At 43.7% G+C, this 60,948-nt stretch overlaps 2 protein-coding genes and 1 non-coding gene across 3 annotated transcripts; all 3 read left to right on the plus strand.

Annotated features, from left to right (window-relative positions):
* The first annotated feature begins 14,437 nt into the window (after positions 1-14,437).
* LOC133892002 (polygalacturonase inhibitor 1-like) lies at positions 14,438-15,814 on the plus strand. Its single transcript, XM_062332740.1, has one exon. It carries the CDS (start codon positions 14,542-14,544, stop codon positions 15,547-15,549), a length of 1,008 nt encoding a protein of 335 aa, XP_062188724.1. The 5' UTR covers positions 14,438-14,541; the 3' UTR covers positions 15,550-15,814.
* A 2,155-nt stretch (positions 15,815-17,969) lies between these two features.
* Positions 17,970-18,108, plus strand: LOC133894220 (small nucleolar RNA Z247). The gene has a single exon (XR_009905029.1). It is a non-coding gene; the product is annotated as a small nucleolar RNA Z247 (small nucleolar RNA).
* A 37,480-nt stretch (positions 18,109-55,588) lies between these two features.
* Positions 55,589-59,459, plus strand: LOC133892649 (calcium-dependent protein kinase 20). The gene is made up of 8 exons (XM_062333543.1): positions 55,589-56,395; positions 56,754-56,877; positions 57,056-57,199; positions 57,481-57,633; positions 57,868-57,983; positions 58,067-58,234; positions 58,643-58,873; positions 59,031-59,459. Exons 1-8 carry the CDS (start codon positions 55,880-55,882, stop codon positions 59,181-59,183), a joined length of 1,605 nt encoding a protein of 534 aa, XP_062189527.1. The 5' UTR covers positions 55,589-55,879; the 3' UTR covers positions 59,184-59,459.
* The last annotated feature ends 1,489 nt before the right edge of the window (positions 59,460-60,948 follow it).

The following is a 60,948-nucleotide window of genomic DNA, read 5'->3' on the forward strand; positions in this document are numbered from 1 at the left end:
AACTACTGCAACAACACCTGGAGAGGGCTAGACAAAGAATGAAGGCACAAACAGATAAGCACCGCTCTAAACACTCTTTTGAAGTTGGAGACAAGGTGCTCCTCTGATTGCAACCATATGTGCAGGCATCCATTTATAACAATGTTAATCACAAATTATCCTTCCGTTCTTATGGCCCGTTTCAAGTGGAAGCAAAGGTTGGTGTGGTGGCATACAAGCTCAAGCTGTCGATAACAAGCAAGATACATCCCATGGTGCATGTATCTCAGCTCAAGAAGAGGATCCCATCATCAACACATGTACAAGAGGCACTACCCGACATGCCTGACGAAGTTGAAGCTCCAAAAGCAAAGCCTGAACAAGTGCTCCACCAGTGCTTGTACCGCAAGGGATCTAAGGTGGGCACCCAGCTACTGATCAAGTGGATGGGACTTCCTCCAAAGCTATTGACCTGGGAGGATGAAGCGGAGCTCCGTCATTGATTTCCCATGGTGGGGGTTTGGGGTCAAGTCGTTGCTAAAGGAAGGGGGAATGTCATTGTCGCTGATAATGGACCTGGTCATCACTTGACGGGAGAAGCGAGCGTGCCACAACAGTTGAATGGGTCAGCTGCTCGAGGACGGGGCGCCTAGGTATCAACTCAAAGTACACTTCGGTCGAGTGGGCTCTGTAATGCGGGGGCTGTGGTGTGCGTTTAAGGAGGGGAGAGCGGGTGCGTGAGAGCCATGTGGATTCATTACACTAAACTACTCTGTCTTCCTCAAGCAAACCTCTCTTCTCTACCTTTTCCTGAGTTCTTCCTCTCTTCCTCACTTGCTCTCTCTCTCTCTGTGTGAATGTCGCCGAGTGATTGGTCAGTAACATCCGTGTACAGTGTACTGTATGCCCATCCAGTTTCTGCTTTTAACTGCCTGCGAACATACATATACAATCTTCATGTAAGACTTCATGCAGATCTACCTCAAATTTTGTAAGAAACTTGACGATGTTCTTGATCTAATGTATCAAAGCAACTGATTTTAATTAGCAGTTAAATAAGTGCATTATGACTTCAAAACGGGAATGTGCATTCCCGTTCTCTACTTGGGAGAACCATGGGAAAATTTGTGATCCCAACTGCTGCGGTAGCATCCTGGGAATGCATGGGGATACCAAAAACACCGACATGAATGAGGCGTCAAGAATCATTGAGAGATCTGGTCGCGGCGGTCCCGAGCTATACAATCTTCTAATATGTCCTTACTGAATGTTTGCCTTTGGTAGTTGATTTTGGCTTTTATTACGTTTTTTCCTCTCTTGGATTTAGCTTTCCAAATTGTCGTTAAATATTGTAGTGTTGAGTTTGGTTGTCCGCATTTTTTCGAGTACCCGTAAGGATCAGGCTTTCCATTTCACCCACGCTTTCTTTCTTTAAACAAGACCATGATTTGTTTTACATATATCTTAGATACCAGATACATTATCTATCATTTTGTTACATATTTCGTCCCAGTGATAAACAGTGCATGCACTCGGATTCCAGTGTGGCTACAGATAGAATTGTGCCCTTAGCCCCTTACTACCACAAGTCTCACATTAACTTTTCCTTCTCTTCTTTTTTATGATACTTTTCCTCTTAAATTGGTCGTCATGCAACCCCGTGATTATCCGTTGTTTATTCCTTCTTCCTTTTGGTCGGTCGAAGTGTTCAACGGAGGCGATTATTTTTAGTTCATCTCTCAAGATGGATTTTAAATAGAGGCATCTGGTTAACATGACGACTAGTCTAGCCGAACGAAGAACATGCTTCATCCTTGTGTTACTGGGACACTTGTGTTCAATTATTTTTGTTGAATTAAACATTCCAAATTTCAATTAGATTTTGACATCTGTGTTCGACTCTAAGTTGTATTTTATATATCTAATTTTTTTATCGAATCAGACATTCAAATTCAAATCAAATGATGACACTCGTGTCGGTGTAGAGATGTCCATGTAACACCAATCGTTCTCCCTCGGGCTATGCGCGAGCTACAATCCTGCAGTGCAACTAACAGCTATCCAAGAGGTGATGGCACCCCTACAAAAAGCTCTTGAGGTACTTTCTTGAGTGGTACACTGGTATTGACTAAAGACTTAGGTTGTGTTTAGGTTGATATATGACTCGATCCTGTATAAGATCATGAAGATGAGGCGTGGTACACATGTTGAGGTTGTGTAGGATGAGGCGTGTTGCGTGCATTTGGTTGGTTAGATCATCTATGGTTCATAATGAGACCTTATACAGATTTCAGGCATATTCTCTCCGGATGCTGAATGGCTGGGTACACCAAATTTGGTGGAACGACGGGCCATCTAGGACTGTTCACAAGCCAAATTTGGTCGCACCACCGACCATCCAGGATTCTCGCTGTGAGTAGTGCTCTGAAAATCAGTCCTTTGTAGTTTTAAAAATCCTAAAATTTTTTACGTATTCTATAATCTATGGGCAACTTATTTTAATTGGATTCACTTAAAAAAACTATGTAACTATGTAGAATTTAAACTAAAATCCCAAAAAAATACTACTTTTATAATTTCTAACAATTGTTAGGATTTCAAATAAATTCTTAATAATCTAAGAAAATTCACTAATATTCTTCTTATGTGATAGGCTAATTTCTAATATTATTTTTAATATAAGTTATAGAATAAAAATGTAAGTTCCTTTCTATTTATATGTATTTTTTATTATTCTATACGACCTATCTAAGATTAACACATTCCTACACTAAACAAAATTTTATACCAAGTTATTTTATTTTATACAACCAATCAAACAGATTATGATACCATTCTATATATCTAACAAACAAACAGATTATACCCCTCGTATGCACAACCATCCTATCCAAAACGATCTGGTTCCATTCAACTTCATCAACCAACAAAACTCTACCTTAGCTTCAAAGGTGCTGCTGCGATAGTGAAAATAAATCAATCGACTGCCGCTGATCCAAACGTGACTTCGCCTCAAGCTAAGCAGATCTCGAACCAAACCGACGTCCACGTCGCCATTAAATTCGAACCTCCAAGAGGGCGATTCGTCCCCAGATCCATGCACCTTGCCGGGGCCGCGACCGGGACAAGTGCCCGGCCCCCGTTCGGACACCGAGCGCCGCGCTCTCGTCGGCAGTCGGCGCGCGCCCGGCCCCTGCGCTCGCTCGTCAGACCCCGGCCGGCGCCGCGCTCGCCCCCGTACTCCCGCATGATGGGGAGCTAGTCAGCTAGCCTTGCTGCCGCGCGCGCGAGGATCAGCTCGGCCTTCCTCGTGGAACACCCGTCGCGGCCCCCGTTGCTGTTACGAACTCGCGATGAGATCTCCTCAGCTCCCCGAGGGGACCGGCCGGGGCCCGAGACCGCACTAGCGAGCAAGCGAGCGAACCTTTCACACGCTGTCGCGATCCGGGAGATCGAATCAGACGGTAATAATACTAAGGATGCGCCGCTGGCGGGGCTGGCATCCGGTCAGAACCTACCCTACATTACCCGGCCGGCCACCACGGGCCTGCAAATCGCACAGGGTGATGAACGCTAGCGACTACGTGTCCCTTGTGTTTCACTCTTGCCGACTCCTAACTGTTGGCGGCTAGTCTGCAGTACTGTAGTAGTAAGCTTTCTTCGACGTGCACGTGATGGTGGAATCCTGTCCTGCGTTCTGATCGATCTTGATACCGAGACGTCGAGGTTACGGCATGTTTGAATCAGTGCCGCTCCATATCTGGCCAAGGTGGTGCTTTTGAGCGTGTCACGTTGGACCCAAGGTTGATGAGATCAGTCACTAGTCATTTACGAAGACGTTGTGCCACTACTTATGAGAAAGCAGTGGTCCCAACGGCGCTTTTAAGAGACTGTGCGCCGCAGCAGGGGAGTGACTGCAAGCTTATCTCTCTGTAGCTGCGAGCTTATCTGTCTGTAGACCGAGAACGATAATAAAAACGTCAATAGACTTCTTATAATTTCTCGTGAAGTAGATAGTTTATTTTTTATTTATCTAATATTTTTTAAAGTATATAAATGGAAGTATAAACTTGAGAGAGATAAAGCGAGAAAAAAAATTCCCAGATAACATAACTTTACGAATAAAATATAAAACATAGGCTCTATTTAAGATCATTTTATATGTCTTTAAACATAAAAGCTTAAAACATAAACGAAAAATAAAGTAAACAGACAGTAAAAAAACGACTCTTTAAGTTGATGATCTAGAAATAAGAGGAATCAAAACTCTCTCAAATACATGAGTATATGAACTTTTATACCTCTAATAACAAGAAAAATAATTTTCCAATATTTAAATATCACAACTCAAAGACAAAAAATAAAAATCAACAAGAAAATCACAACCGAAAAAAAAAACTTACAAACTTGCAACGAAACCAATAAAGAGAGACTAGAAGTAGCGAAATTCAAACATATGCAAAAACATAAACTTCATTAATCAAAGAGATTAGTTCTATTTTAGACAGATTATAAGAATTTTTCTCTTAAAAACTCTCACAAATTATGTATGCTAAATACTCATCTCCATATTCTCTAAAACCCTAATACTAGGCTTTTAAATGGGTGACACAAACGGCTCAAATGGTTGAATCTAACTCTTTCATAACCTTATCTCTCTATTTATAGATATAGAAAACTTGACCCTAAGTTTTCTAGCTTGTTACTACCCCACTTGTAGTACACTCTCTATCAAGGGCATTTTGGTCTATTTCTTGCTCTGTTCATCAAACGACCATAGTGCCTTCACGACTTAATTTCGCCTTGACGCAAGCTTCGCGATGGTACCACATACTCCTCCAATCCTCTTAAGAGTTTAAGGCCTAACTGTGAAACCCTTTGCACACTTCTCAACGCGTGACTCACCACTTATTTACACCTTAAGCAAGCGCTCTTATGTCAACACGTATACTCTGTCTTGTGATCCTGTCTACCGGCAAGTCTCTCCTGCTCCCGATCCCTCGGGCCGCCGTGTCACTTGCACCGGCATTCTATTCATTTGACTTTATCAACATGCCGTCTTCATCCTCCGTTTCATGTTTTGCTTGACCTCTACGTGTACAACTAGGATCATCCTTGACTCCGCCCGGCCTTCTTGATCGTCCGGCACCAGGCACTCGCTTAGCCCCGATCACCCGTCGTTGATCGCCAAGTTGCATCTATCACCTGCACACTATGAGACAAGCAAACATATTTCTCCAACTCCAACTCTAGTTAGTTCGGTTTCTCATCTTACATGATGTGATGCAATGCAAATACAATAAAAGTAAGATAGAGTATATACAAAGAAAACGCCTCTTCACACAATATCATAGGGATGGTACACACCAAGCTCCCCCTCAAATAGGCAAATCTAGTAGCATCTAAAGACTTGGTGAAGATATCGGCTAGCTGGTGTTGGGTATCAATATATTTCAAGTCTATATGCCTTTCTCATTGTGGTCTCTCAGAAAGTGAAATCTCATATCTATGTGTTTGGTTCTGAAATGTTAGACTGGATTATTAGCTAAGCTTATGGTACTGATGTTGTCACACCAAAGTGGCACACTCCCAAAATTTAACCCAAAATCCCTCAAGGTAACAATCATCTATAAAATCTGTGAGCAATAGCTAGCAGTAACTACAAATTCAGCTTCAGCAGTAGGCTACGCAATGTTAGATTACTTACAAGAAGACCAACACATAAGAAAAGTACCTAAAAAATAACACATACCGGAAGTACTCTTCCTGTCAATTCTACACCCAGCAAAATCTGTATCAGAAAAACCTAGAAAAAGAAAGTGAAAACCAGAATCCATACTTGAGAGTATGCTTGAGGTATCTCAGAATGCGTTTCACAGTTTGGTAGTGAGATGTCCTTGGTGAAGTTTGGAAGCGTGCACAGAGGTAGATGGTGTAGTGGATATCTGGTCTTATCACCGTCAGGTACAGGAGGGAGCCAATCATGCTCCTGAACTCCCGCTGGTCCACCGCTTCGCCATCTTCATCCGGATCAAGCACAGTCAAGGTAGTCATCGGTATCACCAAGAGCTTCACGTCGCTCATGTCAAACTTATTAAGCAGCTCCTTGGTGTATATCATCTGGTGGACGAATGTACCCTGCTTGCTTTGCTTTATTTGAAGTTCAAGGAAGAAGTTGAGCTCACCCATCATCGATATCTCAAACTACCTGCTCATAGTTTCTGCAAACTTAGCCACAAGTGAATGAGAAGAGCCACAAAAATGATATCATCCACATAAATCTAAACAAGTAGGAAATCTTTGTCATGCTTGAGAGTGAATAAAATTTTATCAACTGACCTCATAATATACCCATGCTCTAACAAAAAAAGCCATAAGTCTATAATACGAAGCCCTAGGTGCTTGTTTAAGCTCATACAAAACTTTCTGAAGCTTATATACTCTATGTGGGTATTTGGTGTGTTCAAAGCCTGAGAGTTGCTTGACATAGACCTCTTCCTGTATGAAACTATTTAGGAACACACTTTTAATATCCATTTGATACAGCTTGAAACCCTAGGATGCCGCAAAAGCAAGAAGGATCCTAATAACTTCTAGCCTAGGTACTGGTGCAAATGTCTCTCCAAAGTCTATCCCCTCTATTTGAGTAAAACTCTAAGCCATTAGTTTAGCCTTGTTTCTCACTACTAACCCATCTTCTCCCTGTTTGTTTTTAAAAACCCATTTTGTACCTATGGTGTGAACATTGGGAGGTGGCTCTATAAGGGTCAAAACTTGTTTTCTCTTAAAGTTTTCTAACTCTTCATGCATAGCATTGACTCAATTTGAATAAGATAAAGCATGTCTAACATCATAGGGCTCAAAAGAAGCAACAAATGAAGAATTAGTAAAATGAGCATAAGAAGCGGACTTGGACCTAGTTATCCACTAACCAAGATCTTCGATCATCATGTGTGGGGAATGCCGCCGTTGAATGTGTTGAGGGGCCTCACACCATAGGAGAACCTTCCCTTCAAACATAGCTGGTACAGGCTCGAGAGCAGTTGAAGTGGATATAGAGGCTATAGGACCCTTTGCTGGAGTAGAAACAGGAGCTAGCTCTGGAGCAGGTGTGGTCGAGGAAAGTAATGGATCATCGTCATCATCACTGAGAGCTAGAATGTCACCATCTACAAAGATGCTCTCGCTCACCTCCTGATCTCCTGCACACTCAAAGGTAGAGCTTGCACATGGGGTTATTTCATCAAAAGTCACATCACAGGATTCTATGATAGTGTTAGTGTTAAGATTATAAACCCTGTAAGCATGACTACGAAGAGAATACACAGGGAAAATATCATTGAAAGAACGCGACTCGAACTTGTCGAGATTGCCACGCTTTAGGATAAAGCATCGACAACCGAAAACTCTCAGATGTGAAATATTTGGCTTCCTCCTAAAGCGCAACTCATAAGAAGTCAAATTCAAGATCGAGCGTAAGAAAATCTGATATGAGATGTAGCACGCTGTGCTAATGACCTCAGCCTAAAACTTCCTATGAGTCATATGCTCATTAAGCATCGTCCTAGCCATCCTTACCAAAGTCTTGTTCTTTCTTTCAACCTTGCAATTCTACCGAGGAACGCGTTGGGGCAGAAAATTAATGTTCAATGACATATTCGATGCAGAAAGCATCAAAGAGATAGTTCTTAAACTCGGTGCCATTATCATGCAAATTCTTTTAATGCACCTGGGAGTTCTTTGAACAATCTCAAAACTAAGCACTGAAAGTGTGAGAATATTTCATCCTTACTTACAAGAAAGAAGACCTAAGAGTAGCGAGAGTAATCGTCAATAACAAAAATTGCATACCACTTTGCACCCACCGAATAAACCCATAAAGGACCAATGGTTTCCATATGGAGAAGTTCTTCCGGTTGTTCAGTCATCACCAGATTGACTGGTGGGTGAGGAACGACAACCATCTTGCCATACTAACAAGGAGCACAAACAAGATTTTTCTTAAACTTTAGCTTGGGCAATCCTCGGATCAAGCCTAGGGCACTCAAACGAGTAAGCAAATCAAAGCTCATGTGCCCCAATCTCCTATGTCACATCCAAAACTCAGAAAAAGGTTGACCAATTAAATACCGAGAAAAACTAGAAGACTCAGAAAAATCGGCTCCAAAAACTCTCTCAACTTGAGAAATCTTGCAATAAAAGCGACAGAAGAATCAAGAACTCGAGAAGTATCACGCTTGAAGCGCACTTCCAAGTCCTTATCAAGCAATTGAGATACAGAAAGCAAGTTGTATCCTAGATGCTCAACTAAAACCACATACTTTGAGAGCGAAATTCTCATTTATCTTTACCGTTCCAGCCTTCACTCTACCTTTATAATCATCCCTAAATGTGATGTACTCGTGATGTTTTGTTGAGATGAGGTTGGAGAACTATGATGAATCTCTGGTCATATGGAACAAACAACCAGAGTCGATTAGCCACTTATTCTTCAGGCATCCACTTATCACCTATATATGAGAAGAATAGAAGGTGGATTACTCAGTACTGGAGTTAGTCAAAAATCTCCTGGGAATCTAGTACTGGGTCATCCGCACTGAAGTAGAAACAGTAGGTGCATGCAACTTAACACCAACACGCTAGAGGCAAGTACCATGATGAGGAAAATGTGGTCCGCCTAAGCGCTGGGACTCAAAGCCTCTTACACATGGACCAAAACCATATGAGTTATAATAAAATCTATGCTGGACAATACCTCTAGGAAAAGACTAAAAATACTAGAGACTCGTGGATAGGAGCATGGAAAAGGCTCATGTATACCAAGAGGGGGCGGTACATGTCTCGGGTACTCCACTCCCACTCATGCCGCTCATCTCTCCTACAATGAAAGCAAAACCGAACCAAGTTACCCTTTCTCTAACAGTAGGTGCAATGGTAAAGTCTCTCGGGAGCTCGACTGTCGGTCACTCTGGGCTCTCTCATAGAGGCTCTCACGTTAGGTTGTGGAGCTTTCTTGAATTGTGGTGCGAGTTTCTTCTTGATGGGTTGTGATATGAATTTCTTCTTTATGGGTGATGATGTAGCATCAATCTTGAATCTTTCAGATTATAGGGTAGTAGGTGTGGTGAATACTATCTTACTCTCCCTATTGTAAGCTACCCTCTCAAAACCCAACCCAAGAGCCAAACCCTCCTTGTCAGCACACATCTTGGTCTTGGCCAAGATCAAATTTATTTTTCCCTTGCGCTCTAAGCACTTTTCCACCAGATAAATGATGTACTCATTCTTTATCAAAAGCTTTTGAACTTGCCCTCTAATCTAGCTAAGCTTGTCTAAAAGACTATGAAGGTGGAACAGTTCAGCTGCACATCCTTTGAACACCCAACATTTTCTAATCTAGATTCTAGCTCCTTAAGACGCTTGTCTTTCGGTTCAATATCCTTTGCAAGTAAAAGATAATTCTTGTAAGCACATAAGAGAGTAGACCTAGACTCCTCTCAAGGAGCTTCTTCTCGGCACTCTCAAGCTGATTGACGACTTGAGCATGCACATTCCGAAGCTCGGCAAGTTTAGCCATGACAATTAAATAACTCTCATACTCATCAACATCAGGCCTAGATCTAAGCAATGCAAGTTCAGTAGACACAGGCTCATTAGGCCTAAGATCATTCAACTCATGCACAGCTTTGTTAAGTAACCTATCATGGCTAACAAGAGCATCATTCGAGGTATTAACTTAGACGAAAAGTTAGTAGTAGGAAGGCAATACCTCGGAAAGATCAAGCTCGGTGTCACTATCGTTGTCATTGTCATCCGTCATGAAGTAGTGACCGATGAAGTCCTTGGCCTTTTTTCTTTCTCTTCACTTGTGGTTCCTCTTCCTCCGAGCTCTCCTATTCGCTTGAAGATGTGTCAATGTCGCTGAGAGCTACCACGAACACCCTAGAAGCCGCCTTGGCCACCTTCTTGGTCATCTTATCGTGGTTCTTCTTGAAGAATAGCTTCTTGTTCTTCTTCTTATGTTTGTTATAGTCGTTGTCGCTATCACTGTCCTCCTTCTTCTTGAGCTTGGGGAAATCCGCCTTGAAGTGAGTGGTTTCATCACACTCAAAACAAGCGCAGGAACCTCCTCTCATCTGATCTCTTCTATTGTTATATAAGCGAGTAAACTTCTTCACAATGAGCGCAAAGTCCTCATCATCCAGTGCGTCTATCTGCTCCTCTATGATAGAAACCAAGGAAGGCAAAACAAATTCACTATGTGAAGTGTTAGCACAAGAAAAAACTAGCTCCAGCCTGATTACCACCACTAGATACAGAAACCAATACCATGTTCTAAGACAGGGGGTTTTCAAGACCAATTCGAGCCACCTTGGCTATCACGGTGGACTTGAGCTTGCTGAAAAGTTCATCACTAGTTAACGTGTTGTAACTTGGTGACTCTTCAATGCTCGAGATCTTAACTTCTTATATGCTACGATCAAGAGCATAGAGAAGCTTAATCCTCTCTCGTGGTCAGAATAGGGCAAAACACCAGTGGATCTAAGGTTGCTAACAATTCCATCAAAATGAGTAAACATATCATCCAAAGACTCTCCAGAGTTTTGTAGGAACATCTGGTATTCCTGGTTGTATGTGCTCTGGTGCCTGACTTTGATCTGGTTAGTGCCCTCATGAAAGATACTATGAGTGGACCAGATCTCATGAGCAGTACGGAGGTGTTGAATTCTGTCAAACTCATTACGACTCAGACTAATGAATAATATATTGCGAGCCTTATTGTTGATCTTATATTATTCAATCTATGCCAGAGAAGAACAAGCAATAGGAATTACGTAGTTGGAGTCCACAATCTCCCATATTGCACTTCCTCGACTTACGAGATAAGCCACCATACATACCTTCTAGTACGAAAAATCTCGACCATCGAAGAATGAAAATTTTTCACTTCTCTCTATTGCCGTCTAAGGACCACAAAGCCGGTTAAGGTCAACACGTGATCAAACCGGATCTGATACCAATTGTAGGACAAGAACGATGACTGGAGGGGGTGAATATGCGTCTTATAAATTTTTTACGAAATAGATAGCTTATTCTTTGTTCATCCAACGCTCATAAAAAATCACAAACGGAAGCATAAAATTTATATAGACAAAACAAGAAAGAAAGTTTTAAGGCAACATGACTCTACGGATGGAATATGAACCATATGTTCTATTCAAGACCATTTCATATGTCTTTGAGCACAAAAGCTTGAAACTTGAATAAAGAATAAAACAAAAAGACAATCACCGAAAGAAGCAACTCTTCAAGTTGATGGTGTAGAGATAAGATGATTTAAGACCCTCTCAAATACATGAGTATATGAACGTTTATACCTCTAGCAACAAGAAGAACAACTTCCTAAGGTTGAAAAATCGTAGCTCAAAGGCAAAAATAAAAATAAACAAGAAAATTACAACCAAAAACAGAAAAACTTGCAAACTTGCAAGGGAACCAATAGAGAGACCAGAAGGAGGGGAATTCAAATATATGCAAAAATATAAACTTCATTACTCAAAGAGGTCAGCCCTATTTTATACGGATTACAAGAATTTTTCTCTCAAAAACTCTTACCTATTATATAGACTAAGTACTCATCTTTCTCTCCTCCAAAACCCTAGCATTAGGCTCTCAAATGGGTAGCATAATGGGCTCAAGTGGCTGGTTTTAACTCTCCCATAGTTATACCCCTTTATTTATAGGCTTAGAAAACTTGACCATAAATTTTTTAGCTTGTTACCAAAATACCCTCTCTTGTAGTACATTCCTACCTAGCACCGATGATATTTTAGTCTATTTTTTGCTCCGTTCATCGAACGGTCGTGACGTATCCATGACTTAGCTTCTTCTCGATACAAGCTTCACAATGGTATCACATATTCCTCCAATCCTCACACGGTTTTGAGGTCCAACCGTGAAACCCTATGTACGCTTCTCAAAGCGTGATTCGTCACTTGCTTACACCTTCAGCAAATACTCTTATGTTGATACGTGTACTCTGTCTTGCAATTCTGGCCACCGTCAAGTCTCTCTGGCTCCCGATCTCTCGAGTTGTCTTGTCAATTGCATCGACATCCCTTCCCTTGACTTTGTCAATATGCCATCTCCACCTTTCTTTTTATGCTTTTGCTTCCTCCACATGTGCAGTTAGAATCACCCTTAACTCCGCCTAGCCTCCTTGATCGTTTGACATCCAGCACCTGCTTATTCCCGATCAGCCGCCGTCGACCGCCAAGTTACATCCATCACATGTACATCATAAGACAAGCAAACACATTTCTCCAACTACAACTCTAATTAATCCATAATCAAAATACTCAAACCAACTCAAATAACCTAAAACTCGATAAAATAAAACCAAATCGACAAACTTATACATCACTTATCCCATATAAACTCACACAAGTTTCAAGTTGTTTTCTCACTCTCAGTTCACCATAGCAGTAGTGGATGCCCCTTGTGCCCTTGTGCAGTCCCGCTGATCCTGCAAACAATCTTTAATTTTCTATCGTGCAGCGTACGAATAGACGTCCGCTCCGCTCGGTACACGATCCAACCAACTCCGACCTTGGCGTTAAACAGGGCGTATGAATAGTGGCATTCAGCGCAGTGCTCCACTGTAACGTGCACGCTTTGCCGAACTTGTGAGAGCACACAGAGCATGAGCCGGGGATGGGCATCCAGGCCATGTGGTGCGCAGCTGGAGGCCTGGAGCATGGAGCCTTGGGCGCAAGCGCAAGCAAAGCTTTACCTGCGCCCCGGCCAGGCCGCCCAGAAAGGTGACCGAAAGAATCCTTTCTCTTTTCCATCGTCGAGAGAGAGAAAGAGAGAAGGAGAATCCTTTCTCTTTTCTCGCTTCACCACCCGATGATCAGGGTCGCACTCTCTCTCCTTCTCATGCGCTCTCGTGTGCGGCCTGAACCCTGTCGGACGCCTCCATGCCATGCCGCATTATTTAGTTCTCACATGGGTGCCCTGCCTGTGTGTTGGGAGAGGATTAATTGATTCAACTTAGAAAAGAAAACGCGAGGCGTGACATCGAGGGCTCGAGGCGATGGACCTGAAGAACGGGACGAGTCGACGACGAGCGACCTTTGTATGTTTCGGGTAAGAGATAAGATCGGTGCTGTGCATGCGTCGTCTGCTTCTCCTGCTGGTTGGACGTGCGTTTACTTGTGTGACTAAGTGCCGCGGAAAAGGTGGCCGTGGTGGGAACTGCCCCGTACAGTACGTTTTACGTCCTGGTGGTGCTGGGCCTGATCAGCATGCATGCACCGAACCTAACGTCAACCAGGGACGCGTCCTTAATTCAGTGTATCCAGGCCTCCGGGATCACTCCTGGCCTCCGGGGACTGAAAAAGAGTGCATGCTATTCGCAGTCCCATGCAAATTTCCAAAGAACTAAGCATAAAAGAGGTCAAGAGTCGCCACTTACAGGTTCTTCTTGGTTCTTACACAGGATTACAAGGTCGTCTCCAATAAAAATACGACATTAGCTAGCTATAAGCTGATCTATGTCAACATTAGTCCTATATGAAGAAAAAATGGAAGAGAGATATCACAACTAGCTCTTTTTTAAGAGATATTCTATAACAGAAAACGAGACATAATATGTGAGTATTAAAATCATGAAGAGACAACTTTATATATAACCCATTTGAAAAGTTATCTTTAGTACAGTCTATAGATGATATGTATACTCTTATAGCTAGCACGCTATTTATACTGTTGGAGACGCTATAAAAGCTACATAACTATTTGGTGGATTAAACAAAGCTCTGACTATTCCCATATTATATATAACCTATTTGAGAAGTTACCTTTATTGTCTATAGATGATCATCTATGTACACTCTTATAGCTAGCACGCTATCTATACTATTGGAGACGCTCTAAAAGCTCCATAACTGTTTGATAAATTAAATAAAGCTCTAAACAATCAAACAGTAGCGCCATTGCTGTGTCCATTGATTTGCTTCTTGTTAAGCATAACCAAGACAAGCGAATCCAGGGAAGGTGCTAGCTAGGCGACGCCCATCTCGGTTCTAGGAGATCGGCACGCACATGTACGTGCCGAGACGAGCCAATAATGTGCACGCCGGAGAACAGAGGAGACGAAAGCCACAGTCCCACATGCCGATCAAATCATGCGCGCACCAATCGCGCGAGCGACGCCGCCGAACCCACTGGGATGCTTCCCTCCGGCCGGGGCTGGCCTAGTTGCCACCCTCCTCGCCTCGCCTCGCCTTTGTCCGGTTGCAGTCAGGGTCTCAGGACCATGCCACGGTGGTGCTCGCGATGCACACTGCTGGCCGCCTCGGTGTCCGCGCACTGCCCCGATCCGGTGGTGGGTGGTCAAAAAACCGAGGCGAGGGCCGAGGAAAAATGAAAGCGTTTATCCCGTCACGCCGCGTGAGCTCTCGGCCCTTTTTATACCACCTCGGGTGCGCCTCACTTCCGCACTCCACACTTGAGCCAGCTCCAACCCACACGAGCTAGAGTAGCAAGACTGAGGCCACAATGACGTCGATCTCATCCTTCCTCGTCGTCTTGCTCGTGGCAGCAGCCGCGGCGCCGGCGTGGTCCTCGCCGCAGCCGTCGCCACGGTGCCCGCCGAGCGACCTGCACGCGCTGCTCAGCGTGAAGCAGTCGCTGGGCAACCCGAAGACGCTGTCGACGTGGTCCCAGGCGTCGGCGGAATGCTGCGCGTGGGACCACGTCCGGTGCGACGAGGCCGGGCGCGTGAACAACGTCTTCATCGACGGCGCGGACGACGTGCACGGCCAGATCCCGTCCGCGGTGGCGGGGCTCACGGCGCTCATGTCGCTGTCCCTCTTCCGCCTCCCCGGGCTCACGGGCACCATCCCGGCCTGCCTCACCGCGCTCTCCAAGCTCCAGTTCCTCACCATCTCACACACCAACGTCTCCGGCACCATCCCGGACTCCCTGGCCCGGCTCCGCAGCCTCGACTCCGTCGACCTCTCCAACAACAAGCTCACCGGCCCCATCCCCAACTCCTTCGCCGACCTGCCAAACCTCCGGTCGCTGGACCTCCGCCACAACCAGCTCACGGGCCCCATCCCAGCGGGGCTCGTGCAAGGGGAGTTCCGGTCCCTGATCCTGTCCTACAACCAGCTCACCGGCCCGATCCCGCGCGACGAGGCGAAGGACGAGATCAACACCGTGGACCTCTCCCACAACAAGCTCACCGGCGACGCGTCCCACCTGTTCGTGCAGGGGCGGCCCATCGGCAAGGTGGACCTGTCGTGGAACAACCTCGACTTCGACCTCAGCAAGCTCGAGTTCCCGCCGGAGCTGACGTACCTGGACCTGTCCCACAACCGCATCAGGGGCACCGTGCCGCCGTCGCTGGCCCGGCTGTCCACGCTGCAGAAGCTGGACCTCAGCTACAACCTCCTGTGCGGGCCGCTGCCGAAGTACCACGGCGTGATGAGGCACGGGTGCAAGCCGTACGAGCACAACCAGTGCCTCCGCGGGGCGCCGATCGAGACTTGCCACCAGTTGTGAGCTCGTCGACGGTGGTGTGTACGTATACTCGCTGGTGCTTCTTCGCGTGTCCGTGTTTTGTGTAGACAACGGTGCCTGGGGTTTAGCTAGGCAGAGTACATATACTGCGTGGCTGTAATGCCTATGCGCGAGGTGGATCCTAAGCTTGATGGTACGAAACGATCGCGATAGCTGTGTCCGTGTACTGTCTGGAGTGTGTTATGTACTGTATTTGGCCCAATGTATCGAAAATGTTAAAATGGGAATTATATTTGGCTTTTAAATAAGCTTAGGGCCCGTTTGGCAGAGCTCCAGATTCAGCTTCTGAGCTGAATCTGGAGGAGCTCTGCCAAACGGCAGAATTTGGCTTTAGCTCCCTGAGTGAATCACTTCTCCTGATTCACTGAAATGAACTAGAAGCTGAGGAGCTGAAAAAAGTAGCTTCTCCTGAGGAGCTGACCACGCTGATTCTCCTGATTCATAGAGTTTATCCTAGAGAATCATTAAGAATCACTTTCAGCCACAGAATCACTTCCTCAGAGAATCAATTTCTTTAGAGAATTTGAATCAGGAGAAGCTCTGCCAAACGGACCCTTAAGTACTCGAGTTTGAATTCGTGACCAGTGAAATGAAGCCTCAGGTGTTTCGGAACTACTCCTTGGTACTCTGATCAGTCCAAATTGTTCGGGTCTTGCAAGCAGATGAATGGTGAGAGCAGACAAGTTCAGACTTGAGAGCATGAAGAGAAATGTTCGTCTGGCAGGGTGGCGCAAATGCAACACTGATGATGCAACCTTCCATGAAGATAACCGAGTTGGAGCAACGGGTGCTGTTCCTCGTAATGATCAGGGGAGCTTGTGTGGCGCATCGGCGCGCTGGCTCCGGCATCCCTTGAGTTCATTGATCATGGAGGCAGAAGCCGCCCGAGATGGTATTTTGTTGGCGATCAAGCAAGGTGCAAGGCGGGTAATCTTGGGAACTGATTGTGTGCCTGTGTATCTCTGGCATCGAACGGATCTGGTCCGTGCGGATGTTCTACCAATCCAGGAGCTAAGCGGGGTTTTGTTAGATTTTACTACACGTTTTACTCCGAGGTGCAGGCGAGCAGATGTTAGTTAGGATCGGATCAACTAGTTTATTAGGTTAGATCGGTTCCTACAGCACAAACTACTGCATGTCTATTCTATCATTCACGTTCCTTACATACAGGCTGATCCGTTACTAACGATCAGCCCTTGCTCATGTATATGTACAAGCAATAAGAGAAATACAATTGAACATTCACTCTCTACACGAGGCAATCTAATACTGCCGCACACGCTTGTGCTAAGTCCGTCACTATCGGTTTGCAGAGTGGCTCTCAGATGCAACTTTGTTCTTGCAAACCATATTTGTAACCCTCTACTATCGTACGAGTATGGGTTTGAGATTTCGCTCACGGACATGGCAGGTTCCACCCACGAAATCATAGGTCAGATATGGGTTTTACAATCCGCCCGCGAGTACACCCGTGAACCCTAACAGTATGATTTTCCTCTTTAATTATTTTCTTACATGTATGACTGCCTAATTTTTCGTAGAGGAATATTCTAATTATAATGTTTATTTGATCTAAGGCTGTGTTACGATTTTGCCTCCCTTCTATCAGACTGCGAATTTAAAATTAGTCACCGTTTAGAACTGTTAAACATAGAAGTGAATATCTATTCATAGAAGTGCATGGCTATTCTTAGAAGAGCATCATGTATATTTGGAGCTGTGTCTCCTTGTCTCTCGTGTGCTACAAGCCACGCATGTAACCTGCCATGTATTGCTTCATCTATAAATATGAGAGTATCTGCTCCTTTGAGGGCAGGCAGCGCCATTCATCTTAACATGGTATCAGAGCCATAATCTTTTCTTTCTTCCCAATGTCGACCACCACCAATTCTTCCTCCCCCTCCACCACCTCTGACGCCATGAACAGCACCATGTCATCTACCTTTGCCCTGATTCCTATACATCATGCTGTTACCATTCGTCTTAACAAGACCAACTACATGCTGTGGCGCGCTCAACTTCTCCCTTATCTGCGAAGCACTAAACTCATCGGGTTCATTGATGGATCCATCTCCGCGCCACCCAAGCTCGTCGCGTCTTCCACAGCCGAGGGCGCTGAACTGGTTCCCAACCCGGCATATGACTGGTGGTATGATCAGGACCAGCAACTCCTGAGTGGTCTTCTCTCCTCCATGACCGAGGACCTCCTTCTTGATGTGGTGTCTGCCTCCACCGCCAAAGAAGCCAGGGACACGCTGAAACGCATGTTTTCTTCTGCCGTGCGCGCTCGCGCCGTCCAAGTTCGCGTGGATCTTGCCACGACGAAGAAGCGGGATATGTCTGCTGCCGACTATTTCCGCAAGATCAAGGGTTATGCATCTGAACTTGCTGCTGCTGATGCTCCTCTTCGTGATGATGAAATCATAGCGTATCTCTTGGCTGGACTTGGCTCGGATTACGATCCGTTCGTCACGTCTATCACCACCAAGACTGAAGCCCTCTCCCTCGACGACGTCTACGCGTATCTCCTGGCGTTTGAGTCTCGTCAGCTACAACACAACGCCGAGACGCGCCTCAACGTTGGCGCTTCGGCCAACTTTGCTGGCCGCGGGGGACAGGTGCCGCGTGGACGTGGTCGCGGTGCACCGCTTGGCCGTGGCCGCGGACGTGGGTCTGCACCGTTCCAGGGCCGTGGTGGCCGATCTACTCCAAGCTATGACAGGCCTAAGCGCCTGCCGTGCCAGATCTGTGGCCGTGAGGGCCACACGGCGGTCAAATGTTGGTACCGCATGGACGAGTCCTATCAGGAGGAACAACCCTTCGCCGCTGCTGCTACCACTACTTCCTACAAGGTCGACCCTAACTGGTACACCGACACCGGGGCTACCGATCACATCACTAGTGATCTGGATCGCCTAGCTCTCCGCGAACAATACCATGGTGGTGAAACCGTTCAAGTTGGCAATGGGGCAGGTTTGCACATTATGCATATTGGTTCTTGTTCAATTAATACTGCTACTAGACCTCTTGCACTAGAAAATGTTCTTCACGTTCCTGACATTTCTAAACATCTTCTTTCCGTTCATAAATTAGCACGTGATAACCATGTCTTTTTTGAATTTCATTCATATCATTTTCTCATAAAGGACCTAGCAACGAGGCAAGTACTTCTGGAAGGAAAATGTGAAGCCGGCCTCTATCCTATCAAGCTCTCCGACATTGAGTCCTTCAAACAAGCCCTCATCCATGTCAAGGCGTCTACAGATCAGTGGCATGCTCGGTTCGGCCACCCCTCTACCCAAGTTGTTAGGTCTATCTTAAGTTTGAATAAACTCCCATGTTCTAAGGAATCGAGTCACACCATATGTAATGCTTGTCAATTAGGCAAGAGCCACCAACTACCATACAATAATGCTATTCATCGATCCACATCTCCTTTAGAACTTGTGTTTTCAGATGTTTGGGGTCCTGCCTCTAAATCTGTTGGTGGTTATAAATATTACATAAGTTTCATTGATGACTACAGCAAATTCACTTGGGTTTACTTGATGCAAGATAGAACTGAGGTCCAGCGTATTTTCTTGCAATTCCAAGCTCATGTAGAACGCCTCTTTGATGCTAAAATCAAATGTGTCCAATCCGATTGGGGTGGGGAGTATCAAAAACTTCACAATCAATTTTTTCGTTCGCTTGGCATTTCCCATCATATTTCTTGTCCTCACACCCACCAACAAAATGGCTCAGCTGAGCGCAAACACCGCCACATTGTTGAAACCGGGCTTGCCCTCTTAGCTCATGCCTCGATGCCAATAAAATTTTGGGATGAAGCTTTTGCTACTGCTGCGTATCTCATTAATCGAATGCCAACACGTGTTATTGATAACTTGTGCCCATTAGAACGCCTATTCAAAACCCCACCCAATTATAACAGGCTCCACATTTTTGGATGCGCGTGTTGGCCCAATTTGAGATCGTATAATCAGCACAAACTCTCTTTTCGATCCAAAGCATGTGTTTTCCTTGGGTATAGCGCAAATCACAAAGGCTATAAGTGCCTTGACATGGACACCGGTCGCGTATATATTTCCCGTGACGTTGTTTTTGATGAGGCCAAGTTTCCCTTTGCCACGAACCCTTCATCCAACGTTGAGCAACCACATATTATCCCAACTCCACAGCCAGATCGTAGCAATTTTAATTTGAACACTAACCCCGTGCATACATCACCTGTTGGTCCTGTGCCTGCAGATATTTCGGATGCAGAAAATCAGGGGAGCATGCCACCTGAATCGGCATTGGGATCGGCGCCGCATATTCCTGCCACAACCGACGCAGGTGCTGCGCAATCAGCGCCCTGTGCGGACCAGGTGGCCTCGGGGTCTCCGCCTCCCGCCTCACGCGCGCGATCTCTACACCTGGCGGCATCGGTGCCCGTGTCCCCTGCGGGCCCGACATCGCCCACAGCTGGGCCGTCTCCTGTTGGCTCCCCGCCCGCATCTCGGGCGCCTTCTCCAGTACGGCCCGTGCTGCCCGTCCAATCGGATGAGGCCGCGCCAGAAGCTCCCGCCCACCGGTACGGCACTCGCCTCAGCAACAATATTAAGCAACCTAAAGTCCGTACAGACGGCACCGTGACATATTCAGCAGTCCGTACCTCTGATGAAGAACCAACTTGTTATACCAATGCCAAGTCTCATCCACTTTGGCGGTCAGCAATGAATGAGGAGTTTCAAGCTCTTCTCAAGAACAAGACTTGGCATCTCGTCCCGCCACATGCCGGCCTCAATGTCATTGATTGTAAGTGGATATTCAAGTTGAAGCGTAAGGCTGATGGTTCCATTGATCGCTATAAAGCCCGCTTGGTTGCTAAGGGCTTCAAACAACAGTATGGTGTTGACTATGATGATACATTCAGCCCTGTGGTCAAACCTACCACTATTCGAGTACTGTTGTCTCTTGCTGTCTCTCGTAGTTGGTCACTTCGGCAAATTGATATTCAGAATGCATTTCTTCATGGTCATCTCAATGAAGATATTTATATGAAACAGCCGCTTGGTTTTGTTGACTCAGATCATCCTACTTATCTTTGCAAGCTGGACAAGTCATTATATGGCCTTAAACAGGCCCCAAGAGCATGGTTTTCTCGTCTCAGTGGCAAGCTATTACAGTTGGGGTTTTATGCTTCTAAAGCGGATGTTTCATTATTCATCTTTAATAAAGGTGGCATTCAGATGTATATTCTCATCTATGTGGATGACATTATCATTGTGAGTTCCTCATCATCGGCCACAAATCGTCTCCTTGCCCAACTTGAAGCTGAATTTGCGGTCAAAGATCTTGGTCCACTGAGTTACTTTCTTGGCATTGAGGTGCATCATACTTCAACCGGCCTCATCCTGACACAACATAAATATATTCAAGATATTTTGAAGCGCACCAACATGGCCTCCTCAAATATTGTCTCAACTCCCATGCTCCCTACGGATAAGTTGATGTTAGCAAGTGGTGATCCTCTCTCAGCTGAAGATTCTACACGCTATCGAAGTGTAGTTGGCGCCCTCCAATACCTCTCATTGACTAGACCGGATATATCATTTTGTGTGAATCGTGTCTGTCAATTTCTTTCGGCGCCAACAACCACTCATTGGGCGGCAGTCAAACGCATCTTGCGTTATTTACATGCCACTTCACACTTGGGTCTATGCATCACAAAAACCGAGTCCTCATTACTCAGTGCTTTTTCGGATGCGGATTGGGCTGGCAATCCGGATGATAGGCGCAGCACCGGTGGTTATACCATCTTCTTTGGAGGCAATCTCATCTCGTGGAGCTCTCGCAAACAGCCCACTGTATCTCGCTCAAGTACGGAGGCCGAATACAAGGCGGATGCTAATGCTACCGCTGAAGTTATATGGATTCAAGTGTTGCTGCGTGAACTTGGGATTTCTCAAAATCGACCACCAAGTTTATGGTGTGATAATATCGGGGCTACTTATCTATCGGCAAATCCGATATTTCATCGGCGCACCAAACATGTTGAAGTGGATTATCATTTTATCCGGGAGCGTGTGGCATCTCGACAATTAGAGGTTCGCTTTATCTCCTCCAAGGATCAAATAGCCGACATCATGACCAAGCCATTGCCGGTCACTGCCTTCTGCAATCTTAGGCGCAATCTGAACTTAGTTGCACACCGTCCAGATTGAGGGAGGGTGTTAAACATAGAAGTGAATATCTATTCATAGAAGTGCATGGCTATTCTTAGAAGAGCATCATGTATATTTGGAGCTGTGTCTCCTTGTCTCTCGTGTGTTACAAGCCACGCATGTAACCTGCCATGTATTGCTTCATCTATAAATATGAGAGTATCTGCTCCTTTGAGGGCAGGCAGCGCCATTCATCTTAACGAGAACCACCAATAGTGTTGTATATTATCTTTTTGCTTGTCATATTGGTGAGAGAAAGCTTCCCATGCCACACTTTTGCTTGAGGTTCTGTGCACGAATGCCGACAAGAAGAACTGCTGCTTCTATGTACAAAACTAATGAATTTCATGGCATGATATATCTCTATTAGTTTAAACTATGTTCATTTCTTCTAGGAAATACCCATGGGCGATCCATGTGGGTATCGGATATTTGACCGGCACTAGTATAACATCCTGCTGGTCACCATTCGCGGGCATGAGTTAGGTATGAGTCTCAGGTCGGATACAGATCTATTTCGTCCGCTCTCTTTACCATCCCTATCCTTTGCTTTGATATAGAGTCTCCCGTCGTAAATAAGTGTCATTTTAAATATCGACATGATATCTAAAATATATTTTGACTACTACTTTTTTTATAATATATTTATAGAATATAACAAAGCTATAATATTATAAAACTATTTTAATGACAAATCTACGTGTATAATTTTTAAATATCTAAACTTAACAGAGCCATTTTATAGCTAAAGTTTAAAAATATTAACCACAAGTAACCCAAAATAACACTTAATATATAGTTAGCTCATTGGTCTCAAAAAATAATGTACATAGAGGTCCAATCAAACATCAATAAGTCATTTCAGTAAGGGACCTTACAACATGCTAGGTGCTTTTGATAGGATATATCATCTGTATGTTTATTGGATGTAACGATTTAATTTTTTATTTGCTAATTTGTTTGGTGTAATCTAATTTTTTGTTTAGTTGGATGTATAAAATTTGGATGTGTTAGCTAAAATTTTGTGGGACCTGTTTGCAATATATTTAGTTTTTCATCAAAATATAATTGTATAAGATCTTGTTTTGTTGATTTAATTACAGTGAATACAATGTTAGAATCTGATAAAAATCAGATAAACGGTTTAAGAAATAATATTATTTAAAACATGCTAACAAAAATTTTATTTGCTCTAATCAACAAAAATATGATATATAAGCAGAGATAAATACATGGATGACTTTGTCCATCAATTTTTAGCGGATAAACTCATCTAGCATCTGAAAAGAATATTTTTTTTATATAGCCATCCTATCTAACTTACTGTTAAACTAAGAAAAAAAAACTAGATTAACAGCTATTAAGAGATATCCCTCCAACCCAAGACATCCTTACTACAGCTGAACGGCTTTAATCGCGACGAATGCCGTGATAGTAAATTTGTAATAAAGGCTAACGCCAACTGACACTCCTCTCTCTCTCTCTCTCTGTTTCCAACAGAAACGCACTAGCTGCATGAACACGGGGTAGTAATACTGCACAAGATTTGAAATGAAAGACGATACGTGCGTGCCATACATTTAATCGCAGACCGTTGCAAGCAGGAAGCCAGCAACAGCGGCAATCCATTTCAAATTCTGCTTTTAACTTTTCCCTACAGTTGGCAGTCCGCGAGCTGCCAGTTTGCAGGATGGATCTATCACACGAGGCAAACGATGAGGGCATCTTCAGTAAAAATGGTCCAGGGACAGCGGAGTGGAAGTGTGAAACACAAGAGTGCGCAGAGAGAACGGAGAGGCCGGAAGGGGAAGAATTGAACGGCAACACCAGAGAGCATGCTTGGATGACTGATCGATACATCATACATCCATGCGTTGCCGCGCTTGTTGTCAAGATCATGCGTACAGCGGATGAATGGGGCAGGGCCAAGCCGGGATTGGGATTTGAGAGACAGGTAGGCAGTACGGTTAATCTTTCTTCTGCTTCCTTCGGCTTGCTTTCCTTTTTTTTTATATTTCAAATATCAAAAATTTATAAAAGTAAGCGTTTATTTAAAAAAGAACTATGCTACTATCACCCGCCAGAAAAGCAACCGGTATCTATCGCCCTTCATCAGGCGACAAGTTTAAAAAATAAACCTATCACCTTCCAACATGCAATGGGTTTAAAAATAAAAAAATGATGTGTTCCAATTCTCTCAAAATTTAAAACAATATTGAAATTTTCATAATTTTTTTTGAAAAAAATCGGGGCAAAAATCTGCATATTTTTGCAACTTTTTATTTTCGAAATATAAAAATAAAAAATATTTGCTTTCCCGTGCTTTCTTTGGGCTGGGAACCCAGAGCTTGTTGCTTTTGTTGCTCCCGTTTTATCCACTGCTGGGCTGGGTTTGTTGGACGTCATCGGTCGTCACTGAATTTCTAGCTAGCTAGCTTGTCGATGGGCCTTATTTAGCATCCATAAACGGCCTTTCTCATAAACTGGCTGGATTCGATCCTGCAGATGTCACTGACTTCCGTACCTAGCGATATATTTTGGGCTCTGAATAACGAGATGAAATGCCTTCTCGGTATGTACATGGCCCTGCTCGACCTCCAGCCTGCTTCTGTATCTAATGGGCTGTCTGTTTTTCGGTTAACTAACACAATCAACTCGCCGGGCGTTGACCCGTTATATGGGCAATTCCTATACATAGCCCAAAATATGTATAGGAATTCGTGCACGCTGCCTCGTCTCATCCTGCTTGTTCCGCCTGAGTCCAAACCCTTGCACGCCGTCATCGGCGCTAGCTTCGCGTCGTTCTCCTGGGTCCCAAATGCGACCAGCGACGATGGTTAGTGTGAAGGGTTGTTGGGGGCTCCGCTCCCCATCGGGATTAGAGGGAAGGGTGGGCGGAAGACCGATCTGGCCGGTGGAAGGCGAGGCGACGAGACTGCCGATCGTGGTGGCGGAGGATCGACGGTGAGAAAGGTTAGAGTAGGAGCATCGACCAGAAAATATTAGGGATGTGCGGGAGTAATGATGACAGTGGACAGCGATGAGTGGAGCGGTAAGTATGTTGCTGCATCAGCTCGCGGATTTTCGTACGTGCTGATTTGCGTTGGCTGCTTGCGCGCGTCAGGTAGCACCAGTACTCTTCCCGTTCGAGCCTTTTCGCGACTCGGCAAGCGTCGTCCACTAAACTGCAATACTTTTCATCAATGCGCCTCTGAATCGCGTATTTTGACGGTTCTGGATGCTAAGACTTAAAGACCGGGGACTTCTTTGCTGCTTTTTATTTTTCTCTTTTTTTAATAAGCACTCCCGAACCAAGAGTTTTTTATTTTTATATTTTCCAACATTAATATTTAAATAAATAGGTCTACGAGGGAAAAAATTGTAGGAATATATGTCTATCATTCTCTTTGAAATAAATAGATCTCTGATTAAAAGAATTAAAAAATAGATACATATCGGATCCTGAAAGGACGGTTAGGCTCCACACATGCCTTACTGTCATGTACCCCTTATCGTCTTTTCAGAGGATGGGAGGCTCCACTCCGGAGCACATCGCACCGTACCGCTCTCTAAGAGGGTGGTTAGATCCCTTATCACCCTTACACGGGGCAGTTAGCCCCCCTCGCTCCTCACTATAAAAGGTTAAATTCAGCTAAAATAGCTATTTTAATTTAGAAAAAAGTAATACAGGGAGACAAGAGGAGAGGGAGGCAACACGACGAAGCTCTATTGTTTTTGTCTGCGGATTTTAGATCTTGGTTTCTGATAATTTTCTAGACTTATATTTTTATTATTAATTAAAATACCAGTAGATCTTTGGTTTAGCGATATAGCAGTAGTTATATTATATGAGACTTAGTTTAGCAAGGAATAAAAAAAAATAAGGTTTTTATGTCTTTTTAAGTATATTCTAAAGATCTAGTTCCACATATTAGGATAGCCATCAGATGTATAGTTATATTTAGAGTATGGTAGTTTCGATTATCTAGATTTTACAAAATAGTGATATAGATAATAATTATAGACTATTATAAATTTTATTAAGTAGATGGGGGTTAGTTTAAATTGGTTAGATTGTTTAGGGGCAATATTGATTGTAGTGAACTAAAAGTATTGTTAGGTGACCATTAGTTCCGATAATTTTGTCAAAGTTTTGATAATCAGAAGTATAGTTTTCGGTATTAATGTTGGACATATTTTTGGATGTTTCCAGGTATGTCTGATAAGCTATATTTTCAGATATATTATGATGAAAATCAGATTGGTTACGATCATAACGGTGTAGATCTCTCTAGATTTCAGCATGTCATAAATGACTCAGTAGAGCCAATGAGAGCACCATAGTGTGTGTGCAAGTCGCTAATGTGCCAATTTAAATTAGGTATCAACATGAGCTTAAGCTGAGAGCTATGCTAAGACATGGTACTCAGGGGTACTTTCGGGAGCTCGTCCCGATTAAGGCAACATCTACTTAGAGGCAGTATGTAGATATATTATGTGAATATAGTCCCCTTCTTGTGCTGCTAACTGAGGCATACCAGAAGTATCCAACAGAGATAAACGTTGGGGAAGCAATAATAGGAACAAGTTAGGCATGGTGGATGAAGCAGACCCGACAACTGTGGGGGACGAGCAGGATGTTGGGGATGTGCAGGAGATGCAAACGAGGGGTGTAGCCAATGAGGGGGCACATCTTTAGCATAATTGAAGATATGGAGAGGGGGGATCATGAGCTCGAGAAAGCCATTGCCAATAAGGATTCATCCGACGAGGAGGAAAGTGCTCCTGTTCCTGCAGAGTAGAGGAATCAAGAATTTTCAAAGCTAGTGGTTAGTGATGAGGTATCGAACACCGTGAGAATATCATGAGAACGGGATGTCCTATGATGCAGTGAAATATTGTACGTTGTCTCTTCGAAGGCAATTCAAGGTTGTGCAGTCAGCAAAAGAGATAAATATGTCAAGTGTTTGGTTTCTGATTATCCATGACAGGTGCACGTATTTAGCGGAAAGTGGATTGACCACTAGGAGTGCTCAATAGTTAGGGAGCATAACTGTCGTATTGAGAAAATAGAATTCTCCCACTAGAACCTATCATCTGCTTTTGTTGCTAATATTATGTACGGAGAGATTGTGGATAACCTAAATATGAGCCACAATCAATAATTTGTGCTATTGAGGAAAAGTCTAGTACACAATAAACTCGTGAATGCATGGAGGGTGAAACAGAAGGCTATTGAGATGATATTTGGGTCATACGAAGCATCATATAACAACTTACCACGTCAACTAGTCACAATATGTGTTAGAAACCCTAGAAGTTACTTTGACATCAAGCATTACCCTTCGAGTGAAAAGCCTAGAAAGTGAGTATTGTAGCGTGCTTCCTTTGCATTTGCGGCAACCATAAAAGCATTTAGGTATTATCGACCCAACATTTACTTGGACGAGACGTTCCTCACCGGAAAGTATAAATGACAGATATTGTCTACAATTAGGGTAGATGGGAACAACCAAGTGATGCCACTGGGGTTTGCCTTTATGGAGATCCTAAACGGGGATAGATGATATTGGTTCCTTGAGCGGGTGAAGCATGCTATTGTTCTGGATCGGCCTAATGTATGTTTGATTCATGATAGGTATGCAGGGTTGTTGCAAACTTTGCTGGATATGCAATACGACAGTATTCGATGATGTGTTATAGCAAAGTGGCCCGACTTGAAGAGCAGGTGGTGCATGAGGCATATGGGTGCAAACTTTTATAGACAATTTAAAAATAAGCACTTGATGAATCTTTTCAAGAAATTGTGCATCCAAAACCAACAGAGAAAGTTCAATGCACTATAGGCAAGGCTAGACGAACTAACAACGAAACAGTCAGCCGAGGTAGCAGACATCGAAGAGGAGCCGGTTGCTCTTGGACCCATCCTAACAGATACTCCCCAGATAGTAAGGAGGTCAGGTCATCTATTAGGAACTTCTCGCAGTAGATACAAAATAAGCTACGAGAGAAATGGGCCCTGATGTACGACACTGTAGGGGCAAAGAATGGGATAATAATGACTAATCTTGCTTACCAATGCGTCTGAAGATGTTAACACTGACATGAAGAAGCAATATTGTTTCATGAATGGTCTCTACTCCAAGAAGCAAGACCGTCTATCGACTCATGAGTTCGCCAACTTTAACAAGTTAGTGAGAACCTTCCTCACAGTTGAGTTTAAGATGAAGAACCACTAGGAGGAGAAGCGCAAGAGCATCCTATCGCCTTCCATAGGCGGGAGCTCTCAACATCCATGGACAGAGACTCAACCTCCTCCATCTCACATGCCGACTTCAGCTGCTCTACTACCAATGTGGGTAGTGCGACATCCATCCTCCTCTTCGCAAGGACAACCTCCAAGACTCGCAGGATCTCAAGGGAGTGTGGCAAGTGGCCATGGAGGCCCATCCTATAACTGTGGGCGTGTTAGGCACTTCGCACAGGATTATCATTTTCCAAAGCTGGGAGCTGTGGTGACTGCTCCAAGGCCATAACTACCGGTGCAACCCCCTCAGCAAGCCTCCCAGTTTGTGCAAGTTCCTAAGCATGGCGTGTCAACTACACCACCGCCGAAGAAGCTCACGAGGGTGTCAACGTCTTGATGGGTATGTTACTTGTGAATTCACATCCTACCTCTGTTCTCTTTGATTACGGAGCTTCTCATTTATTTATAACAAGGAACTATACTCGGCATCACAAGGTAAGGGTTAGCACTACCCCTGCACCCTATCTCATAAAAGCAACCAGAGCCAACATCCTTATCGATCTAATTATGTCTAAGGCATCGATTCTCATCAATGGGATAACCTTTGTCGCAAATCTGCTACTAATTGACTCCAAGGGGATAGATGTCATTTTGGAAATGAATTGGCTTGCCAAGAATAAGGCCGTTATTGATTGTGCTCAGAGGACTATCACAATTGATGATCTATCCGGCACCCAAGTCCATATGAAGCTTAAGGAAGTTGATCCTTATCTTTATGGTCTAAAGGTTATCACCACCACAGATCTCCTGAATATTTCCGTCATGTGTGAATTTCCCGATATCTTTCCGAAAGAATTACCGGGAATGCCACCCAACCAAGAAGTGAAATTCTCTATTGAGATTTTGCTTGGAACGGCCCCTATTTCAATAGGTCTCACCAGATGCCTCCAAATGAGTTGGTGGAGATGAAGAAGCAAATTCAGGAGTTACTCTCAAAGAGTTCCATTTGTCTGAGTTCCTTACCTTGGGGATGCCCGACGCTCTTTGTGAAGAAGAATGATCAAACTCTGCAGATGTGTGTTGATTACCGTTTGTTGAATGAGGTCACTGCCAAGAACAAGTATTCGCTTCCTTAGATTGATCCTTTGTTTGATCAATTGACCGATACCAGGGTTTTCTCCAAGATTGATTTGCGGTTGGGCTACTACCAAATCAAGATCCGACCGGAGGATATTCCTAAGATGGCTTTCTCTACTCTTTATGGGCTTTACAAGTATACCGTTATGTCTTTCGGCCTGACCAATGCACCGACATTCTTCATGTATTTGATTAACACGGTCTTCATGGAGGAATTCAACAAGTTTGTCATTGTTTTCATCGATGATATTCTCATATACTCCAAGACTGAAGAAGAACATTTTGAGCACCTCTAAGTTGTTCTTGGTTGACTTTAAGATCACAGTCTCTATGCCAAGTTCAATAAGTGCGAGTTTTGGTTCAAAAAAGTTGCTTTTATAGGTCATCCTATCCAAGAACGGTGTTGCCGTTGACTAAGGAAAGTACAAGAGGTTCTCAACTAGGTTCAACCTAAGAGTGTCACCGACATCAGGAGTTTTCTCGGACTTGTGGGTTAAAACTGCTAGTTCATCGAGAACTTCTCTAAGATCTCTAATCCCATGACAGAGCTTTTGAAGCAAGGAAGTGTAATTTAGTGGTCAAGCGAATGTGAGTCAGTTTTTCAAACCTTGAAAAACCTGCTCACGACCGCTTCAATTCTTGCTCAGCCTAAAGTGGACAAGAGTTTTGATGTCTATTGCGATGCTTCCTGTATAGACCTCGGATGTGTCCTCATGAAAAAAGCAGAGTTGTTGCCTACGCTTCATGCCAATTGAAGCACCATGAAGAGAATTACCTGACTCATGACTTAGAGCTGGTAGAAGTTGTGCATGCTCTGAATATTTGATGTCACTACCTGTTGGCCAATTTTTGTCATATCTATATTGATCACAAGAATCAAATAGATCTTCACTCAAGCTGACCTGAATACGAGACAGAGAAGATGGCTCGAGCTGATCAATGACTATGATCTAGAAGTTCATTATCATCCAAGCAAGACGAATGTTGTCGCTGATGCACTGATCTGAAAGGCTCGATGTAACTGTCTCTCGCTCAAGTCTAGAGTCGCCACACTTTGTAATGATTTTCAAAGGCTTGGACTTGAGATGGTTTTAGAGGGATTTCTTGCTAACCTAGAGATCAAATCCACCCTCCTGGATCAAAACAAAAAAGCTCAAAGGGATGGCAAGGGCATGACCCAAATTCAAGATAAAATGAAGGAAGGCAAGGCTACCTGTTTTTTCTAAAGATAATCAAGGTGTCCAAAGGTTTGGTAAGAGGCTAGTGATTTTGAAGGTTGATGCATTGAGCAAAAAGACTCTAGATGAAGCTCATGGTTCTTTGTTATCTATTTATATGGGGAGTACCAATATATACCAAGACCCCCAAGCCAAGATTTTGGTGGACCTGTATTAAGTGTCAAATCGCTCGTTATGTCGCTGAGTGTGATGTTTGCCGGAGAGTAAAGGTCGAACACCTCAAGCCGGCTGGTACGCTCCAGCCCTTACCTATTCCCTCCTGAAAGTGGGAGGAGATAGGTATGAATTTCATTACCAGTTTACCTAAGGCCTCTCGAGGGTATGACTTGATCTGGGTCATTATGGACCGATTGACCAAGTCAGCTCATTTCTTTCTCCTCTAGACCATGTGCTCGGTCAAGTAGTATGCGGAGATATACCTCACTCGAATTGTTTGCCTTCATAGAATTCCAAAGATGATCATCTCCGATAGTGGCACCCAATTCACCTCTCTTTTCAGGAAGAGCCTTCATAAATCCATGGGAACCGAACTCTTCCATAGCACCATCTACCATCCTTAAACTGATGGTCAAACAGAGAGGGTAAATCAAATCCTGGAAAATATGTTGTAAGCTTGTGCTCTCACATATGGGAAGAAGTGGGAGATTTACTTATCTTTGCAAAGTTCTCCTACAATAACAGTTACCAATCTAGTATTAAGATGTCGCCTTTCGAAGCTCTCTATGGAAGTAGATGCCGAGCACTGTTGAATTGGTATGGCGAAAGAGCTATTCTAGGCCCGAATTTGGTTAAAGATGTCGAAGAACATGTTCTGACCATTCATAAGTGTCTTCTCACGGCTCAATCTTGTCAGAAGAGCTATACAGATCGTTGCCGATGAGAGCTGGTGTTTGATATTGGGAATTTTGTCTATCTCAAGGTGTCTCCTCTCAAGGGGATTCGACGCTTTCAAGTCAGAGAGAAGTTAGCACCTCGATATATGGGACCTTTCCAAATCATCGATTGGCAAGGAGAGATGGCCTATCAGTTGGACTTACCTTCACCCCTCTCTGTCGTTCACAATGTGTTCCATGTCTCGCTATTAAAGAAATGTCTTTGAATCCCAACTGAAGTCATTGATGTTGCAAACCAAGATTTGTAGTCGGATCTCTGTTATTGCGAGCGACCCATACTGATTTTGGATGAAGCAGAATGCAAGACCCGATGTCACTCTATCAAGTTTGTTAAAGTGCAATGGTGTAATCATTCAATGCTACTTGGGAGCGCGAGGATCGAATCCATTTTGAGTTTCCTGATCTTTTTGAAAACTTGTGAGTATTATTTGAATTATGTATATGTTGAGCATCTCACATGTCTGTAGTTCATTATCATATTGGTTAAAAACTTCATTCCCAAAGGAAACTGCTTAGAAACCATTTTAGCCGGGAAAATACACTCCTGACGGTTCAACCGCGCCTCTGCCAGTCTGACTACCAGAAGCATTCATAACCCATTTTACTCTCTGTTCTTGGGCGGTCTGACTGCCCAAGACTTGTGGTCTGACCATCAGAGCCAAAACTCTCTTTATGATTTGTGGTCTAACTGCCAAACCCATGGTCCAGCCATGTCGCGGTCTGACCGAGCTTAGTTGTGGTTTGACCGCCAGTGCATGTGAAGGTCCGATGGCCGTATTTTCTTCCTGTCGACGAAAATCAACATAATTCTTTTCCAATTATGTAAAATTCCAGTGCACTTCATCACCATCACCTTCTCCCTGAGATTGCCAAATCTCAAGACGAGATTCTATTAAGGGGGAAGGTTTGTCACATCCCAAGGTGGTAATTATGTAATTAAGTATGTATAATCATCATGGAATTATGTTTTACGTGTATACTTATTATTTTCAATGTTCAAAATTGGATTTCAAAGGTTTTATGTTTGGAACCTTTACGCGTTTTCCCCACCTCAATGTGAGTATATTTATTTGATCGGGAGCTCTCACGGTCCAACAGCCAGGGCGTAGAGCGCCCACTTAAGTAATCGGCCAACTCCCTCGATCTCTTTGACTTCTCACTTTCACTCACACCCTTCACATGAACCGAGGGAGAGAAGGCGGAGGACGACCCCGGTGATCGAAGATCGATGGAAGAGACTTTCCCAAACTCCATGAGGACTTTCTCGAGCTCATCCCCTTCCTCCTCTTCATCGGAGATGTTTCTACATTGATTCATTCACCCTGAGCCCGTACACCACCCCAGAGCCTGATCTCCAAATCGGAGCTTCCCGGAAGTGATCTCCTCCAATATAAAGCTTCCCTATACTAAGGTGAGACATCTCCTACTATTTTCCCATTGTCCCCGAGCCATAATCGGTCCCCATTTCATTTAGACTCGAGCTCCACCCTAGCCTAGATCCCATACATGGAGCTTTCAAAGTTTATCTCAGTAAATGTTGCCTAAACCATCCTAGAAGCACTCCACTAGTCTCCTATAGCGCTTTGGTACCCTTGGCAGTCGAAGGCATCACCGGAGCCTTCGGTGACCTAGCCAAGGTGTAGTCGACAGGGACTCGTGGTTTGGCTGCCGCTCATGCTAGGTCAAAACCTCAGTCAAACTCCTTAGTCAGGTGTTAGACCACCACTAAGGCCGGCCTGGCCGCCAGACCACGTGGTCTGACTATCCAAGGGTCCGACGTCACATCCCAAAAATGCTAATTATGTAATTATGCATGAATAATTTTCATCGCATGTGCTTACACATGTTTGTCTATCAAAAACTAGTTAAACATGTTTCAAATACCTTAGAGATGGTTTAGAGCACTTTGGAGAATCCATAATTACTTTGGAGAAAGAAAAGAACAGAATGAGGATGATGAGGGGATACTTAGGAAAATTTCAACAAAATAACCCACTCGCAGTCTAACCAGAGTTACCCGCGATCTGACCGCCATGTGCGCTACCATATGGGCTGCAATGTGGATTTCCCACGGTCTGACCACCCGAGTTTTTTATCTGACTGCCAGCACACAGAGGCTCAAGTTAAGTAGATCGATCACTTTCTTTTGCACTCTTCCTCTCACTTTTCTCTCACTCTCCCTCTCTTCACTCGACCCTAGAGAGAGAAAGAGAGGTCTGTTCATCACATTCGAAGGCTGAAGATCGGAGGTGGGAACTCCCACAAGCTTCCCAGAGGATTTCTCCAAGTTTTCCCCCTCTGTTCCTCGCCGGAAAAGCGTTCCTCTGGTGTTTCCTCCTCCACGAGCTTCACCACCACTCCGGGAGCCGATCCGCGAATCGGAGCCTCTCAGAAGCATTCCAATCCAATAGAAATCTTCCATAAGCTGGGGTGAGCTATCCCTTACCGTTTCCCCCTTTTTTTTAGCTCGATTCGACCCTCGTGTCGTTTAGGCCCATGTTCAACCTAGCCTAGAACCAATCCATGGGGTATTTTGAATTTAGCTCGGTGAATGATGTTCGAATCACTTTAGGAACATTCTACTAGTCCTATAGAGCATTTTGGTACCCTTCGTTATCGAAGGTTTTGCCGAAGTCCTTGCCAGTGACCCCGCAAAGATGTTACTGGCAAGGTCTGGCAGTCTAACCGCCATCTAGGACCGGAGAATCCGAGTTGAAAACTTATACATGAGTCTGGCCACCACTAGGGCTGGTCTAACCATTGGTGGGGGGTCTGACCACCACCATGCTTATGGTCAGACCGCCAGAGGCCAAAATTCTCTGCTGGCCACCTATCAGACTGCCACCTACACATCGTTTTGACCGTCAGCCTGTTAAGGCTAGGTATACTTAGGTTACCTTGTCCGGGGTTTCAAACTTTGAAACCCTAATCACTTTGCGGTCCTTTACAAATGTTTTCGAAACACGACGCTCTATTATACTTCAAGCATGCATCATTCGTACATTTTTTGTATCGTTCATTTGTTTATGCAATGCATTTTGATTCATTTAGAGGGTGTTGCACCGATGGTCCAAGCGAGTGAAGGCGACGTCTACCTCCCGGAGTTTTACGAGTGTTGTGCAGGAAGTATTAGGCAAACCCCAGAGCAGCAAGGCAAGCATCTAAGCATATTTCACCCTTTGATTTGAATTATGGAGTCTAAAATTGATAAACTATGCTTTCATGTAAGTTTGCATGTTCAATGAGTTGATGTCAGGCTTATATTGGTACACCTATACGATGCATTATCTTACCTTGGTTATTTGATGATCCATATCCTTGTAGCCTTGATAACATTATTGATGTCTAACTTGAAAGTTATTTGAAATACTTAGTAATGCATAGGTCATCGGTAGAAGTCGAGCGATGGTGCAACAATTATTCATGAGCTTATGGCTTACTTATTGTTCACGAATATTGATCATGATGTGAGGATGAGACGAAATATGAGCGGTGCTAGGGGTAGTTCGGGAGAGGAGCCCAGGCACCATAGACCGCTTTGTATCGGTTAAGCATCGTCCGTCAATGTAGTTGGCTTTAGCACTTTCCGTACTTAATACATGTCACATATGGGAACGATAAGTTGAATGCCTTTTTAGCTATGGCCTTTTGGCGTGCGAGTCGATGGTGTGAGCGGGCGGGCTTGTAGGGGTATCCAATTTGCTCTGAGAGTAGTTCTGGATGGCCCTCGTACCTATCGGCGTATAATCAAAGGGTTGTGGCTTATTAGGAAAGGTTAACACGAGTTCCCCCTCGCGTGGGCCTGTGTGGACATGTGGGGCGTATGGTCCTCGAGTCGTGTAGGTAGAGGAGTACCCCTGCAGGGTACAAAAATAATTCGAATTGTCGCGCTTTCGGTCATGAGCATACTTTTGTTCATTTGCATCAGTCGTAGAGTTACTAATATGTGATGGTGGTATGTATGGTATGTTGGGTAATATTGATGGCTGGCTATTGATGTATTATTATGGTTCTATTTATATTTATGTACATGTTGGTACTTACATGTTTGGAAGGGTATGTTGGTTATGTTTAGATGCTCACACATATGTGTCTAGGTTGCGGGCGCATATGTTTTAATCAACCTTATGGCTTTTTTTCTTGCTAATGGCCCAATGAATAAACCTTGGATTCGAGTTATTTATATGTACCCTATATGGATTAAGTCTTACGAGTACATTCGTACTCAGCTGCTCTACAAGTTTTGCAGGTAAGGAAGATGTGGTGTTTGGCTACTTCACGTCTGCCGATGCTAGCGGTGGGATTGAGTATGGAACTACTTGGAGGTCACGCTTTTGGGGTGAAGCCTAAGGGCATATAGTTTAACCTATGTTTTGTTGTCTTTAGCTTTTGTTTCCGCTGCGTAGTTTCTATTTTGGCTAGGAGTTGATTAGTTTTAGTATAATTCTAGATCCCTTTTGTTATAAATTATTAAACTCGTCAATGGTCAAGAACTTATAATATGATTTAATTACCCACTCTTTATTAAGCTTGGTTATGATTGCTTATGTTGGAAAAGCATGCGTTCCGATCTTGGTCACAAAACACGTACCAGAACTACCGAGATGATATTCTGGTTAATTGTTGAAGTTGTGATTATGTAAATGATCGACTTAGTGATTAACTAGAATATTATTTGGATGGTTCCCCCACATCTGGTCTAACCGCCAGACTACAAATCTCTCTGCATGTCCATGGTTTGATTGCCACCATACCACTGGTCTGACCTCCAGATGTTCAAAGCCTCATGAACTTAGGATGTCATATATGAGGTTCAAACCTCTGCCAACCCGAGTCATTTGTTGATATTTTGCAAATGTTTTCGAAATACAATGCCTTATTGTTATTCAAGCATGCAAGCACACTTTTTCATCATTTATTTATATATGCAATGCATTCTTGGTTTATTTAGAGAATGACGTGCCGACTATCCAAGTGATCGAAGGCTACACTGAACCACTAGAGTTTTTTGTGTGTTGCGCAGAAAGCGTTAGGCAGGTGCCGTAGCAGCAAGGCAAGCATCTAAGCATATTTCACCTTATAATTTGGATCATGTGGAGTCTAAACTGATAAGCTATTGCTTATGTAAGTTAGACACGTTAGCGTTCCGATGTCAGGTTATATGGGTAGAACCTTGCTACATTATTTCTACCTTAACCATGCTGATGATCCTTATCCTTGTAACCTGGGTAGAATATTATTGATGTCTAACTTAAAAAGTTATCTGAAATACTTAGCAATGCATAAGTCTTCGGTAGAAGTTGAGCAATGGTTGAACCATTGTTCGTGAGCTTAAGGCTTATTTTATTGTTCACGAAGTTAATTATGATATTGAGAAATATGAGTTGTGAGAATAAGGCGAGAAGTGGGTAGTGCTAGGGGTAGGTCGGGAGAGAAACCCGAATGTCATATATCACTTGCATCATTTAAGCACTGACCATTGTTGCAGTTGGCTCTAGCACTTTCCGTATTAACCACATATCTGATTATGGGAAGGATGAGTCAAATACCTCTTGTAGTTGTAATCCTTTGGCTTGAACGTCTCTGGTGTCATGGGCATAATAGGCTTACAGGGATATCTAGTTTGCTCTGAGAGTAGTTCTAGATGACCCTCGCACCTAGAGGCATATGTCCCAATCAGTCGGAGCTTACTTGGGAAAGGTTGATACGAGTACCCCCTTGTGTGGGCCTATGCGGTCACTCAAGCCGAATGATCCTTGAGTCATGTGGGTAAAGATGTACCCCCTGCAAGGTGTAAGAACAATTCAAATTGCCGCGCTCTCAGTTATGAGCATGCTTCTGTCCATTTGTAACAATCATAGAGTACCGATGTGGGATGATGGTATGGTATGTTTAGAAATGGTCAGTGATGGCTATTGATGAGATAAGATGGTTCTGTTACAGATATGTTTGTGCTATGGATCTCAGGATAGAAAGGTATGTGTGGTTAAGTGTAGATGCTCACACTTTTGTGTCAAAATTGCTTTTGTATATGAATCTACTTAACCTTGCGGCTGATTCCTTGCTAACTCATCCAAATGCATAATCCTTGGAGTCGAGTTATTATATGTATCTATTATGGATTAAGTTTTGTAAGTATCTTCATCCTTATGTTGCTTTTATAGGTGCTATAGTGAGGAGGAGCTAATGTTTGGTTACTTCACGCCCGCCGATGTAGGTGATGGGAAGGAGTAGTCCAAACTACATGAGTGATGAGATTTTGGGGTGGTGCCTTAGGGCAAATAGCTCCACCCATCTTTTGTTGTTCATAGATTTTTTTTTCCACTACGTAGTACCATTAGGTGGCTAGGAGGTGAGACTGTTCTTTTATCCTCCTAGTGTTCGTGCGTTGTAAATTATTGTAAATGATAATCTTCTAAAGGCTTGTAATATAATTTGATTACTTGTTCTTTATTAAACTTGATTGTGATGACGTATGTTAGAAAGGCATATGTTTCGTTCTTAGGCACAAAATACATGCTGAGACTATCATGATGGTACTCTGGTTAATCATTGCGATCGTGATTATATAAATGATTGACTCAATGATTAATTAGAATATTATTTGGATGGTTCCCCACAGAGTACCATGTGCAAGAGTGCATGCTTAGAAATGGAATATGCATATTTTTGTGCCAGAAGCCACAATTTCTACACAGAACATGCACACACATCATAGCTACATGTAGGGGAGTCCCATATGCTACCCCGATAATATATTTCCTGCTACTTTATGAAGGATCAGATACTAAACACATGGAACCATGAGATTTATGGCTACGACATTGTTGATACGTTTACAAGTGATTCAGGTCCCTCCTACGTGCTAGACTTTGATAAGATGAAGTACAAACCGGGAAGTTGATAAACTCCACGGATTTGGAATGATATAGATGAATCCAAGGCGGCTCTAAGGGTGAGGCGATGTAGCAAGTGCGATGAAACTTGTCACATATACAAGAACTATCCAAACAATGCATGTGGTGTAAGGGGGGGTCATGCCGGGGCTAAGTGTGTATGTGTTTGAAATATCTTGATGTAATATTTGTGACTTTTTCACCTAACCTATATACATTTTATTTGGACCTTACATTTGTATTTGGTTGTGGTCCTTACATTTATATTTATAACTGTGTGTGCATGTAATCTGTTCATGTAACTATATGTACATGTATGTTATACGTAGTTTATGTAACTGTGTTTATATGTATGGTACAAACCGCTTATATTTGTTTCAATGCAGAGATGGCACACCCAATGACCCCTGAGCTTCTTGACTCTGTAGTGGACAAGAAGCACCACAGCTTCTTATTTGTCGTTCACCAGATCGAGTTAGGGGTTTTCCGACCACGTGGCCCCGAGGAGCTACTTACCATCAACGGTCGTTGGAAGCACCGTTATTTTGTGAATTAGCTGTGTATATTCTCTATTATTTATTTGTTGCATGTTCTACATTCACCTAAAATTCCAAATTATATAGATTGGCAGCATATGGACTTCTACCGCTATGTCGTTTGGTGGAGGCCTGAGCGACAGAGAACCCTAAGACAGCCAAGAGGTAATTCTATTTCGACCACTTGCTAACCGTAGCATTGGTCGATCGGTGAAGGTATGAGACCCACACTTTCCACCTCCCCTACGGCGAGTTGGCTCTGACATTGCAGGATGTAGCGTACCTGTTATGCTTACCTTGGGTTGAAGCAGCCGTTGGAGTCGTCGACCTAGATGCAGACTAGATGAACATCATGCTCGTGCGGTTCGGCCTTGTTTAGTGAAAAGACAACGCACCTGCCTACGTGCCTAAGTTCCTATCGGATCTACATGGGCCCACAAAGAAGTGGATCATCTAGTTCTAGGTATCTTGCAATTTACTTTCAAGCCTGCATACATCCACTCAGACGCTGATGTGTACTCGGTCGCGAGGCACTTGAAGTGCTACCTGTTTTGGTTGTTCAGCTGTGTTATGTTCACTAGCAGCTAAGGCCACCCGGTGTCGAGAACCCTTCTTCCATGCACGAGGAGATCGCAAATGTGGAGCCCGATGAGATCCTCCAATTCAGTTGGGGCTCCGCTATCCTGGCGGCAAGTATCAAGCCTTGTGTGATGCATGCACAAAGAAGGAGCCACTAGCCCCATTTGCTGGGTGCCCACTCCTGCTGCAGTTGTGGTCGTACGAGCAGTTCGCGATTGGTCGACTCGTTGTAGACCAGTCTCTGTACCCTGAGAAATGGTACAGGGAACCTGAGAAGCATGGGTCCACCATGGGCTCATTGTTGTGTCGGTGTCAGATACGTAGTAAACATAACTCTGCTTTACTTGCTACATGTTTTTAGTCCGATTTTTTACTATTTTTCTCCACAGCCGCACTGGGCACATGAGTAGGCCCACAACATGTATGAGCTTTTTAGGTCGTAGTTCAACCTTCCACGTCCAGAGGACGTGGTTTGGACCCCCTACAACCACTTGAAGGTAAAAGACTATGCGCTTATCGGCATGTCTCTGTTGTGCGGCCGCGACGAGGACTACTAGCTTACGAAGAAGCCACTCGTCTTCGACATCTACATCGAGGAGTACTCAACCCACTATGTGATGAGGCAGTTCGGACACTTCCAGGCGTTCATCCTCATCAACGTCTGCACCATTCCACCCCACGTTCATAGGTAACTAAAATCAAACATATATCCATAGCATTTATCTTATTTATAGTCTATATAGCGTGGTTGACCTACAGGTACACATAAGGGCCAACTGGGAGGCAACCTCTAGGAAGATCGCTTGGCTCCATACGTTTCTGCGTGGGCCTATGCCCTTGAGGATGTCGTCGAGGAGCCTTGTCCTTTCACCGACCTGGCCTATGAGGAGTACTTGCAGTGGTATCTCCAGCGTACAAGGATCACCTACACCCCAAATATTGTCCGGCTGCACGTCGCTTCGACTACAGAGGCCTACCTGGGCTATTGAGACGAGGACGCTGCATTAGCTGTACGTTTAATCAACTTATCTTTTTTTAACATATAATCCCCTATGAACCGATATAAATTGAAAATCCTATTTCATGTTTGTTTCAACAGGCTGATATCATATACGATATCTATAGGGACGTAGCTGGAGCCATGTGACACCTCAGATAAGGGGTCCAGCTTAGTGCATGGATGTAGTAGGATTTGTCAAACGGGTTTTAAACAAGACCGCACAGGCCTTGAAGCTTACCCCATACAGATCCACCATAGACATCATCAGTGCTCGTTCCAGGTCTAGTGGGATCCACAGAGTCGTTCAGGAGGCCTTATGTGCAATTACCTCTACTGGGGCTGGCATCCACACCACCACCTCGACCATGCCTTCTAGGGCCGGCAACAACAGGTACGCCTTATTCACATGCACATCGATTAGAAATATTCTTTTATTACCGATCAATTTATTTAAAAAATATGTTAGGTGCACCTACACACTTAACGCCACAGGGACCTAGACCATGGCCTATGCCGACACCTTCACCGTTCGTAGACCTCTCAGGTAATGGGTGCCAATATACTACCTCATTCAATATATTCAATACTATATCTAATATAATCATCCGTCCGCAGGTTACTACGGTGATGAAGCCAGGACACCTGCATCTACACCTCCACCATTCGCACCCTACTTCGGCAGTCAGGCCTACCCATGTACAGCTGCCCCTGTGTACCATACAAGTACAATATTGAATTTTTACTAATACATTCATTTTCGCATTCACCGTGTCTAATAAATCATTCGTTCACAGGCCTCGTGAGTGATTATGCATGGATGATGACGGCAACATCGTAGTCGTCATACTCGAGTCAGGAGGATGAGCTTGGGTCGGACCCCGTGTTCGACATCGTGAGGGACATCTTCGAGGGCACACCAGACTGCGACGTTGTCACACGGACACAGTTGGTCAGTGCTCCACTATCAACACAGCAGACCTAGGAGGAGGCCTCGACACCCGTGATCGCTACGAGGCCTACCGGGCAGGTTGTTCCATCAGACAACCTGACCTACTCTAGGGGCTACGTGAGGGTGAACCAGCGGCAGTGGCGACAGGACCATGATGGTGGTAACAACTGACGCCAATGGGAGAGATAATAGTAGTATTTTATATTTGCTTTCGTAACTTAGATGTTTACTTTTTATGTATTACATGTGTACTTTCTATGTATTACATGTTTAGATGTTACTATTTATCATGTCATTAATGAATTTGTTAATCCCATGTGACATCATGCTACCAGCTTCTTAGAGTGAAGTCACCTCTCGTTTCCACCTTTTCAGGGAGATGCAACCCCTCACTGTCAACATTTTAGATTAATGTAACCGCTCGCTGCCACCTTTTTAGAGCGATGTGACCGCACGCTGCCGACTACTCAGAGTCTCGTGACTACTCGGTGCAGGTAGACATCCAATGCATGCACTATCTCCAAATTACATACCTACACTTGGTCCATACCATCGGTCCCTACATATAAAATGTGAGGTTGAGGCAACGAGAAGGTCATGACATCGTACTTTTCCGAAACAGTACTAGCATTTGATAACTAATACAACACCATGGCTGCCTCCTCAACACATTTCGCATGGACATTGAAATTATCAATGATAGCCTTACAGAATATGAGGGAGACCCAGGCAAAAGCTGACGATGTGTTCAAGGATGAGAACTGAACAAAGTGTTGTCAAAATGGCAGACCATGCCCTGTTTTCCCTATTCCACCACGGAGCAATGGTGGTGAACGGTAAGCTCTGTGACCTCCATGGACCTTAAGACGCACTTGTTAGAGTGCTGTCAAAGATATATTAAGGTGCGCGAACTAGTCGACATAGAAAAGTGTTTTAGCAAACGAGCATATACCATATTTATACACCCTTAGTAGTACGAGGATCACATTAAGTTACGTTCATCATTATTACATGTCCTAGTTATTTGTTAGATTACACTTCTAAGACACATTTATATTTTCGGATGTTCTTTTTGTATACTAGGTATTCCCTCATAACAAAGAGTTGCTAAACAAACCAATCAAGAACTTTTTAGGACTGCATCTGCTCTTCGATGATAGCTGCCAACCCGTATATAACTGGAGACATAGAGGTGGTCATTCAATACCTTCACGTTGTTGCGAAAGAGGCAGTGGTTCGAGCCACCGTGAAAGCGATGGTCATTTGACAACCATCATAAGAGGACGTGCTTCTACCACTTCCACCACAACCGAATGGGTTTCTTCTGATGATGATGACTTCATGCTTACTCCTAAGAAAACTTCACGCCGTTGCGAATTCTCTGACGACGAGGTAAATGACTGGGATCCTAACTTTGATTTTTTTTTTTATACACCGGCACCACGTAGACTAAAATCTCCAGAATACAGTTACCATTAGATGGCCCGGGAGATAAGGCACAGACAATTTCAAGGGCCATTTTGTCCATAATATTTATGCTACTAATTATTGTACTTGTTGAATGCAAGATGGTTCTATCATTTTTAATCTATTACCTAAGTTGTGTATGCATCTTAGATATAGCCTACATGCTATTTTAGTTCCTAGTAAATTCCATGTACTCATCTCATATACATATTCTATCTAACATTCAGTATGTTTTATCATTTTACTAACATGTATTTATTCTATCTTCACTTAAATATTTTCTGTGATTTTATTATTTTTATCTTACATAACTTTATGATATTTATGTTTTTTTATAAAAAAAACTAGACTAACCACTTCCTGAGAGGGCGTAAGGAGAGGATGTGTGGCGGGACTAACCGCCTCTTTAGAGAGCGGCAGGGATGCTAACCGCTCTCTAAGAGCACGGTAAGGGGGTATAGGGCGGTAAGGTAGGGGCGGAACCTAATCATCCTCTAAGAGAGTGGTAAGGGTATTCGTACTACTGTGATATGCTTATCGTCCTTTGAAAAGACTGTATTTCTATAATTCTTTTTATCAAAGGTCTATTTATTTAAATATGAATGTAAAAAATATCAAAACACTCTCCAAATCACCACCACCCTCCCTGGCTGACCATATCCACTACAAGACCTCGAGCATGCCGTGGACTCGTTTTCGGCAGACCGGCAGGCAGTGGGCACTGCCCTGCAGCAACAGCAACCTGATGCATATCCATTACTGTTCCATTATCCAATTAGGCCCATCACTATGATTTGATGGGCAAGGCAGTTTTTCAAATATTTTCAAGAGGGAGAATAATTGCTTTTGGTGTCCATGATCTATGTAAACCATCGCCAATCTCTGCCATGTTGTTAAGCTACATGGGTAGCTATTAGGTATGCAAGTAGTTATCTAATGAGTTGTTTTAGATCATCATCTAGTTTAGTTTTTCTTTAACTTAGTTAGATGGAAGTAAATATTTATTTATTTGTTTAGTTTCAGTTTGACCGCCAGAGTCATGGTAGGTAAATCATATCACCAGCCAAAGAACAAACATGCTTGTTGTGCATGGCCAAGCTATGACTATGAGGTAGGCGAACAGATGAGTGATGACACGGCCGCGTGGTGTAGCATCACGCATAAATGATGTGCGTGTTATATGATCCATCGACGCGAGAGACCGCGAAGTGTGAATGGCTGAGCGGTGGCGTCCCTTTCCCTGTTCGGCTCCATTGGCACGACACCAGGGGCGCTTTTTTACGCGATCTGAAAGCGGCGCGACACGGGAACATCGATGCCCGGTTCGCGTCAACACCGACCCATGATTGGTGCTCACTGCGTGCGTCGCCAGCAAAGGTGACGAACGAATTCAAGGAAAAGAAAAAGGGACAGTACTGCTTGTTGTGAGATAAATACCTCCAGGGAAAAGACATTTTTAGGTGTTTAACTATTAATTAATTTATCAACTATCAAGAGTTATATCTATTTGTGAAGTGATATCTTCTCAATGAACATATCTTTTCATCATAAACATTCAACATGTATAAACATGTAAACACCATATGAATCAATAACATAAGAGTTTTTATTTCCTCTACTTCTTTATTTCTACAAAATTACTTGTAATACATTATCAACACACTCTACACTATGCTACGAAGGCGTTGAACTTGCTACACTGCTATACGAAGGCAATGCACTCGCTCTCCACGACGCTCATCGGCCTAATCCAATTGGAGGCAAAAGAAATCCACTACAACAGCGATTCTTCTACTTCACCGACAACGAGATGAACACCACAACGAAGAAGAACAGTAGAGGCATGAAGGCCTCTATACAGAGGAAGCACACGGGGTAAGAAAAATGAAGTCACTGAGATCTTGACCAGTGCTTTTCTTCAAAGATGGCTCGTGCATCCGGTGGCATCTGTCTAGTGTTCTCCGACAACGCATCCCCATGATGGCGTCTATCTGCCCTGCGGTGATGCTAGCCCAACAATTGCTCGCTCATATGGTGCTTGGCGAAGGCTGGCATAACCCCATCCAAATCCGGTGGCACCCGCACATCGATAGCGACCGACCCAATCCAGCCACACTCGACCTTCAGCGGCGCCACCTCTGCTCTCTGGCGCAGATCTGCCCTCTAGTGGCACTTTACACTGTGGTGTCACGCTCTATCTGACAGCACCTTTGTCTGCCCTCATTCGGTGCCTAAGTTGACATGTTCGGTAGTGGCCTAACCTGCCTAGGCGGCGACCAAGCCAGCTCGGCGACGACGACCATGACCCGGGATGCCCGGTGATGCGGTCCACCCGAGCCAGTGGCCGCGTCTTCCTCTTGTGGCAAGAACCACCCAGCGCGGCGAGATCTACCTGACGCAGTAGCCGAATTGGATTGCGATGTCGCGTTGGCTTGCCCAATGGTAGTGGCGTGTTGGCTTGCCCGATAGTGGTGGAGGCAGCTCATCCAAGGTCGAAGACTTTGCGTGTCAGCATCCCAAGGATGTCCGCAGCGACGCAAAAGACGAACTTGGCCTCCCTTTGGTGGCTTGCCTGCGTCCGGCCATGACCCGATGGATGTGGTCAATCCACGTCCAACCAAAGGCGAGTGGCTCCTAAGCCTCCTGCTCGAGGTGCCCTAAGCGGCCAGTGGATCTTCTCCCGCACTCAGTCGGTGGCACTTGCCATCCATCTATCTTGGCGATGGCTTCTGCCCAAGCGACGGTGGCTTGGCCTACCCGAGCAACAGTGGCATAGTGTACAGCCGTGCAACAGCAATCGACCATCTGACACCTCACCCGGTGTCACACTGGCCTACCCATTAGTGACCCCGACCTTCCCAATGGTGGCATCAACCTCTTCGATGGCGACACCACACATGATTGGGGCTGAGGCCGGGGCGGGGTAACCCTAACCCCCCACATACATTCCTTTTTATATGGGGTGAGTATCACTTCTTTCTTTCAAACCTTGAGGGTTGCCAACTTTCATATAAACTTCACTCCATCTATTCTTGATTCTTCATGTGATTGATGCAAATCACTCATATCTTCACATGGCCTCGCAAGGTCCATTGGCATTGGTCCTTCGGTGCAAAGCCCCTTTGCTTGCCCTTCACCACCGGATGGTCCATCACAGACAAGTATCGTTTGCCATTCACCATCTTATCATAAAAACCACTTTGTATCCGATATCTTTAATGAATTCACTTTGTCATATATGAAGTCTAAATTTTGTACTTCACTCTTGGCATATTTGATATCTCAATTCAACTCATGCCTTTTTATAGATTCTAACTCTAACCCACTCTCAAATACAAAACACATGGGTTAGTCCATAAAACTTCATTGACAACTTTATACCTTAAGTCATTTAATCTCAATAAGTGACTAAGCATTCACTTTTATTGTCAACCTTCTAAAGCTTCTTCTTTTTCTCATGAGTATCACCTAGAGATTATTTATCTGGATGCATATCTTTGATCTTCATGTTATTTCTTAATGAATTCATGTCTTATCACTTATGCATCTCCTATGGTATAACCTACTAATAATTATAAACAAATGTTAGTCCAAAGGTATTGTCATTAACATACCCGAGTATCACCTAGAGCTCATTCAACTTGATACATATATTTTCTCCATGCATTACCTATGGAACAATCCACTAACAATTCTTAACAACATTATTAGTCTATATGTATTATTATTAATTACTAAAACCATACTTAGGAGTTAGATGCACTTTTACTAGTGTCTTGTCGTTTTAACCTCTAGTTTTAAAATTTATTGCACTATATTATATTTACATAATGTAATATATGCATTCTAGAGCTTGTATTATCTGGAATCATGTAATGTTCAATGTATTTGCTATTATGCATTCCCTATAATATGCAATTGTGTTAACGACAGTGTTAATTTTGCAATTAAGACTATTTTCTTGTTGAATTATATATTAATTCACCTTAATTACGCCCAAAGAGCTCTTATACCCAAAAGTGCTTAATTCAAGCAGAATTAAAATGCAAAATTAAATTAAATGATTACCTCCATTTAATATTTGTGAAACATAAGGTAATGGAACTATGAAATCTACTGCATATTTGTAGATTATCCATCATTACTGCGAGGTCTACATTTTGTCATCTTGACTTAATGGCTATCTTCAATGTGTTATTCCAAATATTCTACTTAGGATAACACAATGTAATAAGAACATAGACATCTACTGAGAAATATCAGATTATGCCTCATACTACTACGAGATCTACACCATTTTTAGTTATTATCTTCAACGTATTAACTTCACTACACTATGTACTTCAAGTCTCAACTTGACTTTACTAATTTTGCATCACTATTACAATGTTACCATGATTCTTCAATTCACCCAAAGTGTAAATTCACTCAATCATTGGTCATTTTTGTAGGACAAAATGTCCAACGTCGTATTCGACAGATTCGAGTTAGTTGGTCGCAACTATCCAACTTGGGCAATGGATATAAAAATAAGTCTATCGTCCCGTTGACTAATAACGACGATTAATCCTCCTCAAAAAGGAGATATACCACTTCTAGATCAAATCAAGTATGACGCTTTATACTTCATAAGGCACCATCTTCATCCAGATTTAAAATCTGAATACTTGAAGGATGATAATCCATATGTGTCACGCCCGGTTTTTCAGAAGAATCACCAGGTGCAATCCACATGTATGCCAGAATCAATTTCATTATATATGCGGTGACATATAAGTGATATACAATTCTATATCAAACAAAAATAACTTTATTGAAATAAATACCAGAGTTTATGCAACAACGGAAGAACACAAGAGGACACCTATGGATCTTCTGGACACACCACAAGCAATCAACTGGGGGCAACGTGACCCAAGACGCTCCGTCTCCAATCAACAGTTTTCAGCTTCCTTGATCTTCTTGTAGTCTTCTCCAACTGAGCATTATTTATTATTAAAAATAGCAAGTGTGAGTACATATCATACTCCGCAAGTATAAGAAAGCATGGCATGAGGGCTTGAGTTAAGAAAAGCTTAGACACTGATTTATTGCACTAAGCAACCTTAACTTATCATTCTAAGAAACAGACATCCTATTTACTAAGTATGAAGACACAACATAAGCAAGAGGAACAACTCATTGGATTCCATCTGACAACCAAACTCACCAGATATCCCATATCCGGCTACCAAAACTCACCAGGTAATCCCATTATCTAGCTACCGACCATCCATACCAGAACTCTGATCCCAAATAATCAAGAAGAAGTCCAAGCCCGCTCTTGACTATGAGCACGGCTGATCGATCAGTTTTAAACTCTACAAAGTTTGCACACTTTACCCACGAGTCGTGATCAACTCTTTTGCCGGTACCTGTCGGTACCCTACACACTTTCATGGTGTGCACCAAGAGATCACTACAAGGCTGTTACAAAGCTCCCGCTATCCCGTAAGCACTCACTGAGGTTTCACTGCTAACAGACGATTACATCAGTGCAGAAGCCCCCTCTTGTGCCACTCAACCATCCACTGGTACCCATAGGACCGGAGGGGTGGCTAATTAATTAGCCAGACCATACCCATATAAGCCTCGTAGTTGCTGTTTAGCCTGGTTACATGTTCAAGAACCGGTCCTTAGGATCCCACACAGGAACATACACATTCCCACCGTGCAGCACAACACATGCTCCTTCTTGCACCATCCTCAAACCAACCATCCTGTTAAGATCCCTATACCATATTGCTACAAAAAATTATCATACCCGGTTCATGTTTCATAACATTAGTCAAGTTTAACTCATAACCAATCATAACAACGACTAGCATATCTACCCTTTATTCCCAAGACTCATCAACGACGACAAGGAAAATGATACAAATACTAGTAAACCCTAATCATGTGATTCCAATTTAGACAAGAATGTATGAAGGATAAACAACTAACATAAATTCCTAAAATAGGTGCAAGATGTTCAAGGACACTTGCCTGGCTGCTACTCAGTTATCTTCGTAAACTCGGTTCTGGCATATCTTGAAGTCTCAACCTTGTAGCTCATTGAATCTCTAGAAACGTCATATTTTGCTCACAAGATCTTGCTGCGATGATTGGGGGAGTGGTCGTCGAGGCGGCAAACGGCAACGGTGATGGCAACATGCTGCGCTAGAGGTCCGGCTCGCGTTCCCATTACATCGATGAAGATCTGGTCGAGTCCTTCATGGATTCTAAGGCTCCCACAATGTTCTATAAGGTGACGCAGGTAGCTTGGCCAGATCTTTGCTGGATCATTGGGAACGCTGATGGATTCTTCGGTTCGCCCTGGACGCGACCAGACGTGGGGTAGCGGCACGGTGATGCAGATCCCAATAACGTCTTTGCTCCTCTGGCCAAATGGGTTTTTGATCATGGTGAGTGACGATCTGGGGTACATCTTGGTGAAAGATCAAGGTTTTTACCTGGACAGATCTCCAGGAACGCGGATGCCAACCGGCTACGACAAGGCTGGACGTGACTTACGGCGAGAACGGCGAACCATGACAGCAGCCTGGCAGCATGGTGGAGTGGTGGCGTGCAGCTTGTAGCAGCATAGAGGGCTCCTTTTATATGCGTAGTAAGGGAGAGGGACGGCCAGGCCACAAAGAGAAAACGACCGATCGGAGTTAAGGCAGTCGGTTTCGAAATTGATTGGGGAGGGGAAAGGGCCAGCTCAGGTTAAGGATGATAACTTCACCATAATAACTCCAAATTGGACGTTTTAAGACTCTACCTTATAGTACTAGAAAAGGTCTACGACTTTGGTGTTCATTGGAATTTCTGGAAACTTCATCTTGATTTCCAAAACTATACCATAATAAAAACTGTTTGAATTCAGCCTTAACTGCGCAACACTGATCTCGGGGGTAATAACTCTTAGATCCATTATCCAAATGGGGACTTCCATAGGTGCAAATCGAAGCTCTCTACGAGCCCTACAACTTTGTTATTGAAAAGATTTACATTTGAGACGGTATTGAACTCCGAAACTATGTGAGAAGACGAGGCTGGAGACGAGGAGTAACGACGGCCGGCTTCAATTGCCATTATGGCCATTAAAGTGACGGTTTCCACTCTGAATTGCTGGGAATTGAAAGAGGATAGAATGGCTACCGGTTTTTCTTATTTGATGGCTGTCAATGCGTTTGATTGAGCACTTACTCGTGCTTAGATGACTGACTATGTCTGCCATGCGAAGGGACGACGTTGTTTGGAGGTGGATGGAAATGATCAGATACATGCATGAGCAAGTGAGCTAGTTTGAGTTGGCTTTAGCACATATGTGGGCCGTTTTGCTAGCAATTCAACGTGATGCAAGATTGATGGCGTGTTGCTGGTTTGGAGTCACAGGCTAGAGAGAAACACATTGAGGAAAGGCAGTGCACGGTGGGTTGGATAAAAAGGACGTGAGATGAGATTGTTCACAGGGGATTTTTGGATAATGTTGGAAAAAAATGGAACAAGGATTTGTCCAACCTTGAAATTCCTTGACCTATTCTAATATTTTAAAAATACATATTTCATCACACAAAACAAATTCTTTTTAAACTCTAAAATATTTGGAAAAACTTTCAAATTTCATGAAAAAATATTTTATTGTTTTAAAATGCTCACAACCCAAAAAAGGAATTTTGGGGTGTGATAATATGATCTATGGAACTTTCTCAAAGAGCGTTAAAAACACAAAAAGGCAGTCATTCTGCCTAAAGTACAGCGCGAGTGGTCCAACATTTACCTCTAGGACTTTAAGTCCATTGAAGAATACAACCATGTTGTTCATAAGATTTGCTCTAAGTTGCTATTTTGTGACAAAGCCTCCACATATGTGGAGAGAATTGAAAAAAAATTGTCTACAATGCTTGCTGCTCATAGGGTATACAAGTCATAATTGATGATACTCTATTGTATCCCGATTCAACTCGTACCTTACTAAGTTATAGACATATCAATCAGAACAGTTTTCATATTAAAGCCCATGATGATAACAAAGAGGAATATTTTCTCTTAATCAAAATAACGGATATAACAAGCTTACCTATATACCATCTGGATTGTACTATACATATATCAAGTCCATATCACATATTGCATACAAAATAATTTTTCTATCTTGATCAAATCAAGACTTGGAATGATTGACTTAATTATTCTACCTTAGAGATGAGGAGAAAAATTATTAACAATTCTATTGGTCACAACATTAATTTCCAAAATCCTCAGGTTTGAGTGAACCGTATGTGTCATGGGGATTTTAATTTTAAGGCCATCTTACTTAAAATTCATAATATGCCACTCAATTTCTTGAACACATTCCAGAACATAAACATGACTCTATTAATCAATTTTATGGATCATCTAGGTACTCTATAATGCTAATTGATGCATCTACAAAATAGTCACGCATGTGTCCCTTATACATAAGGTACCACACTTATGCCAAATTTATGACCCGGTCCTTAAACGGCCAAGACAGGTATCTTCCAGCAATGAATACCACAAAAGGTAACTCAAGCCCCCGAGAACATCCTCTTTCAGAGTACTACTCTACTTTCCCCTGCCAAAGCAGTTTTCACCCATTTTTACGCATATCCTAGCTAGCCATTGGGCCGAGCTACGGCCTACTGGCCGGTCCACGCGAGCGCGCAGGCGCCCACGCGCCTGAGTGGCGGAGGGGAGGGAGAAATGGCCGACGGTGAGGAATCCACAGCGGCGCGCACGGGAAAACTCGTCGGAGGAGCGCTCTGGTCGGGGCTTCACGACGGAAATTCAACGCCGGACTTCTACGGGACATGGTGGACTAGGTTATGAGCATCTTGATGGTGGCGGGTGGCGATAAGGTGCTAGCTAACAGCCGGAGGGGGGGACAGTGGCACGAGTAAAAATGGGTAGTACCTCCCTTGCACAGGGATGTGCCAATTCTGCAAGAAAAAGAGGCCTAACACCTCAAGGCATCACGACACGACGACTGGTCACATCACATAGCAAAGGCGCACGCCGGCGGCGATGCTTGCATGACAACAGAGACAAACACATGCGAAGGCATGTGGCTATACGCTAATCAGCGGCTCGGGGCGACTACATGCTAGCTAGGAGGGTGCTAGGGGAACCAAGAGGCTCGCCGAGAAGGAGAATGGCGGTGGGTTGGCCGCGATGGCTGGAGGTTTGTCGAAGAGGTGACGGCAGTCAGCTCGGCTCCGCACGCGGGTGGCTCACGTCGGGATTCCGGCGGACGGAGAGCGGCACCGGGATGGCGAGGGCTCCCTAGTGCTCCTCAGCAGCACGTCGACTGTAGGATGGCGATGGCAAGGTCGTAGAGGTGGGAATGGCGGTGGAGGCGGCGAATTGGGTAAATAGAGAGAGAGGGGGGGGGGGGTCGGACGGCTCTATTTATAGAGGGAGGCAGTGCACCGCATGACATCGTGTGGTCATCGGCGGCAGCGCGACGGTGAGATGGCTCAGCGGCACCCACCATTTTTCCCGCGGCATGGGTGCCTGCGCCGTCCATGTGCGTTTGTGGGCGTGGAAATCACGCTGCGCAGAGGCATGGGCAACACACGCATGGGCGAAGAGAGGAGAGAGAGTGAGGGAGTGGAGGGGTGTTGCGGCTGACTCGGTGGTGAGCGGTGCATCGTCACGCTGGAGGAAAGAGGAGAAGGAGGCCGGGCGGGCGGCCGATATGCGACGCGTGGATGGCCACTGTCGCGCAGGCGGTTGGCCAGTGCGAGGGTGATCAAGCTGAGTGGTGCGATCGGGAGCGTGCGGGCGACGGTGCGGAGCGCAGGCCAATGTGGGAGCTGGGCCAAGTGCGCGCAGGAGGGAGAGAGGAGAGGCTGGGCCAACGCTTGGGCCAAAACAGAGAAGAGAGATGAATCCGGCCTAGGGAAGAAAATAAAAAAGGAAATAAAAATTGGTTTTGGAATTAAATTAAAATGAGAGATTTGAATTTTAATTTAACTTTGGATTAGGATCATTTCAAATAAATATATTTGAATTATGATTTAAACTTGAACCTTGAGCTTCCTAAGATGATTTGAATCAAGGGATTTGAATTTGAATTTGATTTGAACCAAATGGAATCTAAGAGTAGATTTGAAATATAGGGACATTCAATTTTAAATCTCCATATAAAGAACCATAAAAATAATTAAACTAAAAACGCATATGCTCAATTTATTGCAATGATTAATTCTGAAATTTTCTTAGTGCTATTTGTAATACTTAGCCTAAATAATATATTTGAATATATACATGCGAGTATATATACTTTAAATATATATTTCTTTGATTTATATTGGTATAATTAATTAGATTTTTTTTAACTTGGAGTGAATTTTGTAATTAATTTACATGCTAAAATTTAAGATGTTACACCCACCCCGCTGCCAGATACCAACGAGGGTCGCACCAGATCCCACCCACTGTCATACTTCCTTAGCAATGCCTTCGCTGTCTTCACCGCCTCGCTCCCAAACACCGCGTCCTCGAACCCTGCCACCACCGCCATCCGAGCCCGCCAAGCCTCCCGCCCGCTCCCTGTCGCGTCGTGGCCAATGCCCTCCCCACCTCTGCTTCCATCACTCGCCTCTCGTCGGCGTCCCTTCCCTTGAACGCCACCTCCGTCGAGTCCAAAAACCCACGGAGAAGCTCCAGCCTCGCAGCGAACTCACTGGCTGCGCTACCATCGCTACGGCCGGTCGTCTAGCTCAGCGAGGATTACTAGCTTCGCGTTGAGGGTCCTGACCTTTTGGAGTATAGCTACATGCTCGTCGACGGTGGCATGGCTGAGCCGGAACTGAAGGCAGACAACGAGGGTCTTACTAGGGGTGGTGACATCATATAGTGTGTGGAGGAGAAGCAGGAGGCACGGATGGGTGGGAGCAGTATGTGGGCTTAGGTAGGATTAGGAGTCTAACTGGTTCCCTACTTCTATTTAGGATTGAGGGATATTGAGAACATCTAAATATTGAGAACCATATAGGATATTTATTGAAGCGGATTTTAGAGATAAAATTTATAAACTTAACTATGGAGAATTATATTAGACTTCTTTTGAAGATGCTCATCCTAATGCGCTCGTTCTGAATCATATCCACAATAAATTTTTCCACACATTCCCGCTCACTTAAAAGCTCATACATTTTTCTTTCTGTTAAAAGACCTTACCAGCATGATTATTGTAAAAATTCTATCAAATAACCCCACTCCAAGGCCTACTTAAAACAGAGGAATTTGTAGGAAGATTAGAAAAAAATCAATTCGAGAGTTCCAAACAAGTCCTTAGCCGGCCTTAGATACCACTTTGTTTTTGTATAGCAACAGATGGTTCCAGTCTAAAGCAATAGATGGACTGGAACCAAGTGAAGAAACGTTCATGAGGCGCCTTTTGCGATTACTCAACACGTTTGAACCGTAACACAACTCCCGATTTCCGCTCCCTGCTTAAATACTTTTGTACGCATCAAAAAGTCGACCTGTCCGCTATGATTAGGCAGCGAAGATGGCACGAATCCTGCGTAGTGTCATTTTAAATCCACCCACCTAACCAGCTTTTCGTCCAGTCCTCTTCACTCCCCTTGAAAACTTCTTTCCAAAGTCTCTGTCGCCATAAATAATGCCACCCAACCAAAACAAGAGAATTCAAAGATAAAATCAAATTAAAAATAAAAAAATCTCTATCATATAAACCATCAGTTGGTTCGTCACCTTTCCACTTCACCTCTCACGCCGTCTAATAAAAAATTGGAAAACAACAATATGAAATAAATAAAAAATCAGAGAAAACTAACACTAACATCCACTAGAAATCTGCTCCGTCCCCCACAGCTAACCCCAAGTCGTTGCATTGGTCACCCACGTATCCGTTGTTCCACTCTCTCGACCGTCCTTTTCGCCCCACTCATATCCATCTCGCGTGCACCTCATGCCTTGAGTGGATATCCCCCTCATGCTGCCCCCTCCGCCTCCCTCACCACCCCATGAAATCTGCGTACAATATATTCTCACTCTTGATCTCGTCGCTGCCACCGCCCTGCTAGATCTCGAAAAGGTGATGTTTAGAAACTGTTGTAACGTATGAGTACTATATTAGTTATAAACAAGAAAATGAGAGAAAAAATGAACATAAAGAGAGGAGAAACAAAATGAGTAAGGAGAGAGAAAAAAAAAGGCGAGAGAGGTCGTGTTTGACCACCTCTCTGGGGAAATTTGGAATTTTACCATTTTCGTTATTGGTGCCCATTAAAATGCTATCGATGAACCTAACTTTATTAAGATGCTACTCTTTCCTATACCCACCTTGCTACAATATCACTATCCATTTTTCCCCTTAATTTCTTTTCTTTTCTTTTCAGCTAACATCAATCCTGAATTGACAAATTTGGCTCTGGCCGAAATGCATACAATCACCTTATTTCGGTCACTATGTTTTTATGTTCATGTATGCTCCAACAACCATACAAGAATAAAAAAACTCAAGCACAGGATGCTACAGTAGCAAGAGCAAGTCGATCTTCAGATGGTCACGGGCTTTGGATTAAAAAGACGTGATTTTTACTGAAAAAGAAACGAACTCAAACCGATTCACCAGAAAGGGCATGTTCGTTCAGGAGTAAATTCGTCAATCCAGGTCTAATTTTGGCTACAAAAGAAATTAAGAGGAAAATAGGATAGTTCTAACGAGATGAGTATCGACGTGAATGATATTTTAATAAAATTGTGTTTATTAATGATATTTTAACGAGCGCTAACGATCAAAGTGGTAAAATCCCAAATTTCTCCCCCGCTCTCTCTCCCTCCTCTCCGGCTCTCCCACCTCCCTCTTCTCCTCCACGGCTCCCGTCCGTCGTTGGCTTTACCACTGGGGGGTTCCCACACGGGCCAGACGCCGCCACCGCTGACCCCGTCTACACCGAACCCCCCCCCCCCCCCCCGCAATTTGACGCCCCTCGCTCGCCGCCTTCCCTCCCGACGCGCACACCAACCACGCGCTGTTCATTTCTTGGCCTCTGTCTCTCGCCGTCTCCTCGCAGATCTCCTCGGGGTCGTGCGGTTTCTTGATTCAGGCTTCTCGGGGTCGGATCTTGGCGGTGGAAGATGGGCAACTGCTGCGTGACGCCGGGCGGCGCCGACGGCGAGGGCGGCAAGAAGCCGAAGCAGAAGAAGGGCAAGAAGCCGAACCCCTTCTCCATCGAGTACAACCGGTCGGCGCCGCCGGGGCCGAAGCTGGTGGTGCTGCGGGAGCCCACGGGGCGGGACATCGCCGCGCGGTACGAGCTGGGCGGGGAGCTCGGGCGCGGGGAGTTTGGGGTCACCTACCTCTGCACGGACCGCGCCTCGGGGGACGCCCTGGCCTGCAAGTCCATCTCCAAGAAGAAGCTCCGCACCCCCGTCGACATCGAGGACGTGCGCCGCGAGGTGGAGATCATGCGGCACCTCCCCAGGCACCCCAACATCGTCACGCTCAGGGACACGTTCGAGGACGACAATGCCGTGCACCTCGTCATGGAGCTCTGCGAGGGCGGGGAGCTCTTCGACCGGATCGTCGCCCGGGGGCACTACACGGAGCGCGCCGCCGCCGTGGTTACCCGCACCATCGTCGAGGTCGTGCAGGTGAGATTGGCTTCCTTGTTTGTGCAGGTTCTATGGAGGTTAATGTTAGAATAATCACTGTTGGGCAGCAATTAGAGATGGATGTCGTTATATGCCTCTGTTGCACTCATTACGTTGGGATCAATTTGCTATCACTCATATGATAACTTTGTCTATTGTTTGATTCAATAGGTGATGGAGCAAACTTATGCGATTCACTATATTTAATAATGTGAACTCTGTCTATTACCTTATGCTATCATTCCCTGGCTCTTTAACTTGGTGATTAGATTGTTTGCAATTTCACATTTTCTGCCCATAATCCGTTATCTGTATGGTGAATTAACTTGTGCCTCCTTTATGTCCTGTACAATGTCAGATGTGCCATAAGCATGGAGTGATGCACAGGGATCTCAAACCAGAGAATTTTTTGTTCGCAAACAAGAAAGAAACAGCGGCTCTTAAGGCAATTGATTTTGGCCTGTCTGTATTTTTCACTCCAGGTACAGTTGTGATATCCTTCTTTCCTATATCTGTTTGTCGTTTCACTTCATCAGTCATTTCTTGGTGATATGATCACTGGACTGTGGCGCTAGCATGTTCTGTCTATCTCTTATGCTGCCTGCTTTGTATTTTTTTAAGATGCTATTCTTCTAGTATTCTGATTTTGATATTCTGTAGGCGAACGGTTCACTGAGATTGTTGGAAGTCCTTATTACATGGCTCCAGAGGTGCTAAAGAGAAATTACGGCCCAGAAGTTGATGTCTGGAGTGCAGGAGTGATTCTTTACATTCTTCTTTGTGGTGTCCCCCCATTCTGGGCAGGTTAGTTTTTTTTGCCCGAAATGATGGATTATGCAGTGACATATCTATATATGGTAAAAATTTAGATTTTGAGAATTAGAAAATGCAATACGATGTAATTTCTTGTATGTGCAAATGTATTCTATGGCACATTCTAAACTGACACCCTTTATTTTCTGATCTTTACTTTGGGTGTGGGCTGATAGGGAGATGGGCCGTGGTAGATAAAAAAATACATCTTACTCTTGCATTGTTAAATGGTCTTTCTTAACATTTTTTTGTGTTTCCATCATGTAATGCAGAAACTGAACAGGGTGTTGCTCAAGCAATTATTCGTTCTGTCGTTGATTTTAAAAGAGATCCATGGCCAAGGGTCTCAGATAACGCAAAAGATCTTGTTAGGGGAATGCTCAATCCAGATCCAAAACGGCGATTAACAGCTCAGCAAGTGCTTGGTAATCATCAAATTCTTGCACTAGTTGATGATATTGTGTTTACTTACATTTGTTCAATCTAAAACTAATGGGAAAATGCCTCCATCTTAGAACGTGATGATTTTGAGGTGCAAAAATCTACTCTAATCCAAGATTGTCAAACCTTGCATTAAAATTGATGGAAGATAATGCTCTATGATTTCAGAAGTGTTTCCCCTATATATTTTGTCTCATAACCTTGTATTTTTCTTCTAGGTCACACATGGTTGCAGAACATTAAGAAGGCTCCAAATGTCAATTTGGGTGAAACTGTTAAGGCCAGACTTCAACAATTCTCTGTGATGAACAAGTTCAAGAAGCATGCGCTTAGGGTACATTTCCGCCTGACTTGACCTCAGATAATTCCTTTCAATGTTACACTTGTTCTGAACTTTCTCACATTTTTTTACTATAGGTCATAGCTGAGCATCTTTCAGTAGAAGAGGCTGCTGACATAAAGGATATGTTTGAGAAGATGGATCTTAACAAAGATCAAATGATTAATTTTGATGAACTGAAGCTTGGTCTGCATAAGATTGGGCACCAAATGCCTGATGCAGATGTCCAAATACTAATGGAAGCTGTGAGTAATCATTTTTTTCCTTAGCTGTATGAAGCTTAATTCACACTTCTTTGGTATTAGACTGGATATAGTATTTAATCGTCTTGGTTTCATAGTTATTTTGTCGGATGTAAGAATTCTTGCATCTCTTTAGATGGAAACACACCCTGGAAGTTAGGAAAATGTTGATAAGATGGCAGATCACATCACATTTTTTTTTCTGATACTATAAAAGGTCCTTCATCATTAAATCGGTTTCTGCAAAGTACTGTGCAGCCCATAATTGGTCCAACATGTTGAACGCCAGTGCTTGATTTTTTTGTTCATTTTTACCTAGTAATAAGCATTCTTTCACTCAGTGACGTGCATAAGTCATGAAGGTGATGTGTGCTGCCCCTTTATATTTACTGTTTGCACATCTTATGTCAGGCGGATGCTGATGGAAATGGAAGCTTGGACTATGGAGAATTTGTTACTCTATCTGTTCACCTCAGAAAGATCGGCAATGATGAGCATCTGCACAAGGCATTTGCATATTTTGATCGGAACGAGAGTGGATATATTGAAATAGATGAACTCCGCGAGTCATTAGCTGATGACCTGGGACAAAATCATGAAGAGGTTATCAATGCCATCATCCGTGATGTAGACACTGATAAGGTTTGTGTTTCTTCATCAACTAGTTGCAAAAGCTTGATGCTTTCTTTCTCTTTTCTTATTTGGATCATTTGGCGGTACGATTGGCATGCTAAGCTTTGTGATTCATAGAATCTAGGGTACCGAATATCTCAACGGCGTTCATTATCTTGTTCTTCAGGATGGCAAGATTAGCTATGATGAGTTTGCGGCGATGATGAAGGCTGGAACAGACTGGAGGAAAGCATCAAGACAGTATTCAAGAGAACGGTTCACCAGCCTGAGCCTAAAGCTGCAAAAGGATAGATCGTTGCAGATGACAAGTACCCGGTAGTGAGTCGATAGCACCAATAGGCAAGTTGTGAATTCCAGATGCAAACCTTGTGTAGCTTTTTTTTCTGGTTGTTTCGTTGACAACTATTTCTTCTGTTCATCTCGATGTTCTATTGCTTACTGTTCTTCACTCGCTATCCGTTTGAAGCACTAGGCGATTGTTGATGCTTTGATTGTATTTAGACTGTACGATCCACGCCTCACGGATGTCCACTCCTTGAGCAAAGTGTACTGTACAAGAGAAAGAAAAAATTAGGGGGTTGTATCCATTTCTTCACTTTTGTAGATCCAGCTGTTCTGTTGTCATCCATCTTATCGGTCATACCCTAAAACTGTAAGGCTAAGCTAGCTGAATCTGTTCATTTCCTGATAGTACATCTTCATGCCTGTGGTGCTTGATCAGAGTTGGATTTGGAAGGAAAAAAACAGTTTACTGGTCAACCAAACTGACGAAGGTAACATATCCAAAATCTGTTGGTTGATCACGTCTCCCATGCCAGTTTTCTCAGGTGTAAATGGCATCGGGAACACGTCGAGGGATCTGCCGAGAGATTGGTTCATTTTTTTTTAAAAAAAATGATTGAATTCTGTCTAGACTCTAGACAATGCGAGCATAGCTCCAAATATGTGTTTGATCTTTTCCTGTCTCTACCTAAAATAGATGGCATCCAAAAGATGAAACAGGTGGATTGGTTAGACATGACACGCTATTATGTGATTACGTCTCAACACCAAAAGTCGGACTTGTGAGCTGGTCAAGAAGAATCTGCTTGTGTCACTAAACAAAGCAAAACTTTAATGTGCCTAAAAAATTGGTTGGACCAGGTTGGTACTGGTACACGTCGCTGTCTGTTTAGTTCGCTCAGATATTCGCGACCTACCTGACCAACAGGGTGTTGCCACGAACCTCTCTTTGGCCAGAACCAGAAGAAGATTTGGTGAAGCCGTCCTCTCCTCTTTGACTTGCCGTTCCAGGTTCAGTGGTTGGCGTCGCACACGCACGTACAGTCGTACACCATGCCTTAGTCTGCTGCATCCTACATCCTTCGCTCTACTTATTACTATTTTAGACGTACAACTTTGATCGATATTTTTTATTAAAATATAATTATAATATCAAATAAAATGTAAAAATATTTTTCAAGATCAATTTACACGCGTGATTTTTATATTTTTACACTAAATATTTTAAAAACTATTGACAATCAAAGTTTAAAAAGTTTGATCGAATCTTAATCAAAATGATAAGTATTTATGATCTGATAGAGTACTATGGTTTATATGGGGTAAAGGTGGTAAAGGGATGGAGAAATCAACAACGACAACAACGATGATGTTAGTAAGATCTGTTTAGTTTGCGGTCTCAGTATCAAAATTTAGTCATGGTCAAAGTTAGTGCAGTATCAAAATTGGTACTCTATAAATATCATTTGGTTCGAGGTTAAGATAAAATTTTGGCCGGTCAAAATTGGGGTGCCCGTCCGAGTTTCATCCAGAAATTTTATGGCTAATTTTTTTAAGACAAATAAATTTTGGCCTCGTACCAAACCGAGGCTAAATTTTTGAGATGCGACCAAATTTTGACTTAGCTCACTAAAGCTGCAAACCAAACAGGGCGAGGCAGCCGGAGTTCAATGGTCTTTGCTAATTGCAGCCTTGCATGGCAGGCAGTACTCTTGCTTGATGAGAAGTGGTGCCTGATTGATGGCTCACCTTGCAAGGCAAGTTGAATGGCCAAAGATCAACTTTCAGGTGAGAGCTTTCCC

This window comes from Phragmites australis, chromosome 15 (genome assembly GCF_958298935.1).
Source record: "Phragmites australis chromosome 15, lpPhrAust1.1, whole genome shotgun sequence".
Taxonomy (NCBI): Eukaryota; Viridiplantae; Streptophyta; class Magnoliopsida; order Poales; family Poaceae; genus Phragmites; species Phragmites australis.

What these genes read in the sequence shown, in the direction of transcription:
- LOC133892002 (XM_062332740.1), top strand. Translation starts at nt 14,542, where the DNA reads ATGACGTCGATCTCATCCTTCCTCGTCGTCTTGCTCGTGGCAGCAGCC.
- LOC133892649 (XM_062333543.1), top strand. Translation starts at nt 55,880, where the DNA reads ATGGGCAACTGCTGCGTGACGCCGGGCGGCGCCGACGGCGAGGGCGGC. An exon ending in GTCTGTATTTTTCACTCCAG is followed by an intron (nt 56,878 to 57,055) that starts GTACAGTTGTGA and finishes GATATTCTGTAG; the next exon opens with GCGAACGGTTCACTGAGATT. An exon ending in AACAGCTCAGCAAGTGCTTG is followed by an intron (nt 57,634 to 57,867) that starts GTAATCATCAAA and finishes TTTTTCTTCTAG; the next exon opens with GTCACACATGGTTGCAGAAC.